Here is a 72,089-nt window from a genome sequence, read left to right as displayed (position 1 = left end):
CTTCCTATCCCCAGAAAGGAGGAAGATGGATTGCAGGAGGGCGACTTCAGCCTGCAGTCCACAGCATTCACGTTTTCGATTTACCAACAACACCAACAAGAACAAGAACAACAACAACAACAACTACTACTACTACTGGCATCTGTCATAGTGGTGGGGTAACAAGCAGTCACAATTTAAGACTTTTAGTAATATCTCATTTTTATCTTATTTATGCTTAAAACCAGACAATATCATTCAGCTTTTGGAATTTCTCATAGTGGAAGGATTGCACAAGAAGGGAGAAAATTGCCACTTGAGAGAGAAAGAGAGAGAGAAAGGAGTGGAATGAGGGTTAGGGTAGGGAGTGTAAACAGGAGTGAGTAAGAAGATAGGGATGAGGGTGAGGGAGAGGTGAAGGCGAGTCTGGAGTGAGAGGGTGAGGAGTGATTAAGCTTGTCAGTGTAGTGGTGACAGCGGTGGTGGTGGTAGTAGTTGTGGTGGTGGTGGTGGTGATGGTAGTGACACTGGTACGGTTATGGTGGTGAAGATGTTGACAATAATGGTGACAGTAAAAGGGGTGGTGGTGATAGTGGTGACAGTACGAGGGTAATGGCAGTGGTGATGGTGGTGGAATATTAGAGTAGCGGAGACAGCGGCTGTAGTAGTGGTGGTGGTAGTAGGGCTGAGGCAGAGTTAGTGGTCCTGATAGTAATTGTGGTGGTGGTCGTGTAGTAAACAGTGATAGTAAAAGTAGTGGTGATGGCAGTAGGGTATTGACAACTTTATGGTGACACACAGGAGTAGGCCTCCCAAGAAAATACAGATAACAAGAGGCCTACTGGTTCACAAGGAGGTTATCTGATGGGGAAACAACTGATTCCTCTGAAGATCTATCCAACGAGTGTGAGAAAAGGAGAGGGAAGTGGTGGTGATGGTGAAAGGTGGTGTTGATGGTGACAGTGGAGGATACTGTTGTCAGCTTCTTCTAACAAAACTAAAATTATAATTCGTCCTGTTTAATTTGGAGATTTTCGTTCTTTTTGCAGTTAATATCCCATACCTCACTGACAGAAAGGCAATACCACGGCTCTATATCCTTTCCATTGCACTTATTCGTGACTAGCGCCTTTTTCTAGAGTTCACTTCTTGTAACAACTCAGTATTCAAGATGGAAAGACGGCAATTTTAAGTCAGGCTAAAGTGGTGTGGTAACGGATCAAGGTAAAGATCATGGGTCAAGGTAAAGGTCATGGGCCGAGGTAAAGGCCAAGGGTCGAGGTAAAGGCCGAGGGTCAAGGTCAAGGTAAAGGCCAAAGGTCAAGGTAAAGGTAAAAGGCCAAGGTAAAGGTCACGGGTCAAGGTAAAGGTTACAAGTCAAGATAAGGGCCAGAGGTCAAGGTATTGGTCATGGGTCACGGTAAGGGCCACAGGTCAAGGTAAAGGTCACGGGTCAAGGTAATGGTTACAGGTCAATGTATAGGTCGTAGCTCAAGGTTCGAGTGCGGGGTCGTAGTTTCTGGGCACTTTTGATGTAAGTTATGTTGTTCTCGCTGTTGCGAGACGATTTTATTCAGATCTGGAGAGGCTATTCAAATAGGTGTTATATATGCCCTTCAATAGCCCCTTTACTACAAGATCTCTCCCTTTTTTAAATAAAATCGTCAGGAGAGAGAGAGAGAGAGAGAGAGAGAGAGAGAGAGAGAGAGAGAGAGAGAGTGAGACAGAGACAGAGAGAGAGAGACGAGAGACTGAAGTATTTAAACACTGCCCACGCAACAGAACCTTATCAGTTTAAGTAATATCGAAGGCCAGAGTTGAGATAGGCTTTATCGTTACTGATAGTTATGTAGACCCGATGTTTATCGGAAAATGAGCCTTCGCCTAAGTTGCCTTCCGCGCTGTAATTGTGATAATGTACCGTGTGTGTGTGTGTGTGTGTGTGTGTGTACCAAAGGCCGTATTCTAAGTGGCACAGAAAGCTTCGTAACACCTCTTCCTCCGAGATTCATTTTGCTTATCCTCGTGTAGAATAGAGGACAAAAATATGCTTAATAATTCACTTCTTATTCTTCTCACTTCCCTGTGCTGGCTAATTTTTCCAGATTAATATAGGCTTGATATATTTCTCTGTCCCTTCGATGCTCTTTGGTATGATGCTTTGGCGAGGAGATAACTGTGAAGCAGACGCAGAAGAATAGCCGAACCCGAAGTACGGTACTGTATAAAGATAACCTAAAGGAGGATGCAATGGTGTAATATAATAAATCGTTTAAGTGAAAATATTACAGTCTCCCATGTCCATGCTCAACACACACACATACACACACACACACACACACACACACACACACACACACACACACACACACACACACACACACACAAGCGTATCCCTGAATTCGTTTAGCGTTTTTTTTTTTTTTTCTCATTCTTACTCTCTCGATTTATAGTTGCACTGTCATTCGGTCTGGGTGCTATTTATTCGAACTCAAAGTCAGATTTAACCTTCAATGACCTCTCCGCTACCAAATGTCTCCCTTCAGCTGAATAAAATCGTCTGGAGGCAGCAAGAATACAGTGGAAAGTCGGCCATAGTGGTGAGAGTAAGTAAGGGAGTCAGGGAGCAAGAGAGTAAGTAAAAGATTATGAAATTAAGTAGAGGAATAAGTAAAAGAGTGAGTTCGTAAGGAAGAAAGGGGGTAAGAAAGGGAGTAAGTGAGCAAGAGGCAGGAGAGCAAGTTAGGGAATGTGTAAATGAGTAAGGGATTATGATTAGGTACAACAGTAAGTGATTAAGTAAAAGAGCAAGTAAGTAAGGGAGTGAGTAGAAGAGCAAGGATGTAAGTAAAAGCATAATAAAGTAAGTAGAAAAGTAAGTAAGGGAGTAAGGTAGTGTCTGGGGGGGTACACAAACGGTCCTGACAGTGCAGGAAACGAGTCATTCAGAGGCACTACAACCTTAACGAGGTGCACTTGGCCACCTATGCTCTATTTTATTCTTTATGCTGCCAGACGATACTATTCAGCTCTGGAGAGACTTTTCGAACCGGAGAGGTTGGATATAGCCTTCATTTACCCCTTCACTACTAGAGGTCTGTCCAAAGTTGAATACAGTCTGGTAGTAAGTTGGTTTGGTGGTGGTGGTGATGGTGATGGTGGTGGCAGGTTGGTTTGGTGGTGGCGGTGATGGTAGTGGCAGGTTGGATTGGTGGTGGGGGTGATGGTGGTGACAGGTTGGTTTGGTGATGGTGGTGGCAGGTTGGTTTGGTGATGGTGGTGGCAGGTTGGTTTGGTGGTGATGAGAGTTGCAACTCCAAACTCATTTGGATAATGTTTGTCCTTTTGCAACTTATTTTCCTGAGGTTAATGACAGAGCAAGATAGTACTATGGCTCTACATTTTTTATATATATATATATAACACCATATTCTAATGTAGATCTCTCATTTCAGATCAGCATTCAAGAGGGAATCATAATTTTAGGCCAAGTGGACAGAGTATAAGTGCCCCAGACAGCAACATTCGTTTTTCCGACTTCATATGTGTCATAATTTATACTAGCCAGTGAGCAGCAGTGTGCGATACAAAAAGTGCAATGAACTTCGGGTGAAGAAAATGTCATAAAGTGCGAAGAAGTGCGAGATGCAGGCTGATCAAAGCTAATAAACACAGAAGTTCCAAAAATATCCATACAAAAATAAAGGGCGTCCACTTTGCGATTAATATTATAAGCATACGACCAGAGTGTAAAAGTAAAATGTCGTCAAGGGCTTGGGCGTGTGTGCTGGTGTGTGTATGGTGGGCGGGCAGAAGCTGTGAAGGTGTGTGGCTCGAAACGTACAGAAGTGGGCAGTGGAAGGTACCGGAGGACAGCCTGCACGCCCTTCCAATCTCCCTCAGGTTCAATGTGAGCGACCTGAGTGACCTGATGCATGACCTGCCAAGTGACCTGACGCGTGGCCTGACGGGCGATTTGTTGCGTGACCTGACGAGTGAGATGATGCGTGACCTGACGCGGTATGAGGAAAGCAACGTCCTGTCATCCGTTTTGCGAGTGACGGTGGTTCCCGACGCAGAGTGGAAGCTGGACTGGAAGAACAAGAGCGTGGAGTTCAGCGGGAAGGAGGTGCTGACAGAGGTAAACAAGAGCCTGGTGTTCTCTGGATACTACTGGGGTCGCACCAGCCTTGCCTTCTACCTCACTCGAGACGACCTCCACCCCGACAACAACGGCACACTACTCAGGGACGATCTGGAGGTACGGCGGATGATCACCTATTTCTCACAATCACCTACTTTCTATACTAATGTCTCATGTCTGTCTAATGCCTAATCTACTCATTGTCATTATTATGCTCACCCTTTTTCTTGTCTAAATACTGACAAGGACTGTTCTTCATTCTCAGAGGCCCCTACATCCTCTTCTTCTCGACACACCTTCAAAGATCAAGGCTAGGCCGCTGATGCTTGACTACATATGCAATAGCCCTTTACTCTAAGTATGCCTAGCTTCCGCATGCGCGATTTATATGTAGCATCCCAGGGGAGGTATATTTATATAATGGGCTTCAACCAGCAGTAAGTTAACTTGGATAAAATTTATGAAAACTATGACTATGTTCCAGAGGTACAGAACATACAAAAGAATTTTGTGGTGTACAATGCAAAATCGCTCGACGGGAGTGAACAGAGAGTCTGCGCGACAGGTGGCAGTGCATACAATGCAACTGCAGTCTCAACTTAAATGTCACCACTTTGTGCCACCTAAGCTGAACAAACCCAGCTGGAAGTAGTAAAGCTAAAGTGCATTCATACTGAGGCCGGAAAAGAGCATACTCTGACGGTAACTGTCTGATTGTATGGGTCGGGATGAAAACTGTAAAATACGTTTCACCAGCTCGCTTTCTAGGCAAGCCAGATCTCACTACTGGAGATAATGCTGGTGACAGTGAGAAATGGACTGCCCAGAAAGATGAGCAGTAAAGTGGGGTGTTCTTTGTCCAATTTCTGTACTAATCGCCATGATCGGACAACTGGCGTGAGTAAGACCAGTTTCAGCCTTCATTATTTCGCCTTGAAATAATGAAGACATCATCATACAGAAGGGGTTAAAATAATGAAGACATCATCATACAGAAGGGGTTAAAATAATGAAGACATCATCATACAGAAGGGGTTAAATGTTACTGAATATAGCAGCCTAGCCCCTTAAATCTCAAGGGAAGTAATATAGGAGTAACTTACCAACCACGGCCTAAGCATCCCTTTCCCAACAGATCACAATAGACCGGAAATCGTACACTGTGGATACCGTGTTCATCGTGGTGGGGTCGATGCTGGTGCTGCTCAACAACATCAACATGGGAGCGCAGCTGGACCTCGCCATCATCAAGGGCGTGCTCAAACGTCCGGTGGGGCCCATCTGCGGCTTCGTTTCACAATTCGCTGTCATGCCGCTGGTACTGTATATTGAAGGATCATAGATGTTGCCTGTCTTCTAATTCCAACCCCAGCTGGAGGAAGTTCATGGCTAAAACCTCTCACGAAACGAACGCTTTCTTTCCATTTTTCAAGTAGTTCACAATCACACCGATATTCGTTCAAGTTATATATACGAAAAAAAAAAAAAAAAAAAAAAAAAAAAAAAACAACCAACAACACGTCTGTACTGGGTGCCAGACACCATCTAACAACTTCTTCTCGGCTAGGGGTAGGGGTAGAGCGAATATAAATGAAAAGTACGTCATCGTAGTGAGGGGACGGAGAAAACTAAACAGCAGGAAACTCTTAACAGCAACCGCAAATAAACACAAATTCAATGCTTTGATATGGTCTCATTACTTTTTATGGGTACCTACTGAACGGTACTAAAGGTAAATACTTAGCTCTAAAACACTTTCTGTAACTTGAACATAGTTATACTAAAAAAGGATTCCAGTAACATTATCATAATTAGCCCTAAACGTTTTCTATAATGTTTTTAATCAGAACCACCACCACATCCTCCTCCTAGATGGAGAAAATCAGCACATTACAAACTCCCAGACGGTTTATCAGCGGAGTATAAGGCTAACAAAATGGAATGACTAAACTATGGGTGGTGGAATGCAGTGTTCTACCCACTAACTTTCATAAACCTAAGCTATATATCAGACTGCATATTCCCAAGGCTTATTCTTCCTCCATCTCTCTCTTCTTCTCTTCCTTCGTCTTCTTCTTCTTCAAGGCGACGTACGTGATGGGCTGGGCGCTGTTCACGGACCCTTTGGAGCGCCTGGGTCTGTTCACCTTGGGCTGCTGTCCAGGGGGTACTTCGTCAAACTTCTGGACCCTCATGTTCAACGGCAACATCAACCTATCTATCACCATGACGGCTATATCTACTGTCGCAGCCATGGGTCAGTGAGAGAGAGAGAGAGAGAGAGAGAGAGAGAGAGAGAGAGAGAGAGAGAGAGAGACTTATGCCTATCGAATGCACGAGCGTCAATAAGGCAGATCACTACTATGGGTTTAAAATTTGACCTCCACCTCCTCAGAGATAAACATTATTTATATATATATATATATATATATATATATATATATATATATATATATATATATATATATATATATATATATATATATGGACGAACAAACAGATAGGCAAACAGACAGAAAGACCAACAGACAAGCAGATAAAAAGATAAAAGATAACCCCCACGACATCCGTACCTGACCTTCCAATTCTTAACTCTCTAAATAGGTCGGGAATATTATCGAGTCTGAGCATTCTACTGATAACCCTAATGTACTTTTGAGATAAACTGGAACACCAGTATCTATCCTGTCAGTTGTCTATCATCCACTCCTTTACCGTCCAATCAGGAGCTTAGAGGCCCGGGGATAGGCTATACAGTCCTGATAATTAATGATTGTGACCAGTCGCCAACCCTGAAGCGGCATCATGTAAGCAATATACCCCATCCACTCCTCAGACGCAAACCCAAATGGGCATATCCTGTTGAAGCGCCATAACAAACTAGACAATCAAGTCTCCATTTAGTTATATGGTTACCACCCAGCGTATTAATGGTTTTCTGGGTTATAACGGACCCTTTGGCTTCTTATTCAATGTGGAATCACCTCGAGGTAGTATTGCATTAGGTCAGTGCATGGAAGGTGCCCGCAATTACCACTGTTATCGCTTTAGTTAAATAATGTGTTTAAAAGAGCAATGATAAAGTGAAGAGACACTAGCCTACTGATAAGAATAAGTGCCCTCGAGCAATATCTACAGTCATATAAACATGGTATACACACACACACAAACACACACACACACACACATAAAACCACCCCACTAATAACCTAACAGAAGTCGTGCTTGAACCAGCCTAAGCATGTATTCAGTAAGGACGGTGGGTATTATTAACAAAGTGGTGGCAGGTGAAGGTGTGTGGCATACAGGAAGATTGCTGGGCCGCAGAGAACGATCTGTTAGGTTTATGCCCAAAACAAACACATGAAACAAAGAAACCACAAACTTCAGACCCTAAACCACAAACCTCAAGCCACAAGCCACACACACACACACACACACACACACACACACACACACACACACACACACACACACACACACACACAATTGCAGAGGATGTTCCAGGACTTGGCGTATTATTTTTAAGGACATGGAAAGGAGTAGGGGAAGCCGATGCCGTTCCCAAACAGACAGACTGAGAGAGAGAGAGAGAGAGAGAGAGAGAGAGAGAGAGAGAGAGAGAGAGAGAGAGAGAGAGAGAGAGAGAGAGAGAGAGAGAGAGAGAGAGAGAGAGAGAGAGAGAGAGAAATAACCACCCTTGTGCCTCTCTCCTACAGGAATGATGCCCCTATGGTTATTCACTCTAGGCCAAAAGTTACTGGAGAACAACACCATCAGGATACCCTTCATCAACCTGGCCGGCTCACTCGTCGCCTTCACCATCCCAGTCGGCGTTGGCATCATCATCAGGTATTGTATAGGCAGCAGTAAAAGTTCGAGACAATCCACTACTGGCACTGTATTCTGTATTCTCTGTTTCTCAATCCTCTCCCAACGTCAGAGGGTATCCTGCCTTCTCGTAATCTTTCTGTTGTGTGCATTACATTATTATTATTTTTATTATTATTATTATTATTATTATTATTATTATTATCATCATCATCATCATCACCGTTATTATTACCACTATTAACACCTTCTATCCTGGAAGTCAAAGCGTTTAAATATTACCTTATCAACAGTAATGGTAACACCTCTTGATCCAACATTACTAATAACAAAACGTACTCGACTCTCGGAACACGAAACATAGATCTAGCTCACAAATACAGCCAACACATTTATGAATCACGTGACCAAAGTGAGAAAGGTGATATATATCTGACCACCTCCTCCACTCCCTTCCCCATACCACGAAAATCAGAGTGAGAAAGTAAGCACACATCTTTTACTCTAACCAAGTCTCAAATTGCCATCGGACCATCTTTAATACCGAGTTGTAAAAACAAATTAACGCCAAAACATGATGCTAGTCACGAAGAAGTGCTGTGGAAAGGACGTCGTATATTTCCTCCACCGAGCTATACGTGAAATAAGCTGCTAAAGGACAAATTTCTGGGCCAGATTAAGGTAAAAGGGGTACAGTTAATGTATGAGAAAACTATTAGCATTGGAGGCAGTGAAGCGATTGGACACCTCTATAGTAATCTAGTCAATAATCTGGGGGATAGGGGGAAATACGACCACCAAAGAAATCCGCTAGGTAAGATATTCGAAATTTACCTTTGACTAGACAAACAGCAATTTTAAGAAGAATTCCCTAAATAAGCTTTGTCTAAAATAATTCCTTAAGGTATATCATTTAGCAATCTAATACTTATACTGTTAAAATCTCCAAGTTAACGATGTTACTGCATAATATTTAATTCCAATATTACATTGTTATATACACTATTCTTTAAGAAAATTTCATAAGGTGTTTACTGGAGATCGGAGCCAGCGAATCGAGAGGAGAATTCTACCAAACATGATCAAATCCCCAAAGACGTAGGGGGGGAAGTGGATGCATTTTCACTGTTGTTCTCAGACGGAGTTGAGTTTCACTGCATGATTCTTACTATACAGGAGAATATGTATATTTTATTAAACATATATTTTTTGATACACATTTCTCTGCTGTGTAACTATTCAATGCATAACACTCTAATCCGTTCCAAATGTGGAAGTAAAATAACAAGACTCCAGAGTGCGGCTAAATGTATCACTGCCATATAATAATTCATTCACTTGGAGTCAATGAAATGTTGACTGTAACACTTATTTCCTACTAAATAATTATAACATTAAGTTTTTATTATAACTTTTCGAAATGCTGGCACAGAGAACAGCCAAAATATCTACACTGGTAAACAAGCAACACAGCACATACATAACGACAGACTCAGACGTTCACACACACACACACACACACACACACACACACACACACACACACACACACACACACATGACATTCCTTCCACCTTATATGCTGGAGGGGGACGAACCGGGAACCTGCATTAAAACTGGGTTAGGTTAGGTTCGACTGGTTTAGCTTAGCGATGCGATAAGAGACGGAACTAAAAGCTGGAGAAATCTTCCCCCCCTCCCTCTTTGTTTACTAAGTACTATTTATGACAGAGATGCAATACTGACCCCTACTCTCAATTCGGTCACAATGTAGTAAGTAAATAAATAAATAAAACAAAATAACTGAGCCTTATTGTGGACTAACACTAGTATTTACACCACTTCCTGTAACTGACCTCTAACCTGACTGTACCTGACCTGTCCTTCCGGTCACCAGGCACAAGCGGCCACAATGGGCAAACAGGGGAGCAAGGGTGATCAAACCGTTCTCGTTCTTCATCCTCATGTTCTTCATGGTGGTGAGTACTGTTCTGTTCACTTGACAGACCCGTTCTTCATCCTTCTGTTTTTCACAGTGGTAGGTACTGTTCTAAGCACATATCCTGTTCATCTTCGCGTTGTTCAGTGGTGTAAACTGTTCCGTTCACTCCCTAACCCATTTGTACTCCTGTGACTTAGCCGTCATAGGTCGTTTCACATCCCCAGTCTATGTATGTATGTATGTCGTCTATGTTTACCTATCAAAATAATCTACTATCTGTCTGCCTGTCTGTGTCACCCTATCCACATTATCTATCTGTGACGGCAGTCGCGAGACAAGTTCTAATCTTGAGAAAACACTTAGTTTCTTTCTTTCTTTCTTTTTTTTTATATGAACCGAATTTGGTACAGTGGTCGATGTTCACTTCATGACAAAATCTATGAGGTTTCAGACCAAGAGCTTAAAGATAAAACCAACAGGGCAGTTTCAAAGTTGACACCGCCTTGTGACCTTCAGTTTCGTCCTATAGTTTCAAAGAGTAGTAGGTTTCGTCCTGGGCTATCCTTCAATATCTCCACCAAAGTTCATCGAAATCCGATAAAAACTGATCCTTTTGCCAGGACCGGAACTATTCTCACGACAATGCCTACCTACCTACATATCTATCTATTAATAATAAGTTGTGGTTACTATACCCTATTTATTCTAACTGGGCCTAAAATTGCCATCTCTCCATCTTAGTGCTCACTTGCAACAACAGAATAACACTACGATATGATGGTAGCCACACAGAAGTGCGGTGGAAAGGATGTGGAAGTGCGATATTGTTTTTCCGTCAATGAACTAAGTAAAAGTAAGCTGCAAAAGGATGAAAATCTGGACCAAGAAAGAGTGAAAACAGTAAACTTTTCACCCACCCACCTACCTTTGCATCTAATTACAGGTGGGCACGTACAACTCCTACAAGGTGATGCAGATGATGACCTGGCAGATGGTGGTGGCTGGAGTGGTAGTTATAATATGCGGATACACCCTGGGGGCCGTCCTTGCTAGGCTGGTGTGTCTGCCCAAAGACATGATCATCGCCGTCAGCATAGAGACAGCCCTACAGAATCCCGGGGTGGCCTTTGTCCTTCTCAAGTTGTCCGTGGAGAGTCCTTATAGGTGAGCTGATAATGGATATAGACGACGTGTTACAAAGGAGTTTAATAACAAAGAGTTCTTAATCTTTTCACTTCAGTTACGTTTTATATTATCATTACTACACCAGACGACTTCATTCAGCTTTGCAGAGATTTCTCGAATTGGAAGAGTTAGACATGGCCTTCACTAACCCTCCTGCCTCGCTACAAGAGGTCTATTGTATGTTGAATACAATCGTCTGATGGCAGGGACAGTAAAATACATAGTGCGCCATTGGACTGAAGAAGTTAAAATACTTAGTTCCTATGGGGTAAGTCTATCTTTTTCCCTACATGGACTTGAAAATCAACCTATTGAATCTGACGCAAACGACGACGATGACACATAATAAACAAAATTATCAGTGTCAGCTGCTGCATATTCCGGAGTCTGATTTTGAGAGTCCACGGAAAGAGAAGCATGAGAAAGGATTGACTTTTGTTGCTGATACAATATCCATTGCTCTACCTCTTAGTGACCCGTTTACAAGGGCTCAACACTACTCTACCCCTGACTGTCCCACCTGTATGAAGTCTCTAATGTTTCGCGTCAAGCATTACTTTTCATCTTTTATAGTATTTTTTTTTTTTTCACGGTTTTGCCCTTTGGTCCCCCCATCCGCAAGAACTCTCCGATACTTCCTCTTGTAATACTTTCCATCTCTACCCCTTCACCTTCTTATTAATATCACATCCTTGATGTTTTATCATAGTTATCTAGAGGCAATTTTATTCAGATTATAGGAGAATTTCAACTACATTACATTTAGATAACAGAAGTGTGATGAAAACCAACTGACCTTAATGTACCTGTCCTCAGTGACCTGGCCTCCCTGCCCATCATTGCCACCCTCCTCGTCTCGGGTCCGCCTCTGATCCTGATCTTCCTCACCTACTCCTGCCTAAGGCGCTGGTTCGGCTGCTGCCCTGACCCACCCCCGAGTAAGGACTTGGAGGCGGACCGAGAGGCCAAGGAAGTGATGCTGACTGCCACACACACCAAGTAACAGACGCTGACCCTGCTGGATACACATTACCTTGACATACTCGTACTCAGCAACCCCATACCAGGGGTGGATCTAGCATTTAGTAAACCGTAAGAAGAAAGTGTCCCAACAGGACAAACAGGAACAAATACAGACAAGAAGGAACTGGAGTAAGCCTGAAGGTCAACCAAAATGATCGTGGTTTTGTACAATGTAATTTGTTTCAGTAAGAAGATACAAAAATTACATATAAACTAATGACCACGCTTAGAACCTTAAATGAACAGTTTGTCTACTTATTTCTCATATTCACAATTTCTAGTTTCATTTTGTGTTGCGCCCCTGTGATGAGGATGTCATCATTTCTTCATTGTGATGCAACAGACACTAGCATTAAATTTAACTCTGTACATTATATAATAACCAAATAAAGATCTCATATACTGCAAAAGCAATCTCTTGTTTGCAATGGCCATCCTTAATGCTGACAGGAACTGCTATCTACGTATTACCATATAGTCAGACTTTTATTACATCATGACAGGAAAAATAAGTTAATATTATTTGTTTTCACCACATGTAAATATATGTTTATTGCCAGACACCTTAATCCCGTAAGAGGCAGCCACAAACAAATCGCCTCCATGTCGTCCTCTCCCCCGCCATTTCATTGCCCTCCCTCTAGCTCACGCACCCCTCTGTCATATACAGTACCTCAACGCTCCATCCCTCCATCTCATCCTTGGCCTCCCCTCCCTCTCCCCCCCCTCCACCTCACTCACATACATTCTCCTCGTTAGTCTCTCTTTCTCCACCCTCTCCATATGGCCAGAACACCTCACTGTATTTCTCCTAACGCTTTCCAAATATGATGGGACAAATAAATTTGGTTTTCCCGTTTTTAACTTCATACAACCTAAAGAAAATGAAAGCCAGGAGGGGGACTGACTCCATCAGCGAGAGGAGCTGCACTTTGCAAATTCTCACGGTAAGGCAACTGCCCAGGGTAATGACAATTAAGGGTGAGGATGAGAGTGGCGGTAGAGTGAGGGTGTTGTTAGTGAGGGTGAAGGCGAGGGTTAAGTGTGGGTGATGCCAGAGTGAGGGTGAGAGCGGCGGTTGAATGAGGGTGATGCTAGTGAGGGTGAAGCTGGGGGATGGAGTGAAGTTGAAGATGAGGGTGAGGGCAGGGGGTGGAGTGGTGATGATGAGGGTAAGGATGAAGGTGGGGGTTAGGGCTGGAAGTGGGTGATTGTAAGAGTTGGGGTAGGTAAAAGGGTGATGGTGAGGGTAAGGATAAGAATGAGGATGATGGTAGGGAGTGGAGTTAGGATGAGGGGTCAAGGTGAGGACGTGTGGTGTGGGTGAAAGCGAGAAGGTATGAGGGTGCAGGTGAAGATGAGAGTTAGGGTGAGGGTGAAAGTGAGAATGAGGGTGGGTGGAGATGAGGCTGAGTATAAGGAAAGGGTACGGAATGTTTGGGCTTTACTGCGTTAGTGTGGTTGTGGTGGTGGAGATGGTAGTAAGAGTGGTGGTGGTGGAGACAGTGAAGGAAACAGCGATTGTCGTAACAGTGGTAGTGGCACTGGTAATAGTGGTGGTAGTGGTAATATAGGGGTTATAGTGTTCGTGATGCTGGGGCTATGACTACTTCAGTGGTGAAAGTGGCACAAATCAATCAACATCAGTAACACTCGACACACACACCAACTTAACCCACAGTTATCACCACCAGCAAAAAAAAAAAAAAAAAAAAAAAAAAAAAAAAGGGGGGGGGGGGGGGGATCATTTCCATATGGAGGAGTTAAACATATCCACAGTCCTTCAGTTCAAAAGCTGAATAAATCTGTTGAAAAAAATCGTTTGGTGTTAGTAGCAACTCTCTCTCTCTCTCTCTCTGTACTTTGTGTGTGTGTGTGTGTGTGTGTGTGTGTGTGTGTGTGTGTAACTGAGCACCGTACACGAGATGGCAAAGCTGTACAGTACAGAATCTAGCAATTTCCAACGTGCTATATATTTACGTAACAACTGTGAGTATTCGAGTTAGTCAGTCAGCACGCCACACTTCACAGCACATTCAGCAGCGAGGCAGACAAGACAAGTGCGCTTTAAGGTCGTATTCAAGTGGCATTAAATACCGTAGCGCCTCATCCTTAGCGATTTATTTTGCATATTTCGAGTGGCACTGAAGACTTCGTTGCAACTTTCCCTCAGCGATTTATTCTGGGGTCTATGTGCCCTGGTATTGCTGGAGGGACGCCTTCATGTGGTAGCACAAATATAACCAGACGGCCTCACTGCCTGGTTGTGTACCTCAACTACTGCCCTGTCTAGAGAATGGAGGATGGTGGATTGCTAGAGACGGGGAACTTAAGCCTGCAGACCACCGGGTTCACGTTTTGGATGAGCCAAGGACCACAGCATCTACATTCTAAATGGCATGGAAGACCGTAGCCACTTTTCCTCAGTGATTTATGTGGCACATTATTCGCTTTAATTCCTTCATACGTTACTGAAGCAAACTATGTATAAACTAGATATGCATAACATAAAAGAAAATATCATGGTACAGAATGGAAGATAAATCGGTCATAAAAGAGATGTTACGAAACCTGCTACGCCATCCAGAAACAGCATAGTCTCATGTTACGCCGTGCTAAAAAGGACAGATCATAACTACCTCAAGACAGCATATTTTTTTTTTTCCCTGACAAATGAAACTAACTTAATTCAACTTAGAAAAAAAAATAGTGGTGAAGGCGTTAACAAAGGCTATATCAAACATTTCCAGTTCGCAATGGCTCCTCTAAACTTAATTAAATGGTTTAAGGATAGAGAGAAAAATTTAGCCACTCCGCCAAAGGGGTTGATGCCGACACTGGTGCTATGTGCTTGGTTAACGTAGGGCTGTGCGATTGACAAGACCACCCAAACATTCCTCCAGACTATGCCACTCGAGTCAAATTTTTCAGTCCAGGTCCCTCGTTTTATTGACTTTATTTGTAATTATTTATACTCGCCAGAGAGAAGCACAGTGCGGAGCGAAGAGGACGATGAGCTTACTAAACGTGCAAGTAAATGTGGGAGGCAGACTGATCAGACCTAACAGAGCTTCCAACAATATCCATAAAAAAATAGGTACTCGTCCCCCAAATCGTAGGTTAAGTTAGAAACACACGGTCACTAGTCCAACAAGTAATGAGGCAGACGGTAAACATGTGGCTGTGAATGAGTGTGTAACTATAACCACAAGAGTTTCATTTATATCTGCTATTATTATGTGCTTTTAAACACAGAGATACAGTCCCAAAGGTAAACAACAAACTGTACGTGTAAATATGTGGTTCAGGGCTTGGGCATGTGTGTGGGTGGGCATATGGTGGGCGGGCAGCAGCTGTGAGGGGGTGTGGCTGGAGACGTACAGGACTGGACTGTGGAAGGTACCGGAGGACACCCTGCACACCATTTCGATCTCCCTCAGGTTCAACGCAAGTGACCTGACGCGTGGCTTGACAAGAAACCTGACGCATGACCTGACAAGTAACCTAACGCATGACTTAACGAATTACCTGACGAGCAATCTGACGCATGACCTGACGAGTGATTTGATGCATGACCTGACAAGTGACCTGGAGTATGGCCTGACGAGTGACCTAAAACGTGACCTGTCGAGTAATCTGACACGAGATGAGCGCAGCAAAGTTCTGACGTCCATTCTTCGAGTGACGGTGGTTCCCGACGCGGAGTGGAAGTTGGACTGGGTGAACAAGAGCGTGGAGTTCAGCGGGAAGGAGGTGCTGGCAGAGGTGAACAAGAGTCTGGTGTTCTCCGGCTACTACTGGGGTCGCACCAGCCTCGCCTTCTACCTCACGCGGGACGACCTCCACCCCGGCAACAACGGCACACTACTCAGGGACGATTTGGAGGTAAAGTCCTGGGGGCAGACTTATCATAATCGGTTTGTTCTCACTCGACGGAACTGGTCCACTCTCACAACTTGAATATTACGTCGTGGTTGCATGACATTAGATGAGCCTTAGTCCTTTTATGCTAAGCTGACCCAGATTTTTATACTTTTACATCTTATTTCACGTGTCAGTGGCATAAGACAGTACCATGGCTCTTCATCCTTTCTATAGCACTTCCTCGTAACCGGCATCATATCCCAGTGTTAATATTTCGTTATAGCTCAGTATTCAAGATGGAGGGGTTTTAGGCCAGGTGAGAGTACAAAGGGAATGATCATGAGGCAGGAATGGTCTGCCTGGATTTTGGTCAAAGCAGCCCTCTAGTCTGACTACATCTGGCCATCAACCAAGCTGAATGGGGTTACGAATCTTTGTCAGGTTAGGAATAATGCACTATAGCAAACTATCTAATATATTATAATTCTACTCATGTGTCTGTCTGTCTTAGAAGCACAGCCGAAACTGGAAAAAGGATTGCGATGAAACTTGGGAGGGTGGTTGCAATTGGGTTAGAGATGGACCCATTTCAATTTCAGGTCTATTGAAACTTTCTAAAGCGGTCTCTTGGTCCCTAATGTTTTCATTGGTTTTACATTACGAGGAAAGCATCGGGGGTTGTCTGGCGTCGATGCAGCTATTCAGCTGTTTTGTGCAGCTGGATTTCGAGCAGCGGGAGGCGCGGTTAAAAATGGTCCAAATTTAAGTCAAATATGACACAAAATCATGTTTTCCTATAAATAATTGTATATCACTGGCATCAATATACAATTCTGCGTGCAATGGTGCAAAAACTTTTGCATACAGACCCATAATATTTGTAGCAGGCGTGTGTAATTGAAACATCTGGTGGCCGGTGAGAAACATGAACTGCTGAATATTAGTTATCTTCAGTACACAATTACGACACTTGAAATTTAAAAATAAAAACATAATAAGGCACGATTAGCACCAGTGCTATGTTGTTCATTCAGCAGATCCCCATACATTAAGTTGTTGTTGCAACTGCAAGATAACTGAAATCGAACTCATGTAGCGGAAAAGTCAACCCACATCTGCCTTTTCTGTTCAGCCGATGCCACACTGCAAATGACTGAGATTCGAGGCCAAAGCCCGAGAGCCCTCCATAGCAGCAAGTGCGCAGCCTGATAGGGCCGAAAAGCACTTTTAACAAAATTGCTATCATACCCCATTGTAGATAAGACTTATTTCAGTAGGATGGACAAGGAGAGAAGAATGCAGAAACTTTCCGCATCTCTTGTTCTTCCCACAAAAAACAAATTAAGAGTTACGAGAAAAATGAATGTATGTTTCTTGATGAATCCAATCCGGCCCAATGTAACCTATCCCTAACCCTGATCCTACCCAGTCATAACCCAGCTCAACCCAACACAACACAACTCAACCCTAACCCCACAGAGCCCAGTCCTAACTCAACACAACACAACTCTACCTAATTCACACCAAACCCAACCTAACCCTGAATCAACCCAACCCTAGTCTTCATCCAGCACAACTCATCCCTAATTCAACCAAACGTACCCAGCACAAATCAATCCTAACTCAACCCAACCCAAACTAACCTAACCAAACCCTCATCACTCCCTACAGATCACCGTGGACCGCAAGTCATACACAGTTGACACTATCTTCGTCGTGGTGGGGACACTGATGGTGCTGGTCAACACTGTCAACATTGGTGCACAGCTGGACGTGGGCGTTATCAAGACAATGCTTATGCGTCCGGTGGGGCCTATATGCGGCTTCGTCTCCCAGTTCGTCGTCATGCCCGTGGTAAATTAATAAAAGATTGTGTTCTGGATGAGGGTTCGTTGCAATTTTTCCTAGGCGATTTATTTTGCGTATTTTCGTCTGGCAGTTTGCCTTCAAGCATAAAATACTTCTTAGCACTTCTTACTGTGTGTGTGTGTGTGTGTGTGTGTGTGTGTGTGTGTGTGTGTGTGTGTGTGTGTGTGTGTGTGTGTGTGTGTGTGTGTGTGTGTGTGTGTGTGTGTGTGTGTGTGTGTGTGTGTGTGTGTGTGTGTGTGTGTGTGTGTGTGTGTGTGTGTGTGTGTGTGTGTGTGTGTGTGTGTGTGTGTGTGTGTGTGTGTGTGTGTGTGTGTGTGTGTGTGTGTGTGTGTGTGTGTGTGTGTGTGTGTGTGTGTGTGTGTGTGTGTGTGTGTGTGTGTGTGTGTGTGTGTGTGTGTGTGTGTGTGTGTGTGTGTGTGTGTGTGTGTGTGTGTGTGTGTGTGTGTGTGTGTGTGTGTGTGTGTGTGTGTGTGTGTGTGTGTGTGTGTGTGTGTGTGTGTGTGTGTGTGTGTGTGTGTGTGTGTGTGTGTGTGTGTGTGTGTGTGTGTGTGTGTGTGTGTGTGTGTGTGTGTGTGTGTGTGTGTGTGTGTGTGTGTGTGTGTGTGTGTGTGTGTGTGTGTGTGTGAACTTACTGAATCATTCGGCTGATGTTGAGACACACTGCGCTGGATCGGTGGGCGGGAGTAAAGAGGACCACTGAGGAACAGGTCCACAAGCAAAATGAGTCCATGAAGAGAATAAGACAGCCATTCTATTGTGGGAAATTAGGTTCAGACAAGTCAGCCCATGGGGAAAAGAGGACCATGGCGAAAGAGGTAGATCACTCATATGGAAGAAACAGACCGTGGGAGAAGGGGTATATGTTCTTCAAAGAGGGAAACTGTGCCCATGGGGGAACTGGTAACTCCCTGTATGTAAAAAAAACAGGACTCTGAGGGAATAGGTATGTATACATCATGAAGGGAAACTACGTCCATGGGCCAATAGGTAAGAACCATATGGGAGGCAAACGGGACCATGGTGGGAAGAAGTACACTGGCCGCTGGGTCCATGGGGAAAAATGCCCCACATGGGACACTGGGTCTAATGGGTAAAAATAGGTTCGTGGGGGGAAAAAGGTCTATGGAAGATAATAAGTCCATGTGGAGATTACGTGTGTCCCCGCAGGGCGAAAACTGGTTCATGAGGGAAGAGGTCAAGGGGATAACAGGTCCATGGAGAGAATATGATCAGTGCACAGAAAAAATATTGCTCGTGTCAGTTATGTTATATTCTTTTCTTCCGTCTGTATTCAGTGAGACAGACATGATGGGCTGGATGCTGTTTCACGACCCTCATGTGTGGGCTGATATATGATATGATATACATGCAGCGCAGGTGTTAATGAATACCGTGTAGTTGACAGGCATAAACATAAGCCTTCGTCATCATCATCATCATCATCATCTTCATCACCATCTTCTTGCTCTTCTTCAAGGCGACGTACGTGATGGGCTGGGCGCTGTTAACCGACCCTCTGGAGCGGTTGGGTCTGTTCACCGTGGGCTGCTGTCCAGGGGGTACTGCCTCCAATTTCTGGACAATCGTGCTCAACGGCAATATAAATCTTTCCATCACCATGACGACCATCTCTACTGTCGCCGCCATGGGTCAGTGTTAAACAGATAGACAAACAGATAGAGAGATAGATGATATATAGATAAATAGATAGACACGCAGATTGGCATAAACAGAGAGATAAAATAGATTGATGGATGGATAGACTGTGGCATACTGCAACAACAACAATGACACCCTCTCTATTTATGCACATACCGGTACCGCTTCAATCACAATAAGAATCGCCCCCAACATTACACACAAACAACAACTGAGACAAAACCACCGCATATGGTAGTTATTAATGCCCAGTGGAAATTATGCAGGGTGGTCCGTATACTGAGTCCCAGAATCTTGTGCGTTGTGGGGACGGCTCATTTTGCTGGTGTGATGGGTGCAGACGTTTTGGCGGTCTTTTGGCGTTATTATATCAACCATGCAATCAGTGTTCGTAAAAAAGTAGACTTAGTAATACGTGAAAAGGGTAGGAAGTGTAGAAAATGTTGCAGGATATACATTTGTAATGCTGATTGCTATCTAAGACATGAGAGAAGCGTAATGTGCCCCACTCTGTATATCCACCTGCTGCTTAACTTAACCTGGTATGTGACTATACAAAGATATACAAACCTCAAATAGAAGTGGTAATGATAAGAAAAAGAAATGATGAAGTTACTCAGCAACAGATGAAGCAGTAATAAAAACAATGAAATTAATCTATCTATCTATCTATCTATAGCCCGACGCCCTAATCCCGCAAAGGGTGGCCGCAGACAAAACGCCTCCAAGTCACTCTGTCACCCACCATTTGACTCCCCTCCCCCCAACTCACTCCCCCCTCCCTCATATACCTCTCAACTCCATCCCTCCACCTCATCCTCGGTCTACCCCTCCCTCTCCCTCCCTCCACCTCACCTACATACACCCTCTTAGTCAGTCATTCATTCTCCATCCTCTCCACATGTCCAAACCACCTCAGTGTATTTCTCCTAATCTTTTCAACCACATCCACATCTACCCCACAACGTTCCTTCACTTCTTCATTCGTCAACCTGTCCCTCCATGTCACTCCACATGCTCCTCTCAAGTAACTCATTTCCACTGCTCTCACTCTTGACTTGTTCCCCTCTTGCAAGGTCCACGCCTCGCTTCCATACGTCAGGGTAGGGATCACAATACCATCATGCAGTGACTTCTTAACTTCCATACTCACCTCCCTATTTCTCAGCACTGCTTTCAGTGTGCCAACAACCTTCCTTCCCTGCTGTACCCTTTCACGTACTTCATCCCCCAAAGTTCCATCCTTACTCATCACACTACCCAAGTACTTGAATGCACTCACATTCTCCATATCCTCACCATCCAACCTCACTGCACACTCTGTGACTTCATTCCTCTCAAACACCATAACTTTACTTTTGTTTACATTAACTTTCAGCTTCCTCCTCCTACACACTGTCCCAAATTCATTCACCAAACCTTGCAACTCCCATTCATCTTCACTCAACAATACTGTATCATCAGCAAACAGCAACACTGGAAGCTTCCAAATCTCACCCTCATTCATTAGGGCCACCCCCACATCCACTGCCCTACCGTGTACCTCCTTTACGACCCCATCCATATATATATTAAACAGCCATGGAGACATTACACACCCTTGTTTCAGTCCCCCATTGAGATCAAAGAACTCACTCAGCTCACCATCCACTCGCACCGTAGCCCTAGCTCCCTCGTACATACTCTTCACAGCACTCAACAATTTCCCCTCCACTCCATATATTCTTAATACCTTCCACATACCTTTCCTATCTATTCTGTCATAAGCTTTCTCCAAGTCCATGAAGGCAGCGTACACTTTCCTTCCCTTCTCTAGATACTTCTCCACTAAACATCTTAGAACAAATATCTGATCTACACACCCTTTTCCCTTCCTAAATCCCCCTTGTTCTTCTCCAACTAGCTCCTCTGTCATATGCCTAACCCTATCAATGAGTATTCTACCATATATTTTACCAGTCACACTAAGAAGGCAAATACCCCTATGGTTACCACATACTTCTCTCTCCCCTTTTCCTTTGTACAGAGGAACAATTATACCTGATTTCCAGTCCTCTGGAACCCTTCCCTCTTCCCAAGCCAATCTACACAACTTCCATATCCACTCCACAACAATCTCACCCCCATACCTAAGCATTTCACCACACACTCCATCAATTCCTGGGGCCTTTCCCAGCTTAATCTTCTTCATCGCTTCCACTACTTCCGACCTACTGATCTCTTCCTCCCTCCTCTCATCTCTTCTTCTCCCAGCCATTCCCCAACCACTTACACTCACACTGCTCTCACTCTCTACATTCAACAAATCCTCAAAGTGCTCCTTCCATCTCCTCAATTTCTCTCTCTTCTCCACCAACAATCTATTATTCCTATCTTTCACTCCCCTACTATTTACCCTTTCACACTGCCTTACTTTCTTTACCTCCTTCCAAAACAATTTCTTACTCTCCCTCCATTTCACACTCAGATTCCTCCCAAACTCTTCATCCACTTTCTTCTTACTCTCCTTCACCAGTCTCTTAACCTCCCTTCTCCTGCTCACATATACCTCTCTCTTCTCTCTCATCTTCTCCCCTACCTCTACTCGCCAACCATTCACCATATGCCTTCTTCTTTTGTTCCACAGCTCGTTTCACCTCATCATTCCACCATGCTGTCCCTTGCACACCCTTGCATCTCCTCCTCACTACACAAACCGCCTCACACGCTGCGCTTATCTCTTCCGTGAATATCTTACATACATCTTCCACCCCTTCCATCTGCTCTAGCTCATACCTTCCCAATCTTTCTTCCACTATGCTCTTATACTCTGTCCTCTTCTCATTTTTTGGCAGTCTTAATGAAATTAAGACTGCCAATATTCCCAAGGGAATGAAGGATGGTCTCCAGTGAGCTATAGAACTCTGACATACTTTTGTAACTTGCTATGACGATTAAAGAACATACAAGAACACAGAACCCCCAAATTTGTGCATATATGGTTTGATTTTTGACTCGTAAAAAAAAAAAAAATGTCTGGGGTATTGGCCCAAGGAACAAATGTGCCAACTGGTGAGGAAATAAGGGAATGACGCCAAGGTGAAAATGATTCTGGAAGAAAAAAAAAAAATGAGGAAATACCTGTACAATAGCTCTCCACACTATAATGTCGAGGCACTTTAAGAAGGTAACACCTTAACTCCGTTTTTTTTATTCTCACCATCTTCAAACTACTTAAATCAACTTTCAAGGGACTTTTCAAACCAGACGGGTTAGATATACAGTAGCCTTCATTAACCCACTCACTTGGCCAAAGCCACTTAGAATACGACTCATTATGTCATACACAAAACGACGACTGAAATTTAATATCTCATTTGATAACCTCCAGCACCTACATTCCTGACTCTGCAGTGCTTACGTTTGGGAGTAAGCGTATTATCAAGTAAGGGTAGTAGTTGTAGTGGCTGCAACCCCAGGGTCATTTGAATGTGAACCCAGTGGACAGCAGGCTTAAATTACCCTTCTTCTGCAGTCAAACATACTTCTTTTGGGGGATTGGGAAAGAGTTGAGGGACGTTTGTATAGCCGAGCAATGGAACCGCCCAGTAACATCAGTGCCACCACATGAAGGCGTCCCACTCCAGCACCGTGCTATCAAGTGCAGCCATGTTACCGAAAGCCTTGATACAATTTTGAGATAATTTATTTGGCTGTTACCTGAGGCCTAATTTCGGAAGGGATGGCCATGAACAAATTACTTTCACGTGTCACTGCCCTTCGCCATCAGGCTGCCCTTTTTCAACCTCTCATCATCTTCATTTATATACATTTCCACCAAGTCCCTGTACCTCATCCTCAGTCCCCCTCCACCTCATTTATTCACACACACACACACACACACACACACACACACACGGCCAAACAATCTCGGACACTTCAAACACTTCCCAGAATAACCACACCAACACTACAACACCCCCGCACCTCCTAATTTGTCTGTCTGTATTTCCAGGTAACTCCACGTACCCTTCCCGCACTATTATAATTAAAGTTAAGTATTAGGTGTGTATGTTCAAGAGAATAGTTATGATCAGTAGGGAAGCTAGCGTGATGGTATGAAAAAGCTGGTCATCGTACAGCTTGATTCATGTTCATTACAGTGCACACACACACACACACACACACACACACTGAATCTCCAAAGAGTATGAACAGGAATGATGCCGCTGTGGCTAGATAGATAAATAGATAGGTGCAGATGATGGAGAAACTGACAATATATATATATATATATATATATATATATATATATATATATATATATATATATATATATATATATATATATATATATACACAGATAAACAGATATATATTTATAGAGTAGATACATAGATAGATATAGATATAACCTACAGACGGACCGATAGACAGACAGATAAACATATCTTCTGCCACGCAACAGCGCGGTCTAAGCAAACCTTTAATTTATGACCGTCGTTTATGGAACGCTTGTATATAATTAGTAGACGTGATCAGCCTCCATCCCATATTACAGGGCGTATTCAGCAACGGTACAGAAAGGACAGAGACGTTATAGCAATCACAGTAAAAAATTCAGTCTCGTCCAGATTTCCGCGCTCATAGTTTTACTAATAAGGCGCTTTCCTCTCCCCTCCCTCATCCCCTCCTGCAGGAATGATGCCCCTGTGGATGTTCACGCTGGGCCAAAAATTGATAGAGGGCACCACCATCAGGATACCCTACGCAAACATTGGCGGTTCTCTCGTCGCCTTCACAATCCCCGTCGGTATTGGCATCTTAATCAGGTAGTGTATAAAGGCAAAAATAAGCAAACAAATAAAGTAGGGTGCGGATTATAAACGAAACAATACGACAACGAGGACGTAGACTGTGTTTGGGTCGTGCATTATAGCCGGGGTTGCTTGAAACATTCCGCAAAACATCGAACCGACCCTGCGCACTGATTGACTGATTGATTTACTGTGTGTACATTCATGAGCAAAAGTTCACTGACAGTTTTGTGTCCTGCCTCCTATATTCCCATCCCTTCCCAGACATCAACGAGTAACCTTCCTTCTCACATTTTTTTTTTTTTAGCGCGCCTCATACTACGATCATCTTTTTTTTCTTCTCATAATCTAACACCTACTATCGCCACACCCACCAGAGAAATGTCGGCAAACTTTTGATCTTGCCAGTACAGTCAGATGCAGAAGTTCTAATGATATACTCTACCTACTTCATACATGATATATCCGTTATATCGACATGGGAACATTTAGGAAAGTCTGACCCTGACCCGTGACCTCTGTTTTTCTGGGTCAAGTTTTCTCTACATCACACTTTTTTTTTTTTTTTTTCTAATATCTGAAAACTTTTCTTAACATTATTTTCAGGGTGGCAAAGAGGGGGGAAGACGAGGGGAGGGGGGGGAAGGAGGCAGTCCCATTGTTAGCTATAATAATGTGCTGAGAGAGAGAGAGAGAGAGAGAGAGAGAGAGAGAGAGTTATATATGTCGTCAGATTGGAGGGTCGATTTGGCCAGTAACCAGAGATTCATCCCTGTCTTAAAACTGATGCTCACTGAATTTCCTGTAATCACAACTCTGTATTAAAGCTTTAGAAACAGCCCAGTTCTGTCCAGTGAAAATATACCGTCCATAACATTAAGGTTCTGTTATTCTGTGTGCATACTTTGATTACGCTGCCCAGCCATGGAAAACGAGTCTGATTATAGACAAACGAAAAGAGACAAACATTTTTTAAGTCCCAGCACAGTAATGGCGAGGGGTTGGGGGAGCAATGGCAAACATTCTTCAACCCTGCTCACAACTTTCGCAGTTTTATAATACACAGAAATAAATAAATATACAGTACATAAAAAATCATGTTGGATATCCCATACTCATATCTTGTTGGTTCAGACAAACATAACGGATATTGAAAAAAGAAAATAATAATTCTAATATCAATTTGGATCATATAAATACACATTTCTCTCCCTTATGCATCAGTTGTTGCATTCAAAGCAGGTAATTTATTATGGAGACAACTCTCGTACTCTGTTCCAGTTAATGCAAAACGATTGTATTCAGAATGAGTGAGATACAGGAGCCTGAGTGTGTTAAGGTGTGTTAATGTTGCCAAAGGACTATTCAAGTGAGTCATAGTAGCTTCAGTGCTAAAGTAAGCTCGTGTAACCAGACGATTTATGTCCTCTGAGTGAGTCATGGGAACCTGATGAAGTTTAATGCTGTACTCCAAGCGCTGACGAGTGGCTACACGTGGTGGCGTTGGGTACCCTAGGTGAAGCAACTCCTGCGTTCACTCGGGAGCCAAACCTCCTCATATTTCCCTGCACCTCACCGTGGGGAAGAACCTAGTCTGACACTCGCGAGCCGATGCCTATCACAAGGGGGCGCCGGTTGCCTACACGGCGGATGCTGTGTGCTGTACTTGTAGACGGCCCCACAGAAGCATTTGCTTAACTGTGGTGGACGATCTACTCGTTCAGAGAATGGCAACAACAGCAACTGCACTCCAAAAGTTGAGAGTGGATACAAGGTCACATGTTTTCGCTAATGCCTGGGTCGAATGCTGTAACTATGATTGAGTCATGTGATAAGAGGGAAGGCGTTGTCATTAGGTTCTCATAACTCTGAGGATCCAATGACTCACTCTCAAATTAATCAAATAACTGATATTAGTTGGAATAGAGTACTGGAGTTGTTTCAACCATGAGAGGGTTCATTTTCAGATATAATTGCTGGATATGGTGCACTGGTCGGGAGTCTGGAAATCATGTGTGCCAGTTAACAGATAATGCCAACATTTCTGTGGTTCTTAGTAATAACTGTAATTTTCACACTCATATATTATAGAAAGTTCTCTCTATTAAATCATCATCAGCATCATTTATCATCATAAGCGTCATCCAGACCTCTTTTCCTATCTAACGCCAAAGTGTGTGTGTGTGTGTGTGTGTGTGTGTGTGTGTGTGTGTGTGTGTGTGTGACCTAGCCCAGTCTAACTATAAATACTGTATATAACCTCACATAATCTCACCTAACCTTCCCATAACTATCCTAAATTATTCCAACCCAACCTGACCACCAAACCTAATCAAACGCAGCCTAACCCTATCTAAAGCGACCTAATCTCACCCAGTCTCACTTAAGTCCCCGGAATGCTTCATTTCAGTATCAACATAAACTGCCATGCATAAAATAACCGACACAAAGAAAAGATAAATGCATAATTAGTCGATGAAAATACTGAATCTGTAAACACATTTTAGAATCTCACACTTTGCCAGAGCAGGCAATAAAGATAATCTATAGCTATTTTTGTTATCTTTTTATTTTCTATCTTTTCATGTCTGAATTTGAATGCACGAGCAGGGAAAAGCCAACAGGTTATTATTTACGATTTCTTTAAGCAACGTTGGGTCTGGTTAGTACTTGGATGGGTGACCGCCTGGGAACACCAGATGCTGTTGGCATCCCTACGTGTCAAGTGGGGTTGGTGGAGGATCAGTGCCCCTCCCTGTAAAACAATTAACTCTGAGCCCTAAGCCACCCCGTCTGGGATACATGGCGTCTGGCAATGAATGAATGAATGAAAAATTTTACCCACTAACCCAAAGAAGGAAGTGAAAAGTGTGGACTAATTTTGGTTTTGGTAGTTCTTAACACTTCTTCGTCTGCCATTTATTCTGTACAGAAACCTTAATCTCCGTTTACGACACAGATGCAGACCAAGCCGATATGAGAACGGTGTAAACATTTGACAGGAGGTTATGGAGCTATATGCAAAATACATCGCCAAGGAAGAGGTGCTACGCAGTCTAACACACAAAATACGGTCTGTCGTCTGTCAGTCAGTTTATGATTTTTTTTTTTTTAACCTCTGCATCAATGAACAGACATTAATGGCAGCGAAAGCTGGCATTCTTAAAACTTTGGAAAACACAAATCGGTAAAAATAAAAATAAAAATAAATGGATCTGCCTTTCCTTCTCCGTGACCCGGCATAACCTAGAATGAAATTGTCAGATGGTAACAAGTCACCGGATTTAAAGGGTTAACAGCAAATAAAGAAGATAAATGAAGGTAAAATAGTCCCCCAATGGAAAAAAAAAAAAATAAAGAAATAGTCAGAAAAGGCAACACGTCACTAGGATTTTATATAAATGACCTATAATACTTGACCTGACACGTTTTTGACTACTTATTTGACCTAACGTCTGTAAATGACATAATTTGACCTGACCTGCAATTTGCTTGTAATTTGACCCGACCTCTGTAATTAGCCTGTAATTTGACCGACTTGTTTCTGACCTCTAATCTGACCTGACTTCTGAACTTGACTTCTAATTTGACCTGACTTGTTTCTGATCTCTAATTTGACCTGATTTCTGATTTGCCGATTTCTGTACTTGACCTTTAACTTTACCTGATTTATTGACCTAATTTGACCAGATTTCTAAGTGACCTATTTTGACTTGAGTTCTATTACTAACCTCTAATTTGACCAGACTCCTATAACGAAATCAAATACGACCTGACTTCTATAACTGACCTCTAATTTACATGAGCTCTGTAAATGACCCCTAACGTGACTCAATCCCTGTAACTCACCTCTAATTTCAGCTGATTTCTGTACCTGACCTAATTTGATCTGACTTCTGTACTTAATTTGACTTAACTTGTACTACTGACCTAACTTGTTTCTGACCTGTAAGGTATCCTGGCCTCTGTAACTGTCCTCTAATTTGACCTGGCTTAACTGACCTCTAATTTGACCTGACAAATAAATGACCTTTAATTTCACGTATTGATCCTTAGATTTCAGCACCCTCTAATATTACCCGACTTCTACAACTGACCTCTAATTTGAACTGACCTCTTACACGACTTGGTTTCCGTTCTCCAGGCTCAAACTACCGCAGTGGGCAGACAGAAGTGCCAAGATGATGAAACCCTTTGCCCTCACCATCATTCTGTTCACGATAGGGGTTAGTATCATTCATCCTATCTGCATATGTGGCAGCTTGTCTATCTATCTACTCCTCATCATGTCTATCTTTTAATAAACAACGGTCAGAAAGTTTATCTATTTACCATCTATAACCGCCTTTTGTCAATAACCCTATCTATCAATCTATTGTATCTGCAATCTCTCCATGTACTAATTCATCCGTTTGTATGTGTACATATCTGACAGCTTGCCTGGCTCTGTCAATGTATGTATGCATCTATCTGTCTACCTATCCATCTGTCTCACAGGTGGGCGCGTTCAACTTCTACAAGGTGATTCTGTTGATGACCTGGCAGATGGCGGTGGCTGGGGCAGTAGTGACATCTTGCGCACTCATCCTGGGGGCTGCCCTCGCTAGGATGGTGTGCCTGCCTTATGACATGATTATCGCCGTCAGCTTAGAGACGGCCATACAGAATCCCGGGGTGGCCTTTGTCCTCCTTAAGCTGACCCTAGACAGCCCCAATAGGTGGGTACCCGTTGTTCATTCACTTTAACTAGGTTTAGACTTTTCGCTCTTTTGCACCTTAATTCTTGCAGCTCAGTCGCAGACTAAGACAATAAAACGGCTCTACATCCCTTCCATTGCACTTATTCATGACTAGCATATTTCAGTGTCAATCTACTGTTTTTTAAGTTAATATTCACGGGTGGAGAGACGATGATTTTAGGCCAACTTATGGTAAAATTAGTATAGCAAATGGGTGGAGCTAAGGGGCGGAATCTCGGGGTGGCTTTTTGTACTCCCTAAGTTGATTCTGGACAGTTCTTATAAGTGGGTAAGTGGCTAAGGGGTGGAACTGAAGTGTGGAACTATGGAGTGGAAATAAGGGGTGAGTCTGTGCTTATGTATGCAAAAGCAGGGAGATAAAGACTAAGGGGCTGACTAGAAGAGTGTGAGAGAAGTGGAAGACGGGGGAGACCTAGGATGATATGGAGGCATGGTTGGAGAGATGTATGTGAGAGCGGATGTGAGCTCAAGGAAGAGCAGTTTAATGGCAGAAGAGGGGGTGGCACAGAGGTTACTTGTTTGTGGCCAGCCCTTACAGAATAGGGCATCTGATTATAGACAGGTAGACAGAGAGATAGATAGATAGCTAAAGACAGAGATAGATAAATAGACAAGATAGGTTGATAGCAGATAGATAGACAGATAGAAGAGTTCATTACTTTTAGATGAGAGAAATATGATGAGAACCAACTAACCTTGATATACTTGTACCCAGTGACTTTGCCTCCCTGCCCATCATCGCTATCATGTGCGTGACGGCTCCCTTTCTCTTCCTGGGCTTCCTCATCTATACTTGTCGAAGGAGCTGGCATGGCTGCTGCTCTGACCCAACCCCAGCTAAGGGCCCTGAAGCGAAGCAAGAGAACGCTAGGGAAGAGATGCTCGCTGACATAGATACCAATGGTTGCATTTCCGTAGGTTAAAAAGGTTCGCTAATGCCTCTCCCTTACAAACTTATTCCATCATATGATGTTTTAACCCCTTTCACTGGTGCTGGAGATCGACGCCTTCACGTGGTGGCACCAATATCATCACGTGGCTCCGCTGCCTGGTCATACAACTGTCCCCCATTCCTCTCCCTATCCTCCAAGAAAAGGATAGTGGACTGCAGGATAAGGGTAGCTTTGGCAAGCAGTCCACTGGGTTTACATTCACATAAGCTCTTCATTTCGATGACGTGTGTTAGCATTTTATTCTTGCTTTTTCCAGACAATTTCATTCATCTTATGTGAGACCTCTAGTACTAAAGGAGTTAATGAAGGCTGTAATAATAATAATAACAAAAATAATGATGCTACTACTACTTCTAATTACAATAATAATAAAAATAATAAAACTCTCAGCCTAAAACGTCTCTCCAGTGCTGAATAAACTCTAGACGTAGCATGAGCAAACTTAAAATATGACATCAAATTAAAGGGGTGAATAATCTCTTGCACGTTATTTATGCAGTTCCTATGCTCCTCATGGGGCAACATTGGATTGGATGGTGGATGGATATGACGATATTTCAAAGGATACAAAAATATATAGGAAAATACTAAGGTGCAATATGAAGAAAAAATCACTAAGAAGGATGTGTTAGTAAGCCTGCAAATCATTCAAAAAGATGGGGCCAAGTGACACACATGCTGCAGCAACTGGAATTACAGACAGATCCAGAGACATCTTAGTACAGTTTGCTCATACAGTATATACATCTTTCTTGACAATTAAGTGTACCCATCCTTTATTCACATATACAAGTTACATGTCCATGTTTAGAGCCTCTCATTCTCACTTAAACATTTCAAATAATAAAACATCCAGTGTTTCTTAGTTGGTCATGATGAAGACAGTGCCAAACCCTCATTATTTTGGACAGAGAAATGGGTAACACCTGAAATTTGTTCCTTGACTCTCGTCAGTCCTGAACACATTAACTTGCACACTCACCTTCAAACCACAAATGGATCTACTGTAGCTTTGACAACGTGAGCCAGATTTTTAATCACTCCATGTCTCAGGACTCATACTGAAGACTCAGGTGAATGAAAAGGTCTCATACCAAGAGAAAACCCTCTGTAGTTAGTTGCCCACTCAAAATCCCTTTAAAAAAAAAAAGTATAGATTTGTTCCATGTGTAGTGCTGTACCTCTCAATCTGAAACTTTGTCTTTGAATGAATGCAACAGTGATCCAAGAGTTGGGTGCATCAGGGCTCAGTGCTGAATCAACTGCTGCTCATCTTGACATGAGGCATTGTTAAGAAAGTTTAAAAGTGGACTACCTAGGTAATTATTTTATGCTCACAACAAGATTTTCGTTGTTGAAAGTTTGCAGGAGGGATGAGGGATGTTCCAGAGGTGGGGGAATAGGATGGAAGCAAAAAGACTAAAAGCTACCAGTGGTAAAACAAATGTTATGGTCAGTAGATGTGAGAATGGAAATGATGTGAAACAAAATGTGTGGCCCCGTGCTTTGTGTAAAAAGGGTATGCAAAGGTATTCCATCCTGTGTAGAATTTGTAACAGATGGGTCTATGAAAGGTAAAGTGGCATTAGAGGTACTGTAGATTGCATGACATGGGAAATTTTCAATGTGCATTATGTATCTGGGTTGCGGACAACAGAATGGAAAGTGTTGTTTGGGTCACATTTACTTGGACTGAGAAGAGTCTTGTTACCTGGTGGACAAGCTGAAAGCAGAAGAAGCAGAGGCTATCTCCAGTGCTAGAGTTAGTGAACACATGAAGTTCAGGGAACTGCAGCCTCTCCTGACTACTGTACAAGCATGAAGTGGCTCTTCTTTCATGCTGAGGGTGTTCTCCATAAAACATATGTGAGAAGTGTTATGTTGTATAGAAGTCAGACTTGGCCTGTGGAAGAAGATACAAGTAGACTGGAATGGAGGAAATGAGAATGCTGATATATGATTAGGGTATCACTGATTAACAGAACTGAAAACAGGGTCATAGGTGGCTAGCATGTCATCCTACTTAACACCTACAAAATCAGGCTCCAAAAGATAAAAGCTTACAAACCTGACAGTGAGGGTTATTATTATCAGTCATTGCCTGTAGTAATAAAAATACAGCAAAAAACACATGAGCCCACAAGGCAGACACTGGACTGATAAATGTTATTTAAACAGTTATGGTAGACTGTGGTGGAGTCACTATAACCCAACAGCACTACTGGGTGATGACTGCCATGGTTTAGACTGAGGGGATGAGCATTCAATCTCACCCAAGGGCCATTAACTGATGCCTGGAAGGATATTCTATTGGTGGACCCTGGGGTATTGCGCAGGTTGCTCAAGTAACACTCTTGATTTTTCACACGAAGATTAGTATGGGCTGCACCTCTTCATGGTTATTTAGATTTCTCTTCCACATAAACATGATACAAACCATCCTTGTTGACAACTGCAGGTTTTAGTCCATATTCATCGTTTCTTATTCTCATTCCAATAATCTATACACATTAAAATATCATGTTACTCAGCTGGCTCAGGAAAAGGGGTACTGAATGGTAATTATGTTGGACAAAGATACGGGAAACACTAAAAATACAGTATTCCTGAAACTGCCCCTGCATGCAGTCGCCAAGTGCTACACACTTCAGGTAAGTTCCCTATACAGTATAGATGCAATGCCTTAGCTTCTTCAGAGGGGATGGCACAGCAAAAACTACATCCCTCCAACCCCTTCTAAGTAATCTTTTTCAGCATGCTGGGAATATGGAAGCTGTTCCCTTTCTCCTAACCACAAGGATAACAAGACACTCACTGCAAGCTGAAAATAAATGACTGAGCATGGTATAATACCAAAAACCTGAGAAGGCAAATTTTATTGGCAATATAAATTTCATTTGAATGGATACACAGATTTGTAACTTAAATGAGTATACTGTTGTCTTATGTGCTATCTTATAGCTTTACTAAAAATTTCACCATCAGCTTACCATATTTCTTATTCCAAGTACTGTACATTAATATGATGCATATATATTTAAAGAAATTATCTTAACTCAATACTAGCAATACACTACAAATTAATAATTCAAAGATCACTATGCATCATCATAATCCTAACCTTTTTTCTTCACCTAAGGAGAGGATATGGTAGGATCCAGAAACAAGGGAAGTACATTCATATTCAATCGCCATGAATACAGCCAGTACATAAAATCCATAATGTATGCATGCAAAACGCTACTTTAAGTGAAACAACAAATGTTTCTGCTTCATGTTGGGGGGGGGGGGGAATTACTAAAACAACTAAATTATGAATCATTTTTAAGTGAAGAAAAGGTAATAATTCTGATGCAACTTAATAACAACAAAATTTAAAGTTACACAACTAGAAACATGCACTAAACTGTACATGCTAAAAGGGGGGAATGGACGTACTAATTATATTCTACTACTGCTGTTACTTTTCAGTGGTAGGTGGGGTGTTCACCATCCACTCACTCATGGGGTGCTCACCATCCACTCACTCAATGTAATGCTCCTCGGGTGCCTGCCCTTTCCCCTCTTCCTTCCTTATTTCTTTCCTTCCCTTCTGTTTTTCTTTCCTTCATTCCTTCCTCTTCCTTCTGCCTACGGGTGACTCTACACTGAGTGACAAGCTAAACGGTTTCCTGTTCACCAGGAAACCATTTATTACACTGGGTGGTAACCATATAACTAAATTATGGCGCCTGGTGGTTCAGTGGGTAATTAAGGCGCTTCAATCATACTGAGCCAGTGCAGGTTTATACCCAAGGGATGGTCGGGGTTGACTGTTCACATGATGCCACCCAGGGATGTGTGAGACTGGTCAGTCTCATCCTCAATGTCAGGACCAATTTGCCTAGCCCCAGGCTCCTACACTCCTCATGGGGCAACACTGGATTAGATGATGATGACTTAAGGTATAACAAGAAACCTGAAAGCTTAAATACTGTAATACATAGGCTTTAAGCATTACTATATATTTCACACTAAATATTGTAAAAAGAAGTAAGAAAACACTAGACTATAACAAAAAAAAAATTCTCCAAAGGCTATACAGGTACAGTACTGTTAAACTCAAGGCCCAGTATTCCAGGCTTCAACATTTACTGGTACGTTGTTGTTCTTATTTTTAAAAGCTCAACTGCCTAAGTACAACATTTTATTACTGTACAACCATGCGCACAACACTGTGCACCTGGGCTCCATCAAATGCTTTTCACTAACAGCCTCAGTGGTATTCTCATGGTCATTAAAAAAAAAAAAAAAAGGCATATCACCAGAAAGCTGCCAAAGCTCTCCAAAAACTGACATGGCAGATGTGGGTGAGGACGTTCCAAAAGCTGATAATGAATCCCTATCAGATGACATTGACTTTGAAGGATGAGATCTGGATGAAGCTCTAGAGGACCTTTCATCCAACTAACCAACCTCAAGCCTTGAGTCAACCCACCATTCACCCAAGCATATAATTTCTGTGTCTCACATAAGTGCTATTGTATTTACCCTGCAGTATTTTAGATAACTGTTATATCATTTTACCATTTTCTCCGTCCTTGATACATGGAAAAATGTCTAAAAAGGGGAGAAACACGGCAAAAAATCAGGCAGACATGGAAGTCTGTCAAATCCGAAGTTTATTTTCTGCCTAAAAAGTCCAATTTAAGTTTGGACAGAGTAAATCTGGTGAGGTTTTTGGGTGGGGTGGAGGCAATGAAACTTAAGAAACTATTGTAAAATGAATCTCAACTTACCAAATTAAGGTTTTAATTAACTCTCTGAGCCAGCTCAACAATCTCTTCATATTGTACATACCACTAACTACAGTAACTACAGAACAGTGGATATAATGACCCAGTGTTCATCTTAAACTCTTGAGTTTTACTGTATTAAATTCAACAGCAGTGAAATAAATAGGTGCAAAGTGTGTTGACAACTTGCCACATTAATTTAGATCATAAAGAAGGTGAGAAGTGTTAATATTGGGGGTGGGGTTGTGAGGGGTAGACCGAGAAAGACATGGGACGAGGTCATTAAGTGTGACCTTAGGGTTAAGGGACTGAACAGGGAGGCTGCAATGGATCGTGCAGCGTGGAGAGCCGCCATTAGATGACCAAGGCCGACACATGCAAGCATGTTGGAGCCTTTAAAAACGAAACGAAACGATAAGCATAATCATCATCATCACTATTGCCATCCTCCCGATCATTTTTCCAGTCAAATGATGGGGTGAGGTAGGATCTAGCAAAAAAGTAGGAGAAAGCATGAAAGCTGGAGAACTATCAACAGCATACCCAATGAAATGGGTGGCACAATCATTCATTCATCATTCATGCCCACTGCATCCTGGCTCCACCTCATTAACCAAACCTATACCACAATTAGTTTCTTCAATATGGTGACATCTATTTTATCTTGCTATTTCAACACATTTTCTCTTAGCTGGGGAGAGAATATTCATAATCATAGGGTTAAATATATTCTTCATACGACCCCTAAATAGTTGGTGGTTCTCTTAAGGTGAGCAAAACTGTCTGGTAGATGTAAGAAAAAACTACAGAAAGATATTACTACACTAAAGAAGTTAAGGTAAATATATCAATAGCCATTATCATTCTTCAGCACTCACCGGTACCACAAAATATAAAAACTCAGCTTATCAACTTAAGAGATTCAAGTTCCTGATAAGTGAATTGCTGTTTATAAACTAAGAAAACAGCTTGATCATTACCATATGCATCTTAATCACTTCACAATGATGAGCACTTACTGTTGTTTATTAAATTTATTCAGCATTGTGGAGACATCTTCTAGTGAAGAGGTAAATGTAAATCAAATCTAACCATTCAAGTATGAAAAGTCTTCCACACTCAATATATTTAAAAAAAAAAAAAAAAAAAAAAAAAAAAAGAGGGGGGGGGGTTACTTCATGTGTCACTCCATCACCTTACATGAAAACGTGAACCTTGCCAGAAGAGTTTGCACCAGCAAGAATGGGTTTGGTGGGGTGAAGTGCAACTACACTGGCAACAGACCCAAGGTGTTCCCCCATAAATTCATGGTGAAGTGTACCATCACTCCCATAAAGCTCCACCTGAAAATCCAAAGTAGTTGCAGTTAAGTATCTTAATCATGCTTCTAATGAACTGATAATTATATTATTATTATGGTGGGTGACACAGTGACTTGAAGGCGTTTTGTCTGCGGCCACACTTTGCAGGACTGAGGCATCGGGCTATAGATTGATAGATAGATATTCAAGATATTAAGCATGGTTGAATCCTTTAAAACAAATGACTCTTTTTGGAAAGAAGACAAGAACCACGATTATTATTATTATTATCATTAGTATTATTTAGTGAGGGGAAATCCTAGCTGTTAAAGGCTTCAAAAAGTCATGCTGTTTGTCTGTTTCACTCTGCTGTGAAAAGCTTCACACATACTTGTATATGCCAGTCTTGTTCACTTGATGGCAGTTATCCATTCTACATGATCTCTGGAAGAATCTCTGTTCAGTCCTTTAACCCTGTGGTCATTTTGCAAAATATCATCCCAGTAGGTCTACCTTGTGACACTGTGATCTCCATATTCAAACTCATAAATCTTTTCAAACAATTTTCATCCTTCATTTTCATCTTACAAGAATGAACCACCTTAATTTCCCCTTACACATCACAAATGCCTTCAATTCCCAGCTGGTCTCTCAACTGCTCATTCAATGGAGAGGGGAGCCTTCAAGCAATGACACTGATACAACTGTCCCTCAACTCACTCACTATCCCTCAAAAAACTGATACTGGATTGCAGTCAGGGCAATTTCAGTTTGAGGTGCACTAGATTCACATGCACATAAATCTAGGGTCACAACAACAACAGCAGCAGCAGTTCTATCATTCTCGACAGCACTGCCCATTCCATCTGGCCATAATCACTTCTGTGCACTGGATCTAAACATGTATTTCCCATTTCCTGTCCAAGTCTAACAAACATTGAGCACTGCACTTCCTTTTTCTACTACTGATCCATCTATTCATCCACCATCTAATCCTGTGTCGCCCCATGAGGAGCATAGGAGCCCAGGGCTAGGCAAGTTGGTCCTGACATTTAAGATGAGAGTGACCAGCCTCACTCATCCCTGAGTGGCATTATGTAAGTAATAACCTCATCCACCACTTGGATATGAACCTGTCAAGGCTCAATCCAAACAGGGCACCTTAATTACCAACTAAACTGCCAGGTGCCATAAATTGGTTACATGATTACCACCCAATGTAGTAAATGGTTTCCTTTTGGACAGGAAACCATTTGATTTATCATTAAGTGTAGTGTCACCCACAGACAGATGGATGAAAGAAAGAAAGACAGAGGGGGAAGGATGAAAAGAAGGAAGGAAGAGAGGAAAGGGCAGAAATCCTTATCTTTGATCAATACTTTTTTTCCCTGCCTCATCCATTTTGCCATCCTTCCTAAATACACTTCTAAAATATTTACAAATTTCTAAGGCATGCCATCACCGCAAGCATTCAGCTCAGAAAGCATTTAGTACTGACAGTGCTACAATACTAAGAATATGCCCATTTTCATACCCATTCTCAACTTAATCCCTCACATTTATACCCAAACTACCTAATTAAACTCTGTAACTCTCCCTTCCCACTCTCAAGCAGGGCAGTATCATCTGACAACTAAAAAGCAGCTAATTCTCCCTACCCATGATCTTCAACCTGATCTACCTGATCATGGGTAAACTTCAATATACACAACTGATCAGTAATGTTAATCCATCCATCATCTAATCCTAAGTCGCCCCACGTGGGGAGACATAGGATCCCAGGGCTAGGCAAGTTGGTCCTGATGTTTAAGATGAAAGTGACTAACCTCACTCATCCCTGAGTGACAGCATGTGAGCAATAACCCCCAACCATTCCTTGGATATAAACCTACACAGGCTCAATCTGATTGGAGTGCCTTAATTATCCACTTAACCACTAGGCACCATAATTTGGTTATACTTCAGTTTATAAAGACTACACTCTTTTCATTGAATACCTCCCCCCCCCAAAAAAAAAAAGGGTATGTTAGAAGACATACATATGCAGTACGGTCCTGCATTACACAGCCAGATTTGCTTTTTAATGAATCCAGCTCTGGATGGAGTAGGGCATCAAAGGTAATGATGAAGACTATGAGTTTAAGTTATACCAGCCAAAACAAGAGATTCAAAAGTAAAGAGCTGATGTTGAAATGTTAGGTATACACATGACACTAGTTTTATCTGATGTGATAAAGAGAATAAACTGAACAAGAGATGTGACTAACCCGGCGTGGATGCATCATTGAGCCCACAACGATAAGGTCCTCTCGTCCAGGTACAAAGCGCGCATGGAAGTTGGTCAGCCACCGCCCAGTATAGTTGTTGTGCCGGATCTTACAACTCACTGCACCAGAAATCGTGAGAGCAAGAAGAGGCAAAGGTGAGGAGACTAAAATATTTCCACTACCAAAATTTCTTTAATTATTCTTAGCTATTAAGTATTTAACACTTTCAGTCTCATGAATGCATCTCTGTGTGGATTTTTCATGTGCACTGAGGGCAAAACTCAGTCACTGAATTCTCAAAAGTTTCAGTTTGTCTGGATAACACAATGCAGGCTAGATAGGTTTGAAACCTGAAGTGTATGCTATGGGTGATGTACCTGAATCTTCACTTTCCTGGCATAGTCTGTTTTGGAATTTGCATCCTCATAGGAATACAAAGGATATGGCTGACCATGGTTGAAAGTGTTAACTTAGTACCAACGTGGCTCCTCAACAATGTGCACACAGACAGACATCATCATCCGGACCTCCTTTCCCACCCTAGTGTGGGATAAGAAGTAGCAGCATCCATATAGCCAAAGTCTGCCCACTTCACTGGGGCATGCCTCCATTCACTCATCATTCAAGCCCATGGAATCTTGGCTCCATCTGATAAGCCAAAAAATTTCACCATGTTCTGTAGCTTCACATGTACTTATCCGACTGAGCCAATCCAAATGCTAACACGTTAATAAGGGGTGCCAAATCCCTGGTCATGCGCTTCTTCGCAGAAAATTCATGCAGCCAGATCGATCTCTTGTCAGTCCCTTAACCACATCAACTTCCATATCTCTCTTCCTCACTCTCATCCAACATATCTTTCCACCTACTTTTTGGGTAACCTTGCCTCCTTCCTCCTTCAAATTTGCTCAGAAAGACAAAAGTTGAAAACACTGAAATGAAACTTCCATAATCCTATAATACTGTACTAACAATTGCAAAATTAAATACTCAACATATCACCTAAATAATGTGTACATATACAAATATTACACTGCAAAATTAAGTACTCAACATATCACCTAAATAATGTGTACATATACAAATATTACATTGCAAAATTAAATACTCAACATATCTCCTAAATAATGTGTACATATACAAATATTACATTATGTTATATATTTAAAGACCATGAACCACACTAGTATATGCAGGTCTTTTCATCTGATGGCACCTCTCCATGTGTCGCGACTTTCAGCAATTTCCATAACAGACAAATGTGGAAAACATCCATGATATATATTCCTTTCTAAAATTATCACAACCCTTTTAGCTAGCATGTAATAAATTTCATCAATGAACTATAAACCTGCATCACACCATATGGCAGCAGAGCTTGCTTTGTACTTTCAAATACATTTCACATAGAGCTATGACAGAGTATAAACCCAAAATTAATGGGTGGGACTAATGGCACTACATATGTTTTTAAATTAAATGGGTAATTATATCTACTGTTCATTTACACTTGCTCATGAAACTGTTTTAAAATGAGAAATAAATTTCTGAGTCTTTTTCACCACTCTGGCATGAACTACGGGTAAGTCCCACTAACAGCAGTTTGGCTGAAAGTAGTATTTTGCCAACAAACATACAAGACTTCAACCTATTGAGGCCAAGGATGTCATTTTCATATTATTCTTGCTACAGCTTGATGCTTCATTTCAACTTAAGAAACATTTTTCAAAATGTTGGGGTCAGATAAAGACTTTGTAAACACCTTCATAAAGACAGAGCCTTCCTAAGGTGAGTAAACTGTCTGGATGAAGAAAAAAAAAAAATTAAATAAATAAATAAATAATAAAATAAAATCACATCAACTGCATTCAAGTGATCAAGTGAGGACTGACAGTACTTAACAAACTTCCAACTACCACTGTAGTGTGAACTGTGGAGAAAATGGCAAATCTTCATTGGTAACAATGAAATTTTGTACTGTAAGGCAATTTTTCTTTAATTTACAGAGACTTTAGCAGCAAAAGAAGAATACCAGTATCAAAAAGGTAACTTTGAACTGACAATTACTTGACAAAGCTGGGACAAGAGTAGATTACCAAAATCCGTTCTATGATAATTCGTCTACTGGACTTGTAACTGACTGGAACTGGACTGGGTGGATAATTTTGGATTTTCCACTGTATAAAGCTTCAGTATCTGACTTCCCATAACCTCTGCAATATAGTGATTTTTTTTTTTTATCACTATATTATATCATTCAACTTGAAAAGCCTCTTAAGCTGATGCAGTCAATGAATGAGCTACTATGTGTAACCCTAATGAAGCTGGAAACAAAAAATAACTGGGAAAAAATAATATATGAGAAGACATGACTGACCTTTCAGCTCAGAGAGATCACAGGAGATGAACTTCAGGTAATCATCCATTGATGTGGAGATGAGTGATTTGCCTGGGGAGTACCAAGAACATTGTTATGAAATACATATAACAAGATGTGTACTGGTCCATGATGAAGCTGTCTGGCAGTGGTGACATGGGGGGGGGAGGGGAGAGGAAGCTAATTCTAACAAGATACACATGCGAGAGAAGAACTGAAGAGGAAGGCTCCCCCACAACAAATACATCATCTGAGGAAAAAAATATATATATATCACTAATGCATTAAAGCTGTCTAGAGAAAATTTTAAATCTCTCTCAACCCTAAGATCTTACAAGGTTTTACGATGTGAATTAAAATAATCTGATATCGGCCAGAGTAAAAAAATAAAATTAAGTCTTCGCCTGAGGTTTAGGGGTTAAAATAAAACAGTTCCTTAACTCAGGGATCTCAGGAGGTTTCCCAATGGTGAATAAAATCATTGGCATTAGCCAGAGTCATTTACATAAATCATCCCCTGAGGTTCACAGGTTAACTGAATGAACTGGACATCTTTTTAATAAAAACAGTCTTCCTGGCTAAGCAGGTCTATGGTGTTTTACATGTATGCTATTTTTAATGAGTAAATGAAACCCCTTTAGCATATAATCAGAGGTTGGACATTGCAGCACTCAAGTTCTGTTGATGGTATCACTATACAATAGGTTGTATTAAACACTCAAGCCAAATTGCTGTTTCGTTTTGTTTCATTTTTTAAAGGCTCCAACATGCTTGCATGTGTCGGCCTTGGTCACCTAATGGCGGCTCTCCACGCTGCACGATCCATTGCAGCCTCCCTGTTCAGTCCCTTAACCCTAAGGTCACACTTAATGACCTTGTCCCATGTCTTTCTCAGTCAACCCCTCATAACCCCATTCCCAATATTAACACTTCTCACCTTCCTCACCCAATTATCATCCCTCATCCTCTCCACATGTCCAATAACATATTAGAGCATACTGGTATATAATCTACTAAATATTCTTGCCAATTAAAGTCATGCCTTTCTTATTTAATATAAAAACATGCACTGTATCATATAACAATATATATATAATAACTCATTTAATGTAGTTTCCTGAGTGTTTATCTGCTACCACATATTTTTTCCTTGAAGTCTTATGCAACTTCAATCCCATGGTAAAAAATATATGATGGCTTCACATTCTGTTCTTCACAAATAAAAGACAACCAGAGAGAGATGAGCAATAACAACATCCACAAGAATGATACTACCACAATTATTCTTTTTAAATAATGCATAATTATCAGCAAATTCAGATCAAAGAAATTTCCAGTAACAAGGACGGAAAAGTCACAGCTGAATAACATAAGCTCTGATTTGTCTTCCATTATTACCCCATCAGAGGTATGTACAGGCAACCCTAGTTATAAATAATGGATGAGTTCTAAAATATCATTGTTTTTTTACATACTGTGCAAAGCCTATTGTAAATGGGGGAAGCTGATAAGTCAACTTCATACACAGCACTGGAACCTTAATAGGCAACTTAATTTATTGAGGATTTACCCCAAAACTCTTCCATCTGGTGATGTTTGTTACTGGTTTCTCCTTGTTACTTGCAGATGATTTTTATTCAGCTTGGGTGAGACTTGTTGCAATGAAGAAGTGAATGAAAGCTATTTCTAACCATTCCAATGCGATAAGCTCATCCACAGCTCAATAAAATCCTCATAAGATGGCAAAAATTAAATCAAAATGATGTTCACGGGTTGAAATGATTAATGGGGAGGAGGGGGGAGGAAGCTGTATGGTAACAGAACTAACCTGTAATGGGTGAAAACTCAAGACCACACACCATTCGGCTGTGGGAACAAGTTGCCACTGGGGAGTTAGCACCCATCTTTCTTACATCCCACAAACAAACATTGCTGTTGGAGAAGGAGAGATACAATAAAACCTCGATATAACGGACTTCAATAGACTGGAATTTGCTTTTATCGGACTCGAGGAGCTACCAGACTTAATTCCTATATATCAGAAAAAGTCCGATAAAGCCAGAAGCAGTCTGGACTCCCTGACCACTTCAGGTATGTTCACCACAATAAGGCAAATAAAAGATGTGTTTATCAATGTACAGTACAGTATTATTATATATATTATACCATTTGATTAATGTAGTGAAGTTATAACACAGTACAGTACTGCAATGGTAGTCAAAACTTTAAAAACCATTCATGCAATCTGGACTAAAGTCTGATATCTCGGAAAATGGTTGGGTTAGCAGGGGCAAGCCTGGATGTCGCTTTCATCGGAATTTTTGGCTTTTTTTGGACTGGCTTGGGCCCCAGTTAGTCCGTTATAGTAGGGTCTTACTGTAATTGCATACAGTTATGTGGTTTTCTGCCACTGTAGGTTATAGTTTAATAAGTTTGACACCATCATCCTGACTTTACAATCGAAGGATGGAGAGGCAATATCCAAACCAAAAAAATCCTGGCATATATTTCATACACACATTCTCATTACGGTACAACATGTGCTTGCATAACATGGGAATATTGTACCCTGAAGCTCTCGCTTTATGGAAATTCCACGGTATAAGGTCATATGTTTACATGTTAAAGGGTTTCATGGTACCTAAGCCAACCCCAAGTTCAAACTTTGGGGCAATTTTCAGTTTTTTTTTTCAGGACACATACCTACCTAATAACGAGTCGATTCAGGTTGCAGTACACCCGCAGAAACTTCTCCATCATTACAAGAGCAGGATCAGACACTCGTATCCTCTTGTCCACAGGTGATTCTTCATATTGCCTGAGCTGTCTTCAGTATGGTTTCCTTCTTGTCGAGATCGTACGAATGGTGGACTCGTTAACTTCGTAAAATTTCACAATGTCACAGCTCCGTTGTCCTCTCTCCTTCCTCTTGATGACATCCCCCATCTGCTCCTGCATCAGAGACTTCTGATTTTTGGCAGGGTCATGGTACAGCAACATGGTCAGGTTGGGTCAGGTGGGGAGGGGCAAAGATGACACACAGCATGTGTGCAGCCAGAGCGCGGGGAGAAGGTAGGCTCAACTGAGACAGGAATGCTCAGTGGACGGTGACGACACCCCACACGGACACATGATGGCAATATGTCATAGGCTGATGCAATCCACACTCTGTCTATCACTTGCCACATTGTGTCAATTCCATCCACCCATCATCCATTCCAACGTTGCCCCATGAGGAGTGTAGGAGCCCGGGGCTAGGCCAATTGTAATTTTTATGTCTAGTGCTGCGTTCTGTCTATAACTGGCTGTGTAGCATGACTTTGAAACATAAACTGGGACCTCCCGCCACGCTATGTCCATCATCACAGTGTAGTCAAGTGCTGTAAAAGGTAAGCAGCTTCCTCAGACAGCATTATATCTATTTTTTCCCTCCATGTTGTGACATTTTTGGGACACAAAGTGGCACCTCCTGTGTTGAGAGAATGACGCTCTGTGATCAGGAGTTATGCAAGCGCTTGCTGTATTAGGAAATCCAATCACCTCCTATGCATCAGAATTGACATGCCAAGCACCCAAGCTTTAAAGTAACTGGTGTCTAGACTACAAGATCATTTGGAATCCAAGTGAAACATAAAAAGTAAAATCTTGAGATAATTTGGCTACATTTACTTTAGTGAATGAAGTGGAGTTTGGCAAGGGTGTATGAGCATGGAGGAGTAAGAGGCTAAGAATGATGAGAGATGATGAAAGACAGGGGTGTGTGATGCATGGCTGGTGTGTTGTAGGAGAGGGACTGACTACATATGGACAAATATGCCAAATACCCTTTGATCAAGCAAATTTTTTATAGGATACACTGCTGAGCTACAGCTAGAAGGGCAGATCTCATCTGACCCCTTAAATTCAATTAGCTACATTTTCTTCATGGCATTCTTGCTACTTCAAGTCGTTTCGTTCAGCTCGGTGATGATGTTTCACAGTAGCTACAGTACACAATTAATGAGAGCAATATATAATCTGCACCATCTTGAAAGTCCCTCTTGAGGTTGAAGAAAATAATTTGATCATAGGAGCCTCAGAGGGCCCAAAACCTGCACCAGGGCCCCAACCAAATGGGCAGACTCGCGTGGCCATGTGGAATGTGAGAGGTGTGAATGACGAAAGCAAGAGGGTGGAAGTGGTGAATGTGTTCAAGAGTGCAAGATATGCTGTGATGGCATTGTGTGAAATGAGGATGAAAGGGTGCGAAGTGGAGGAGTGGGAGGGTGTGAAATGTGAAAGATCGGGAATGAATGGGAGAGGAAGATGTAAAGAGTTGCTTTGTTGATGAATGAGGTGTGGCAGAGTGGAATGAGAGACAACAAATGTGTCAGCTCGAGGTGTATGTATGTCAAGCTTTAGGAGTGGCAGAGGATGTGTGGACAAGTATTTGCAGCGAGACAGGTAGCAGAGAAGGCTTGTGAGAAGGACCATAAGGTGTTTATGGCATTCATGGATCTGGAAAAAGCATACGACAAAGTAGACAGAGAGGGATTGTGGAAAGTTTTGCGCATGTATGGTGTAGATGGTAAGCTGTTAGGTGCTGTCAAGAATTTTTATGATGGTAGCGAAGCATGTGTAAGGGTTAATGGGCATCTATGTGAGTGGTTCACGATCGGTGTGGGTGTGCGACAAGGTTGTGTGATGTCCCCTTGGTTGTTCAATATATATATATGGATGGGGTGATGAAAGAAATAAAAACACGAGTAATGGAGAGAGGGATGGCACTGGTAATGAATGGATACACGGAATATCTCAAATTTGTTGTATGCTGATGATGCAGTACTGCTTGCAAGCACCGGACAAGAACTCAGTAGGCTAGTGCCGAGTTTTGCTGATGTTTGTGAGTGTCGTGCCTTGAGGGTAAATGTAGAAAAGAGTAAAGAGATGGTTATTGAGAGAGAAGGTGACTCCCAGTGTGATGTCACAGTGAATAGAGAGAGACTGGAATTGGTGAGAGTTCAAATACTTGGGTACAGTGATAAAAAAGAGAGGAAAATGTGCAAAAGAAGTTGAAAGCAGAGTGACACAAGGAAGAAAAGTGGCTGGTGCAGTGAAGGCCTTGATAAGAAACAGAGGCTTGAGTGTGAGACTATGGTGTGGCATGAAAATGAAAAGTCAAGAGTAAGAGCAGTGATGGGACTGCTGATGAATGTATGTGGAGTACAGAGGGTGGATAGGATATGAAACACCCTGTAATGTGATGCATGAAACGTGTGGAGTGAGGAAGTCGGTGGACACCAGAATCAAAGAGATTGTCCTGAGATGGTATGGTAATTTGGAAAGAATGGATAACAACAGAGTGGTAAAAAAGGTATACCTCAGCAAATTTGAAGGAGGGAGGAGAGGTAGGCCAAGGAGAAGGTTGAAAGATATGGTGGATGAGTGTGTGCGGAAGAGAGGTTTGGAAGTCGGTGAGGTTAGGGAACTGACAAGAGATCAAGCTGGCTGGATGAATTTTGTGAGGAGAAGTGCGTGATAGGGGATTCTGGCACCCCTTGTGAGCATGGCAGCGTCCGGATTGACTCAATCGAATATGTTGTGTGAATCTGCAGAATATGGTGAATGTTTTTGGAGTATCCGGTGGAGCCAGGATTCCGGGGGTTTGAATGATGAGTGAATGGAAGTGTGGCCTATTTGGATTGGGCAAGTTTGTGCTGTCTGGACACTGCTACTCCTCACCCTGCCCTTGGGTGGGAAAGGAGGTCCAGATGATGATGATGATGATAGGAAGAACAATAAAAAAATTAGGTCCTCTAGCTGAAGGGCATAATGACAGGTTAACATCATGAGTCATATTCTGGTCAGCTTAGGAGGTTTCCTAGCACCTCTTCCTTGTTAATTTATTTCTGCATCCAGTAAATTAGGCTAATATATTATTGTATACTTATGCATTCTCTGTTAAGAACAAGGCATACATAACACAAAAATGAGAATCAACTTGTAACATGCATAACAAATTGCTAAAGAAGAGATAATACAAAGTCTCCTAAAGTAATGAGTGCATGGGCTCATATCTGAAACTTACCCATCTCTGGAACCTGAAGCAAAGTAATTTGAGTTTCCTGGGTGCTGTGTAACCACCTTTACGTTCTTCCCATTGTGCACACGGAAAGATCGGGGTTTCCTTTTGTCCTCTCGCACATCAACCTGAAAGAAAATGAACAACAGACTGAGTGAAAGAATGACTCCAAAGCACAGAACAGTAACATAAGCTGAGTCAAAACTCATATTGCTTGTGGACACTACTATTATTATGGCCGAAAAAATAGTTGAGGTAATGAATAAAAGGAACATTCTTGGTACCATCCAAACCTTTAACACATTATATCATCATCATGACCTTTTCCCCATCTAAAGATAGGGTGAAGCAGCCAATAAAATAAACACATATGATAAACCAACTGTGCAGGGAGACAGAGACCAATCAGAGAGACAAAACACAAACAACATATCTGAAACCAATGTGTTCAGAAAATAACATACCAGTAGTCTACCTGAAAACAAATAAATATTAACAAAAACTGAAACAAATCACATAACAAGCACAGCTAACATACCAGTACTTGAAACACCAATCCAATAAACATAAGGAGATAACATATTGTACCTGAAAACAATCCACTAAAAAAGAAAGCATAATTGAAACAAATAAGATAAAAATGAGCATTGTTAACACATTGCGTAGTGACAAAAATGCTACTTTTATATGAAATTACTGAAAAAAAAAAGTCAGTGTCACTGCTGACTTCAAAACAATCTGATAATGAAACACATACACCTTTAAGATGAATTACCATGTTACTTCATTAGCAACCCAGTAATGAAATAATTTTAACTGGAATAACTTTAAATATGGACTAATTGTACCTGAAAACAATAAGATAAAAAATGAACACCAAAGACATACTTGAACAATTTTTCCATGTGAAGCTGCCACAAGGATGGTGTTCTGGTCAGCATGTGCATGCCAAGACAGCCACTGGTTGGTGACATGCTCTGGTACATGGCTATATACCTGCAAAAAACGTCAATGTGACAATTTCTGTACACCCAGGCATCACTGTTCATCTATCGTACTTCAATTTACACACACACACACACACACACACAAAATATACCTGCAAAATAATGATAACATCAGAAATTTTATACATCCCAGAGATACTGCCTTTCCATCTTAACCCGTCACGTCCCGAGGCTTTCCGCACCTATGACATCCCCCAGTCCCGAGCCTTTTTGGAAAATTTTTTTTTCTGCTAAAACTTCCGCTTAGGTCGAGAAACGAAGGAAAATCATAAAGAAAGTGGTCCCTGCGGTCTATAAGTGGTCTGTACAGGTGCGGTTTCCCCCCGCAGGTATCGTATTCTGTAATGGGCTGGATATGCGTTTACGTTTTCTATGGTAAGGAATAATGGGAGAAACAACACACAACACCTCTACATTTATTGAATTTGAACTAATAAACAATAACAGTAACAATATAATGGATTTCAGACACATATATATATATGAAAAATAAGCATTGTACCATCGCGCGAGCATAGCGAGTTTGGTCCGAGTCGTAACATGCTATATGCTAAGTTTCTGGTATGAGTCAACCTATCATTTTTTCTACTTGTATACTTCTGTTTCAATGACAATTTACCAATTACAACTGTTTGTAAGTGTTTTCAGATGTTTTCATTCATTATGATGACATGCAGCATAAGTTTAGCGCACATCAGCTTAGTAAGCGCACTCGCTATGACTCGTATTTCAACATACCAAATTGTTTTATCACTTTCCAATTATTTTCCCCTTTACATAGAACCTTTCCTCCACCACTGTAAAGGTTTTCAATTATTTTCATTCATTACGAGGGCATTTAGCGATATGCTAGCGCATATTCACGTAGCAACCACGATCTCAAACACTCGTGTTTCATCATCTACTTTATTTATTCACTCCAATTATATTTTCCCACTTACATTACACACGTTTACACCCCTAGAATGCACTGTACATACTTACTGCCATTATTTATTCAAGTGAGCGTGAGAATATCGCCTGAAAATACCCTCGCAAGGAATGTTTCGTCATACATAATACTCACACACTTATATACTAATTATTCACTTTATCACTTGCTGACTTTTATTTTGACTAATACGTGCCTTATTCATTCGACTGAACGTCAGGAAATCTTATCTTTATACACACGCTATGATTATTTGACTTAGAATATACATCATCATATACAATAATATGAACTTATATTATACCCGTAAGAATGTCACATAATAATAATTATATAATTACGGGCCGTATTTATTGCACTGAGTGACAGAATATCGCATCATACAACCCTCTCTATGTAAGTTTCAACTTAGGGCACATTTATATACTTACACCCAATGTTTTCACTTATGTTCTACCCGTAGGCACTTTATACTAATATTTGGAGATCTACATGACTGATAATTTCACTGAGCGTCTGTCTGTCGCATTTACCTCATAATTTCAGCGTCCTTTCGCATTCACACCATGCTAAAATTGCATCAACTTGTGATATTCACTAAAACATGGGTGAATACACAGACCCACGTCACACTGCACGCACTCATAGCGGGTGTCCTTCCTCTGTGTCGTGAGTCTCACCTGGGAATTATTGCACACATGACACCTGCGCTGGGGCCTAGGTCTGTTGGGCTGGGGAGGGATAGGAGTGGGGAAATGGCGGCCGGATATTCTCTGGGGAGTCTGGGTAATAGGGGCAGTGCGGGGGCGCTGTTGGGGCCTTTCAACAGCATACTTAGCAAAGATTTCTCTTGTGAGCTCCCCCACAAACCCTTCAAATGTTTCCTGAACTCCTGTGGTCATGGCGTGAAGGTGGTGGCAATTCAGAGCAGTGATATCTAGTAAGTGAAAGAACAGTTTTTTAAACCACTTCATCGTTGTCCTGGCACACTCTACCGTCGATATCATGGAGTCTGACTGGTCCACGAGGCGCATGTTTATATTGTAATCCATTACACACTCAGGTTTCCAAACACGACGCCTGCTGTCGCTATGGTAATCTACAGAATCAGTACGGTGCATCAAGGGGCGGTGAACCGTGGACAAGAGGCTTACTTCTCTGTTGTGGTTCCACATTGTTGCAAGGATGTTGTTTGCTTTGAAGAAGACAACCTCACTCCTTGCAAGTTTCCGCCCTACCTTGACCATGTGACGCCGGTTCACCTTTACGGTTCCACAGACTCCCGTTTCATGTGTGTGAAGATAACGAGCGAGAAGAGGGCTAGCATACCAGTTGTCGAGGTAGAGAACGTGACCGCGATGAAGGTAGTCTTGTATCATCGTCTTTACCACTGCTCCCGACAGTCCAATACTTCGATCTTCTATTATGTCTGTCTGTGCACCGGTGTACAAGACTATGTCTTGCACGTATCCAGTCCTACAGTCACACATAACAAAGATCTTGAACCCAAAACAGTGCCTTTTGCTGGGTATATACTGTCTGAATGAAATATTGCCTCTCCACAACACGAGACTCTCGTCTATGACGAGATCTCTATAGGGATAGAATGAAGATCGAAAGGTTTGCCTGAGGTGATCAAAGACCAACCGAATTCGCCTCATTTTGTCAGTGTTGTTTGCATTTGCAGGGTCATGAGCATCATAAAAATGGAGGCGACTTAGAATTTGTTGAAACCGATTACGGCTCATCACTTGACCAAATATGGGGGTAAACATAACAGGGTCCCTAGTCCAGTAAGCAGGAATTCTATTCTTTCTTATAATACCCATCAAAAGGACAAGGGCAAAAAATAAAAACATTTCTGGAAGGGAGACAGGGTAATCATAGATCATAGAATGCCTACTGCTTGTTCCCAATCTTTCACTTTCTAGGCGCTGGGCGCTTGCAAACAGGTTTGTTTGATAAACGATCTGATCTACGAATGCCTCACTGAAAAAGAGGTGGAAAAAATCCAACCTGGTGGAATTACTGTGAATACCTGGTGCAATGCTGCCAGATCGCCCTTGCTCAGTGAAGGGGTGAATGAGGGGAGAAAAATCACTCCCATCCTCCCAATCCCACGACACAAATCCCTTGTCCCCATCACCGCCTTCGTCTGGGTGGGGAGGAGATCCTGGTTGGGGAGGTGGGGGAGAAGGAGTACGGAGGGCTTCCCCACTATCACTCCTCTTCCCTCTGCCTTTACCCTTTCCCTTTCCCTTACCCTTACGGCCTTGAGGAACATTAGGGGGCTGTGGGGATGAAATAGTTGAATATTGGGGAGCAGAAGACGTGCTGGGGAGTGGTTCCTCCCCGCCTTCCCCCTCCATTACCACACCACGTGCTCTCTCACGCAACCTAGCTCAACCACGGGTTAGGGGATATTGGGGAGCATAAGACGTGCTTTGGAGTGGTTCCTCCCCACCTTCCCCCTCCCTCACAACCCCACGTAATAAGGAACGCACCCGCACTGGCCCACGTGATCCACCCTGCCGCCTCACACTACGTAGGGAGAGCAATGACTCACTCACGTCGCTCTCACTTTCCCTAATCCCAGGACTTTCCATTTCACTCCCCACTCCCTCCACTTGACTTCCTAGCTCCCCAAACAGAATGCTAGGCCCATACCTGCTCATACGACGTGGTGTGCGCTCTGGGCCACGATGTGTTATGACCTCCTGTCCATACCACGTGGCAGCACGTCCCATGGCTCCGTCCTCGTCCTCGTATTCTCCTTCCAAAGCACGCCGGGGATAGGGATAGGATATACCACGTGCCTTCTTTGCCTCCTGCCCCTCTCTAGCAGCACGGTAAGTCACGTACTGCCACTTCCTGGGTGACGGAACTTCCTCGTCACTGCTGGTGGTTTCTTCCTCCTCTGGCTGCACATAATCTTTGTCCATCTCCTCGTCATCCAGTGGGGAATCACTGTCGCCGGTAAAGGTGTCCAGGGCGACTTGAATCTCGCTGTCTGAGAGACCTCTCTTAGCCATGTCTGAGCAGGACCGTGGCTACCAGGTGAGTGGACGAGTGGCGGGCTAGCGCGGGTCGCGCGGGGTCGCCGAGTGTCCCCGCCTGGTGGCAGGTAGGGGAAGGTCAAGCGAGGGTACGTACCGCAAATCAAGCGTGAAATTTGAAAATTGTCGAAATTATGCACATTGCAATTGCACGACGTACTGGTACGTCGCCGGGACTGGCAAATGCAAATCGTTGTAACGTACCCATACATCGTCGGGATGGGGCGGGTTAAGGTACAATATATATATATTCATTCATCATCTAATCCAGTGTTGCCCCATGAGGAGCATAGGAGCCTGGGGCTAGGCAAGTTGGTCCTGACATTTAAGATGGGTGTGACCAGCTTCACTCATTCCTGAGTGGCATTATGCAAGCAATAAACCCCAACAACCACTTGGATATAAATCTACACCAGCTCAATCCAATTGGAGTGCCTTAACTGCCAAATAAACCACCAGGCGCCATAATTTGGTTAATGGCTACCACCCAGCATCATTAAAGGTTTCGTGGTGTACAAGAAACCATTTGGGTTATCACTCAGCGCAGCATCACCCATAGATAGAAGGATGAGGAATGAAAGAAAGACAGAAGAGAAAGGATGGAATGATGGAGAACAGGAAAGGGCAGGCATCCTAGGGCAACACTACGAGTACATCAAGTGAGTGGAAGGTGAGCACCCCCAACAACCACTCAATATATAAAACAACATGAAACAAAAACACACGAGTCATCGTTATAAATCACGTATGTAATCTCAATACCACACCTTTTTCCAAACAAATGGTAATGTAAGTTGTGGGAAAATGATCAAACAGATTACGGGTAGCAATGTGACTTCAGCAAGCCATTCCCCTCAAGCCAGTTGTAGAAAAATATAATAAAAAACAAACAAATAAATAAATACTTCCTGTATATACCTTTCCAATGCTTCTCTGGCACCATGTGCAGGAAAAAAATGGTAGTACACTACTATCATAAATATTTTCGAGAGAAGGTCTAGGCCTCACACACACACTTGCTCCCATACTCTCTGCATACCTGTCTGGGATATGTAGAACTTTTCACTACACTACTTTCTTATGAAAGCTTAGAAGGATGAAGTGACAGAAACAATAATTTTAGAATAAATGGCAAAAAGATAATGCTCTACTGAATAAGTAAGGCAGAAAGGGTGAAACGAAACAATCTTACCTCCTGAACCATGCCGGCCTGCATGTTGGTGGTCCTCAAAGTTGCATCATAACTGGTGGTGTAGACAAGGGATGGCTGTGAGGGGTCCACTGTTAAACAATTGATTGGGCGGCTGTGAGGGTTAAAATAGTGTGCTCCATTGCTGTCATCTTCCCGGTTCACATCCCACACACCTGTACAAAGATGATGAATGAGATCAAATGAGAAACAAAGGGTGTGTCTTATACACTCACTTTCTGAAACATTTTTTTCCAATTCTTAACAAGCACAGCCTTAAACCAAACACTGTGGGAGGAGTTGCTATTGTAATTTCCACTCTCCCTTTCGGTTTCATGTTAGCTTCCAGGTTCAATACCCAAGCTGTGACTTCTCATATAATAATATAATAATATAATTTGGTTTTATGCCAGGTATCCCCGAAGCGCTAAGGAGTTGCCCCTGGGTAGAGGACTTTGGACTCAAGTGTGTAGCATTTTATGACCGGATGCCCTTCCTGATGTCTACCAATGACCCTTGGGTGGATTAGATCCTCTGACCCTTCGGTCAGAGCGGAGCGCTCTAACCCACTGAGCAACAGCTCATACAAATCTATTTTTATATACAGTGATCTTTTGTAACCCCTTCAGCCAAAGGACACAATATCTATTTTTTTCCCTTCTAACTCCAGAAGAGTTGTCAGTTTAACCCCCTCTCTGCTGGTGACTTTAGCACCTCTTACCCCCTCAGTGCCGGCCAATTTTCGATTTCTTGTTTATGGCCTAGATAGGTTAGGTTTGATGCAAAACTCATCAAAGCATCCAAACTGGTAATAACAGAGGCCAGGAAGGTTGATTTTGGGCCTCACTCGTGAACACCTATCGGCCACATCATCAGAAAAGGAGTTGGAGCCCCTATCATAGGGAAAACCAAAGAGAATGCTGTTGATTTCGTCTTGGAAACAGCTTCACCCTGCCACAGTGCTCTCTCAACCACGGTCAAAGGTGAACTGGGGCGACCCAAGGTCGACAGTGTAGGACGAGCACTAGGTGACTCATATGTCCCACCATATTCAAATTCTGACCCCTGGTACATATCTCCAGTCTCTATCAATATCTCCTGTTGGGTGACTCACAGTGGTCTCCTATGATCTGCTACATTCAAAGCTGAACACCAGGTAAATATTTCCAGCCTCTCTCAATATTTAAATTTTTCCTATTATTTTTTTTTGTACGCAGTCAAAGCTGACGATGCGGGGGCAGTGCGCATGTACGGGATGTGCTCTGGGTGACTCATAGTGGTCTCCCGGGATGCCCCACATTCAAAACTGAGTGTAGAGTAATTATTTCCCTCCTCTGTCAATATCTCAATTTTTGCCAATTTTTAAAATCTTAGGCCGTTTAGGAACAGCTCTGGCACTGCCTGCAGCTAGGGGTATGGATGTTATGAATGGCTCTTGCAGAGGGGGGGGTTAAGATACTCATCTAGAACTGAAGGGGCTAGATAAAGCTTTCATAAATTCCTTCAGTAGCAGAGAGCTCTCTCTCTCAAAAAAAAAAAAAAAAAAAGGTCAAATCACCTAGTAGTAGCATATACTGTATATCTATATCTATCTATCTATATCTATCTAGTGCAGAGTTTTGCTGATGTCTGTGAGTGTCGTGCCTTGGGAGTAAATGTTGAAATGAGTAAAGTGATGGTTATTGAGAGAGAAGGTGACTCCCAGTGTGATGTTATAGTGAATGGAGAGAGACTGGAATTGGTGAGAGTTCAAATACTTGGGTACAGTGATAGAAAAGAGAGGAAAATATGCAAAAGAAGTTGAAAGCAGAGTGACACAAGGAAGAAAAGTAGCTGGTACAATGAAGGCCTTGATAAGAAACAGGGGCCTGAGTGTTGCAGCTGCACGAAGCTTACATGAGGGAGTGTTAGTGCCACCTTTAACATATGGATGTGAGACTATGATGTGGCATGAAAATGAAAAGTCAAGAGTAAAAGCAATGTAGATGGGACTGCTGATGAATGTATGTGGAGTACAGAGGGTGGCCAGGATATGAAACACTGTGATATGTGAAAGGTGCGGAGTGAGGAAGTCGGTGGACACCAGAATCGAAAATAGTGTACTGAGATGGTATGGTCATGTGGAGAGAATGGATAACAACTGAGTGGTGAAAAAGTTATATCTGAACGAATTTGAAGGAGGGAGGAGGCGAGGTAGGCCAAGGAGAAGGTGGAGAGATTATGGTGGATGAGTGTGTGTGGAAGAGAGGTTTGGAAGTTGGTGAAGCTTGGGAACTGACAAGAGATCGAGCTGGCTGGATGAATGTTGTGAGGAGAAGTGAGTGATCAGGGATTCTGGCACCCCTTGTGTGCTTGAGAGTGTCCAGATTGACTCAATTGGATAGTGTGTGTGAAGCTACAGAACGTGGCGAATGTTTGGGGGATATCTGATAGAGCCAGGATTCCGGGGGCTTGAATGATGAGTGAATGGAAGTGTGGCCCATTGGACTGGGCAAGTTTGGGCTGTCTGGACATTGCTACTCCTCACCCTGTCCTTGGGTGGGAAAGGAGGTCCGGATGATGATGATATATATATATATATATATATATATATATATATACAGTATATATATGCACACACACATATGAGAGAGAGAGAGAGAGAGAGAGATGCATGCATGAACTCCAACACAATACTACTGTTCCATCAGTGACACTAATAAAACCGACACTGACCAAGTTCAAAGGCCATCTTGGAAAAAACAGTGACAGTAAGCTTACAGGTCAGTGACTGTATAAGAAAAAATAACGATCATGCAGGCCTGTGGGGGGGGGAGGGTCATGAGGGTAGGACAATCCCCCCCCCACCTGCCTAAAGGCTCCCTTTCTCACAGTCTGTTTTTTAAAATCAGTGCAAAAAGAGTCACTCTCCATCATTCAGAAGTTTTGTGCTGCTTCTCAATATTGCTTATGTATACACCTGAACCCCTACAGCAAGCATGCACCTGAACTTAGACGAGCCAGCTGCTATGCAAGTCCAGATTCAGCAGAATATGACCCCCACTTCCTCTTGAAAAGTCTGGCTACAGGCCTCTCATACACTGACAAGGGAGGTTTCGTCCAAGATCGTAATAACTGTGTAAGCAAAAATGTTATATAGCAACTGGAAAAAGACCCCACCTCCTCTGCAATATATAATCAATTCACTGAATACTGGTTTATTGTATAACGAAGGTCTTCTGTATGAGGATTGTTCTTGTTGCAACTCCAAGTTCATGTGAACACCATCATCCACTCACCTGATGTAGTGTTGCCTACTTCTTCCTTCACCTTTACCCTTCTTTATCTCTGTCTGCCCTCCTCTCTTCCAATTTTTCCCATCTTTCCTGTCATTTTTTATTACTCTTCTTCCCTTTTCAGGTGGCTTTACACTGAGTGACAAGTCTAATGGTTTCCTGTAAGTCAAGACCAATTACAACAATGGGTGGTAACCATATACCAATTCATATGTGTTCCCTACATGTCAACACGTGGGTTGGCAGAGGGTTAGTGCCCCTCCACGTAACACAACTCAAAGACGAACGGCTACCCTTTACAAGATTATGGCACTGGCTATAGACAGATGGATAGACAAACTACAGAGAAATAGAAGTTAGGGAAAAAACTAGAGACCTGCTGGTCTCTTCAGGGCAATAAACTTATTAGGAATAGAGTTTTGTTCCAATCTCAAGTTTCTTTAAATCACCCTCATGCGGCTCACAGCTACTCACCCAGTTCACCCCACTTAGCCCCTACAAGAACAAGCGTTTTAGCCACGGTGGGGTGAATCTGAATGGCAAACGTGCGACACGGGACAGCCTTTACCACCCACTCTTCACGTATCTGCATCTTCTTCATCCTTTCAACCACACTGCCAGAAGAGAAGAAGGCTGGGTGAAAACCTGGGCAAGCTCCAACTCCCAATAATACAGTACAGCAGTTTTCATTACAAGTGGGAGATGTACTCTAAAATATCACAATGTTTTCTATATTACTGGTGGTATAAACAAAGGGGAAACATATAAACCTGATCAACAGACAAGAATGTTAACAGACTATCTTTATGCAGATTAAAATACTGTACTTTTCTTTTTTTTTTGCCCCATTAGGAGCATAGGGACATGGGTCTTGTTGTAAAGAGCTATACGGTATACAGTACATGAATTCTATAACCTCTCCAGTTAAAAATTTCTCTTCACAGCTAAACAAAGTTATCTGGTAATACCAGGAGCAAAATTAACAACCTGCAACTGGATGACATGCAGGTGGATAATTATACAAGGAACAAACACTCACCTGATAATGCTGCCAGCCCAGGAATGATCCGTGCTAACATTCCCTGTCAGTGCTTCCTTAACCTCTGGCAGGAAATTTTCCCAGGCTTCTTGGTCAGATTTACGGCAGTACTCCACTATTGGGGCTGGCCCTGTCATCGAATCATTCTGAGTCAGTCCCAGTTAAAAATAGCTTCAACATTCAGCTGCCAATAATTTAACACCTAATCTTCATTTAGTGACTCATGATTCATTATCAAGTTACCTTGATGAAAGAAATCAATTTCTTTATGTGCTATTCGCCCTTCACTCAGGAACCAGTAGCATATCTTACTTTAAATTAATCTACATAAAGTACCATTCAGTCTTCACCCATCCTAAATTTTAGGCTAGGACTTACTAGAATAATTCTCCCTCTTTTAAGTTTTCTCTTTCCTTTTGACCCAACCTCATCCCATCCTTACTAGGAAAAATTTATGATGATGATGATAAGGTTTGTCCACCCATCCATCATCCAGTCCTACATTGCCCCATGAGGAGCGTAGGAGCCCGGGGCTAGGCGGTTGGTCCTGACAATTAAGATGAGAGTGACCAGCCTCACTCATCCCTGAGCGACTATACATGAGCAATAAACCCCAACCACCCCTTGGATATAAACCTTCACTGGCTCAATCCGAATGGAGCACAATAATTACCCACTAAACCACCAGGCACCATAATTTGGTTATATGGTTACCACCCAGCATATGTAAATGGTTTCCTGGTGTACAGGAAATCATGTGGCTTGTCACTCAGTGTGGAGTCACCCACAGGCAGAAGGAAAAGGAAAGAATGAAGGAAAGAAAGACAGAAGAGGGAGTGTAATGTCACCTGTAGGCAGACGTACAAGGAATGAATGAAGGAAAGAAAGACAGAAGAGGACAGAAGGAAAGAAAGACAGAAGAGGACAGAAGGAAAGAAGGATGGAAGAGAGGAAAGGGCAGACACCCATGAGCAGACCTACATCGAGTGAGTGGTCCACATGCATAATGTTAAGTGGTGTGGAAGGCAAGACAGGGCCACAAGACTGGAGGTAGGCAGTCACTGTTATCATCATCATCATATACTTGGACTACAGTAGTACAACCTCGATATAACGGACTTCAATAGACTGGAATTCGCTTTTATCAGAATTGAGGAGCTAATTAATGAAATTCTTATGTATCAGAAAAAGTCCGACAAAGCCAGAAGCAGTCCAGACTGCCTGACCACTTCAGGTATGTTCACCACAATAAGGTAAATAAAAGACATGTTTATCAGTGCACAGTACAGGATCATTATATATATTATACCATTTAATTACTGTACTGAATGTACAGTATAGCATAGAACAGTACTGTAATGGTAGTGAAAACAGTTTAAAAACCGTTGGTGCAATCTGGAATTACGTCAGATATGTTGGAATAAATCCAGATTAGCAGGAGGAAGTCCAGATGTCGTTTTTATCAGAACTCCACTTTTTTTGGAATGGCTTGGGCCCCAATTAGTCCGTTATAGTGAGGTTTAACTCTTTATAGCAAAAAATAAAAAATAAAATAAATAAACAACTATATATAAATAAAAAAGGGGAAAAAATGCAACTATTAGGGGTGTGCACTAAATTATCAAAAATTTCTTCATATAACTGGCACTGTTGCTGTACATACAGCAACCGAATTATACTAGATAATTTTTTTATATACAGTATTTCACTTGAATTTACAGTGGAAGTACAAGTTAACCTTTAAAAAAAATTCTTTACAAGAATGTGTAAAAACTGGTATTGAAAATATGGGGACTTAGTAAATCTTAGTAATGTGCAGTTAGCAAAGAAACTTTAAAACACAAAATTTTCCAGTTTACTTGTACTCAGGCTCCTATGACATGGAATCAGTATTAATACTCAGGCATCTACAACTCACTTTCAGCTAAAGAAAATACAGTTACCTCTCAAATAACACGAGTTTAAAAAATGCGTTTTCGTTTTAACACGAGCAAATATTTAAGGAGATATGTTTAACTAACAAGGGTTTCTCGATTTAACGCGACTTTATATGTACGTGAAGATTTCAAATTAGCCGCGTGCGCCTTGGACAGTCCCAAGCTGATAGACCGTGTGTGGCAGTTTATGCATAAATACAATTTTTTATTTGTCTGTTGCTTAAACTGGTTTTATTCGAACTATAATATTTGAAAATGAAGTTTGGCCCCATTCTGAGCAATTTGGCTCATTTTCGGACAAAATTTGGCCAGGAAAGTGATGGTAGATCTAAATTGATACAACTTGATGCTGCAGAACAGAAAGAAGAAAACCACTCAGACCAAGATAGAGCAGTTCTTTATGAAGAAGACAGAAAACTTAAGGGAGTTATCTTCATCACCAGAAGCACGAGAGTCAGAGGAAGGACAGCAGAGCGAGGAGGGACAACAAATTTAGGGTGAGGAGCGGCGGGAGGTGGGGTAGAGGGGTAAGGAGGGACAGCAGCAGACGAGTGATGCATAGATGAAGTGAGGCCGTGTGTGTTGTTATTGTTTGTGACCTACTTACTATAATGAAAATGTTGCTTTTACTGTAGTGTTTTTACGACCTACTAATGTAATAATAATGCTGAGGAACTTTCACAGTGCTGTGAATGACGCCGAACTGAAAGAGAATCCATGTAAAAAATGAAAACAGTATGTATCTGGGGAGAAGTAAACAACACTTCGGCCCAACTAGGGCTCAAATGTTGTTTATTTCTCCCCAGATATACCGTTTTTGTTTTTTAAGTGCATTTTCCTTCAAATTAATATTGCTGCTTTTAAGTATAAAGTAGTATAACTCTCCAAATGAGTTGACTTTCCCAGGGTCCAGGAATGTAACCCCCAATATTACCATTGTTTCTTATGGGAAAATTTTGTTTAAAAAACGCGTTTTTAACTAAAGCGACCTCTCCAGGAACCTAACCCTTGCGTTATTTGAGAGGTTACTGTAATGTGGCATCTGCTAGTATAGAAAACTTGAGTGGTCCTAACCATGAGTAGGTTAACTTCCTCAATATGATGACATACAAGTACTTATGATTACACTTTGCTAACACTACAATTATACTCAACTAGGTGAAGACAATTTATGGTCAAGGTGTTCATGAATGCTATATCTGGCTCCTACAGTTCAGAAAGTCATTCTGAAGCTGCATCAGGTCATTAAATGATAGTCACCAAATTTAAGAGGTTATTAACAGAAAAGGCAACTTATGTGACCTGACAGTATGGAGCTCAAGGGACATCTGAACACAAACCTGGAGATGGCCTGGTGCGGTCATTTCGCTCATCAGCAAGGGCAACCTGAGTATCTGATGGGAGAGGTAGGTGAAGGCCATCAGGTGTCTGACGTTGTTGCCTCAGACTTCGTCGCAGTACAACTCTGCCAGAGCATAGGTCATTGATTGCCAAATAATTTTAAAATCATTGATTCAATAATCCCATCTTTTAATGACATTCAACTGCAAGATGTTGCTGCCTTATATTTTACCACAACACAACTCTGCCTAAGTATACAGTACTGCATTACCGAATAATGTTAAAACCATATATTCAGTCATAATCCAAGCCGTTATGCACATTCAGGTGAGCTTCAAACTACACTGCAGCATAGCTCTGCCATGCAAACATTATTGTATCAACAAATAATACTACATTCATCCACCTATCAACCAATTCTTTAATGGTCACTGGATCTACAGAGGGACACCTTCATGTGATGGTACTGATAAAACCTGGTTGCTCTAATGACTGATTATACAAAGATCTCTCAACTCTTTCCCTCTCTGAACAGAGATGGATGCTGGACTGAAGAAAGGTGACTTCAAACTATGGTCTACTGGGTTCACATGCAGATGAACCTGGAGTGACACCTACTACCAACTATTGCTCAATGCCCATTCATGTGTGAGGTGTTGCTGCCTCAGATTTCACTGCAGCATTGCTCTGTCGAGGAACAAATAACTGCATCAACAAAATTAATAACATTACATTCATCCATCATCATCCTTTATATCCCCACTAGAGGAGTAGAGGCCCAGCGATAGGATCCTCAGTCTAAATACTGGTCGTCCAACCAAATATCACAAATAACTGTGCCAATGCCAACAAATACAAAAAGACTATTATCATCATCTCAATCCAAATTACCAACTGCAAGATAGGGCAGAACATGGTAAACAGGAGAACTAACAGCAGCATTTTCAGTGGAATGAGCCAAAAAATCATTCAGAAATAAGATGATACAGTATTTAAAAAAAGGGGGGGGGGGGAACAGGAATGAGGAGGATATAGAAATCATGAAAGAAGAACCATCAACAGCATGTCAAATGATATGGGATCCTAGATACTTGGCTCTCCACTTCAAATGCCTAACTATCAGCCCCTCCACCTTCCCTTGCTGGTATTATTCTTTATACTGCACATGCATGCCACATACACTTGTCAGACAGTCATTACTGTTCACAACTACCAAAAGCCATCAACTTATTATGAATGCAACTGCTGTTTAATGAGAGGGAAATAATAATTTAAAAAAAAATCACAAGCTAGGTCACATTATAATGAGTGCTTTCAACATATAAGTAAGTCATACATACGGGCGCGAGGGTGAGGGGCTTCTGGCAATGCCTCGGTAAGGAGTCGTCTTTTTGGCAGGACGAGGCAGACTCTCCTTCAACTCTTCTTTCACTTTGAATATACCCAAAGAATCCAAGAATTTGCGCTTCTCAGCAATATTCTGCTGAATCATCAACTCGTATGGTGACAGACCCATAGCATTCACATCTTCAATCACCTAGGGAAGATGTTAAAATCATGAACTGTTCTTCATGAACTGTGCCGAGATGTATTTTTAAATTTATTCTAACCGTTTCCTGATGATTTGATTCAGTTTATGATAAAATCTGATCTGAGGGATACAATATTGCCTTAACAAACCCCTCCAATTTAAAAGGCCTTTCCTAAGTTGAATAAAATCTGGTAGTGGCAAGACTAAACCACATCATCATAAACAAGGAGCTAAAGCTATTTTATTTCATAGCTAAATATGGTACACACACATTTCTCCCCCTTTCAGTCAGCATTATACTCATTAAATTAAAACTGTGCAATGAAAACATGAATGAATGGTACGCTTTTCCAAAAACGTGTCCATTTTTTTTTTTTTTTTTTTTATAGTGCACATGATCATACAGCCGCAAAATGCAAAAGTGCAGTAACTCTTCACTTAACACTGTAGATGGATTCATAACTACCAAAGGCACACACAACTGATACTAACAATCATCAAGTAACTACTAGTACTGTAAACTAAAACACATAGGGGTCAAATTCTGACCTTACCTTTGACCTTGACCTATTCCATCAAACTGGTAGACATCAGACTAAAACTGTTTAAGCAGTGAACTGTAGCTAAGGGTGGTTGCAAAATCTCTCGTGGTGCAATTACAATATCTGGCAATTTTAGTGAGCCTCACAAAATGTACTGTATTGTGCAGTAATGTCTTGGAAATGGCACGGTACACCCATCCATGAAATATTTTTGTTCAATTTATCATAGTTATGGAATTACAGCAATTGAACGTTTCCACTTTGGCAGGAAACTGGCAACTATTCAAGCACAACACAGTAGTCAGAGCCTAAGAGAGTTGCCAATTAGCCCAATACCTGTACACCCTGTTCACCATCATTTGTGTGTGATGTGGAACTTTTGATATTCATCTCTCCTCCTCCTGACTTAACCAATGTTGGCCATGCACTTGTTTTCTGCATCAAGAATGAGTTTTTCTAAATTAGTCTGAGCCTTTGTCAGATGCTAAAGCCAATGTATGTGTGTAAGGACGTGCAGAAACTTCGTTCATAACAGTTACTCTTCCTCTGTTTCTGGGATCAACTTAAAGGATGGGAATGAGATGACAGTTAGCCAAACATATCATAAAATTGCATAACACTTCTGCCTGAAAATTCAAGGTACAAACTACAAAATCTTGCCCATGAGAGATATGCCAAAGCCCTCCAGTGGCCCATATTATTGTCCTTTTGCAGATTATTGCACATAACTCAATGGCAGAATCTATCAATCTATCTATCTATTGCCAGACGCCTCAATCCCGTTTGGGGTGGCCACAAACAAATCACCTCCACGTCGCCCTGTCCCCCGCCATTTCACTGCCCTGCTCCCAACTCACACCCCCCTCTCTCATATACCTTTCCACCCCATCCCTCCATCTCAACCTCGGCCTCCCCCTCCCTCTTCCCCCCTCCACCTCACTCACATACCCTCTCTTCGTCAGTCTCTCACCCTCAGAATATAACAATATATATAACAATAATATGGCTGTACATCAATACCATAGCATTCTGTGACTAGCATCATATTCTTGTCTTCATGTGCTGTTACAATTTGGTATTCAAGATGAGGAGCTGACAATACTAGGCCAAATTAAAGTGACAAGGGTACCAGTGTCCCTAACATGAGAAGGATAATAGCAGGAACTGTAGTACGTCATGACAATCACGGTTCCCCTAAACAGCAACTCACCTCCTCTTCATTCTCATGCGTCTCCACCTTGACCTGTTGCTTTATCTCCTGAGACTGTACTGAGGTAACAGAGTTGTCCTTTGATCTATTCACCATCTGGCCTCGGCGTGTCCTTCGTGATGAGACATTTTGGCCTATCTCATCTTTCAACTTGATCTTTTTCATCACTGGAGTAGCATCCAACTTGGCCTTTTTCATCACTGTATCATCATCCTCGTCATCAGAAAGCACTGGTCGCTGTAAATGTATTGAATATAACAAAAGGACAAAAATGCATTATGAATTAATCAGTCTGGGTCTTATCTATACGCAAAGTGGACAGACTACTACATCATTTGGCAAATAATATCATTTCAGCTGTAACTAGTCTTGGATTCTATAACAGCGGTGGAAAAAAAGGCAAAAACAGAATAACCACCTATGAGAAACAATAACAGAACAAACTTCAGAAAACAAAATCTGCTTCATATTGACATCAGAGAAAGAAGTTTATTCAATGAGAAGTTTATTCAATGCTCAGGTTTGAATCAAATCTGCTGATTCAGATGCAGTTTACACACACACACACACACACACACACAAGGCACCATCCAGATTTTTAGTATTTACTTCAGTAACTATGTTTTACAGTAAGCACCACACTCTTGATAGACACTGCAAACTGGTACTGCGATAAAGAACTGAATGTCATGTTCACTGTGGATGATAAACCTCAATTATCTGGAGGTACCCAGAGTTTACATGAAAAGGCATCTCATGCTGCAAGTGGTTAAGAACGACAATGGCTATCGTTAATTACCAATTTTACCATCTCACAGATCATCATGATAAAGCAATACTTCCAATATTGAATTAATGATACTATGAAATTGCAGTGAGGAACTCAAAACACTATCCAGTGGTCTATTACTACTTACCTTGGCATGTTTTGAGGATGACTCTTTGACCTCTTCTAGTACTGAACGTGACCTGCGCTTGGGTGTCAGTACATTACGCACTACATTCAAGTTTTCCTGTCAGTCAACAATACACAAAAGTAAGGCTTTCTTTACCATGAAAAATAATTGGTAATCACACATATAACCCCATAAAGTATTCACATCCAAATATACTATAATTTCCTACTACAGTAAGTCCTTACTGTACAGTATGCTGTCCTTTCTATGCTCTTTTATGTTGTCAATTCCTCAGTAAATAAGGAAATATAGCCACTTTTTTGCCTTACCTATAAAACTGATCTGCAGTAGCTACTTTGAAAACACACAACCACAGGTATAAAAAAAGGTTCAATATTTTACAAAACATCTCTGACCTATAACAAGGACAGCCTGCAAAGTGACACAACATCATTTTCCATCTTCCTACATAATTGATAGTGGTGGAAAAATTCTGAAATATCACTCACAACACAAACAACTGAGTAATGATGATCAACAGAATTTCCATCTTCTAAAAGGAGAGGAAAGATTCAGAACCATCACTCACACATATGCTAATCTTTTCTGTATCGTTCCAATTTTAGCAGGCATATGTACTGCTTAAGCAGGGTGGTGGTGACCAATATCCACTTACTGGATGTAGTGCTGCCTACTTCTTCCTTCACTGTTATCATTCTTTATCTGTGTCCATCCTCAATTTCTATTTCTCCCATCCTTCCTGTCACTTTTTATTACTCTTCATTCTAAACAAGGTAACTCTTCAAACAAGACTAGTGGTTTCATCCAACATAGGAAACAATTAACAACACTGGGTGGTAACCATATTGCCAAATAACAGGATGCCCCTCTTAACTGAGTGGAGATGCAAACGTGGTATCCATCCTGGAACCAAACCTTCACATTATCCCCTGTGCCTTGCTGTGGCAAGGTACCATACTGTCTGCCACAGTGCAGTATCAGTTCAACATACAGGCTGACCCTGCACTTGCCTGCAGTTGATAGGTTTGCTCAGCCAGAAAGACTGAGGTAACTCAACAACAACAACAACTCACACACAAGCAGTTACGTACTGTAATAATGTACAGTAATTATTGCATTCCAGTCGGATTGAGCCAGTGAAGGTTTATATCCAAGGGGTGGTTGGGGTTGATTGCTCATGTAATGCCACTCAGGGATGAGTGAGGCTGGTCACTCTCATCTTAAATGACGAGACCAGCTGCCTAGCCCCAGACTACTACGCTCCTCATGGGGCAATGTAGGATTGGATGATGGATGGATGGATAGACCCTCGATATACCGGTAACAGACTAACTGAGGGAATGCCTGATACCATAAAACTGATAGTCCATTATATCTGATTGTCTCACCCCCCCCCCCAAGGAGGGATTTCAAGCACATGTTTGAAAATACAGTAAATGAATACAACAGCATATTCAACAACCAAAAATATACTCTATACCCATTTTGCACCATGCCCATAATTTTACCCTTTTGCAACTTATTTCATATTCTTGTCATAGTACTTCTTCATGACTAGTACAGTATTACTCTACGGTACTGTAGTCTGTTATTGCAACTCTACAATCATGATGGGAAAAAGACAATTTCAGGCCAGGCTGGAGCCCATTTAACATACATCGTTTGTTATAGCTGACGGAAATTCTGTGGCCTTTGAAGTGTCAGTTAAATTTCACATCCACTATATTCGGGTCCATTACAGCAAGGGATTACTGCACTGTGGGAAAGAAGCCCTCACATCCAGTGAAACAGGATGCTCCACAACACCCTCCATGGGGCATCAAAAATGATATGTACTGGTAGTAAGCCCTCATTTTAAGTGCAACAGGATGCTCCACATGACCCTCCATGGGGTACCAAAAATGATATGTCCTGGTAGTAAGGCCTCATTTTAAGTTGCAGGTACATTTTATAATGTTCTTTATTTCTGTCAAGTTCAAAGTAAATTACAAAAAAGGTGCATACTGTAGGTATATCAAAGTTTCACTGCTATCTATTCAGCTGAAGTTGATTCCCAGTTCCCCACGCTTACAGAACCAAATAAAGCACAAATACTTTGGAACACATCCCTGACTTAAAATGAGGACTATCTTTACCATCAGATTTAATTTTCAAAGAGGATTTAAGAAGGATTTTACAAGCACAGTGGATTTTCTGCTCCAATGAGGATGTTTAATTTTCTATCAAAAAGTTTCTGAAAGCAGCTACACACAAAATTCTCAGGAAACTATGCTACAAATGCTTACATATAGCTAAAATTTGGTAAGGGACCATAAAATAATGTTGTCAGTGGAAATATCTGTATCTCACATCTTGATACAAATCTGTTAAATGGCAGTCCAATTCACCATCTTTCTTCACTGACGTGTATTGGAATGTAACTAAGTACAGTATTATATTCTTTATTCCTAAAGTTCCTCAATGACCTCTTTGAGCAAATATGGGTCTTTGGGTGCATCAAGATGTATTCTGCCATACTACAGTATAATGCAGACTTGGTTACAGGTATTTGTATTGAAAAAGCATATCCTTGAAAAAAAAAAAAAAAAAAAAAAAAAAAAAAAAAAAAAAAAAAAAAAAAATAATGCTATCATTCTAGTACACAAATCAAAGCTATATCTTGTACGTGCTACGATATTCTGCATGTTTTAATCTTTCACCAGCCAACCAGCCCAACTGGAAAAAATAAAAATAATTACCTGGAGAAAAAAAAAAAAAAAAAAAAAAAAAATGGGTCTAACATTTCCAAGCCATTAAAATCACTCATTCCATTCACTGATTTACTCAAGGTCTACAGTACTGTACAGTATACAAAAATGAATAATCCTGAAGTTTCTCCCTTCTTTCACCACAAACAATAATTTAACAAACCTGATGCTGAAAACAATACACCAGGAAACTAACCTTCACATCAGTTCCCCTTGTTCTTTTCCTTGTATTTGGCATCTCAACTTTCTTGCAATAACTAAGCTCAGATTCAGAAACAACAGATCTGGAGAAGAAAAAAATACAGTATGTAAATAAGAAATACGCAAATATTTGGTGCTGTATAGATTAGGTTATGCACAAATTTACACCTAGCTTTCAGCCTTTATTTGGATGTACAAATTACCAAGAGCTCAAAGTTATCAAAGTACATTCACAATGGCTGCAGTGTTCATCTTTGTACCTTAGGCCTTTGGGCCTGTGGGAGATAATTACATACATTACATTACATTGCCAGATGCCATGTATCCCAGTCAGGGTGGCCAAGGGCTTAGAGTTAATTGTTTTACAGGGAGGGGCACTAATCCTCCACCAACCCCACTTGACGTAGGGATGCCAACAGCATCTGGTATTCCCAGGCGGCGTACTGAAAAGGACACAAGTCAAGAGTGAGAGCAGTGGAAATGAGTTATTTAAGAGGAGTCTGTGGAGGCACATGGAGAGACAGGCTGACAAATGAGGATATAAAGGAGCATTGTGGTGTGGATGTGGATGTGATAGGAAGGGTTAGGAGGAAAACAATGAGGTGGTTTGGCCATGTGGAGAAGATGGAGGGTGAAAGGCTGACGAAGAGAGTGTATGTGAGTGAGGTGGAGGGGTGGAGAGGGAGGGGGAGGCTGAGGATGAGATGGAGGGATGGGGTGGAGAGGTATATGAGAGAGGGGGGTGTGAATTGGGAGCAGGGCAGTGAAACAGCGGGGGACAGGGCGATGTGGTGATTTGTTTGTGGCCACCCCGAATGGGATTAAGACGTCTGGCAATAGATAGATAGACAGATAGAAAAGTATGATGTTTAGCTTTAACGTTAAGGGTCTGGTACCAATTAAAGTAAGAGTCCTACAATCCAAAAACCAATAATTCGAATATCCTAACACTCCGAATTCTTCAAGGTGAAATTTTTTGAATTTTTCTGGGCTTTATCTAAGGTTCTATCTAGCTTGGACTTGCTCTTCGACTTGGATGTACCTGCCTGCAAATATTCATCCACAGTTCTATGCATTTTTGGTGAGTAAAACAATAACCCATATAATTTTAGGTTTATTTAATGATCACATACATATTTCTAATGTTTTCAGAGGTCCCTCCAATAGTCCGAAAAAACTAGTAGCTAGTCCACAAGTCTCTCGCTCCCCTGCCATTTGGATTACAGGACTTTACTGTAGTTCAATATCAAGGGTGTGCACATACTTAAGGAAGCTGCCAGTCTGCCTGTGGCTGACTCCAACCAACTTGATACATTGATTACTGACGATCTCACCCATGGGACACATCAGTGCATCAAATATTCAAATCTACTGAAACTTAATGATCTAGCCTAACCTAACTTATCCTGACTGGGGGGCTTTGTCCCCTAGACCCTCCTAATTTTAACCACCCAGGATTAACCTTGAGTCCTTGAATGCCTATCAGCCAAATCCCAGTCTATGTCTTAACTTGTTAAACCTAATCTATCCTAACTTAACTGAAATTATCTAAACCTAACATTAGTGGAAATTTTGAAATTATGCCAAAAGTATGGTAAGACATGCACTTGGAGCTTGGCAGCAAGTTTTGCTCTTGGTGGTAACTTCATTTGGGTGACAGTATGTGATATAAATGTCACTACCTTACATACTTTGCAGAGAGAATTTAAAAACTTCATTGTACCAGGTACCTAGAGCAATCTCCGCAGCTAGTAACCTGTGACAGATTAATTTCAATGGGAAATAAGGAAAAGTCGTGCCTGTGTGGCAAAGAATGAAACTTGTAGCTCATATTAGGTTTGCAGTTTGGACCATACAGACTTTCACTGTGCCTCTTGTGAAGTCTGCCGCTGAACTAGGGTTAATATAAAAAATAAAATAAAAACATCCCCAAGCCAGAGGAATTCTGGGTCCATTTCTATCATCCATAGCCCAGGGATCTCACCTATGAATAAAACTATCCAGCTTTTGCCAGAAAAACTAAAACGAGGATCCCTGGACTGAAGAGAACCGAGATCGGTTTCTGATGGTGCAATGATGCAACAGTAACAAAGATATACCATGGGATGTTGTTTTCTTGGTTAAGGTACTGTATGTCCCATTTGGCTTGGTTTGCATAATATCCACTATCTATCTATGGGTGTAAACTGATGCGGTCTGTAACTAATCAAGAACTTCAGCCACTAAACCCCAATTCACTGATCATCGGGGTAGCCAATGCTTTACACAGGAATTCTTAATACTGTAGTTTCCCTTGACTTCCGCAGCTTATTTTACCACTTAATTACATGTTCCTCTGGATTTTTTTTTTTTTTTAAGTCGAGGGAACTTGAGGCCTCTTTACCTAAGGCGATGCATGGCGGGAACTTTTGTTTTAAGCTTGCCTATAGAACTTCAAATAAAATTCGTGATGAAAATTGTACTCACATAACAAAATATTAATTCATACATGCGCACAGGCAATGTACATTACATGACAACCCACCTGCTTTGCAAAAATCACCAAAAACACGCAGTTTCTTTCCCCAGTTCGATTTCTTTTTCCTCTGTTTACGCAACTCGACTTGATACCACGTGTTTTAGGTTCTTTCGCTTACTTCGGCATGATACTTAATACAACCACAACCATCTACGCCTAAGGGATACCCTATTATATTACTATTTTTTCGTTAGCTAAGAGCATTTAACGAGTGCTAAACTACAATTTCGCCAAGAACCTGACCGTAGCCTCCAATCCTTGCACCATACTTACCTGGCGCGGGCAGTTCAAACGTGATTTCCGGCATACATCTGCTGTCAGTGGCTGTCACCAATGAAGATACAGTACATTTATTTGGTGAAAGCAGTTGTACAGTGTCTTATAACATTCCACAGCCATCCCTCTGAAAAGGTGAAATCATACGAGGTATTATGAATGTTTATATATGAATAGGATTCCTATCGTGTGTGGCTATGTTACTAAGATACTGGGGAAGTATAGACGATATTAGTTATTCTAGTCTTAATGTAAATAATTAGTCTCGTGGCACTGTCAATTCGATTTAGAAAACAAGAGTACAAATGTCATGGATATCCAGTGTAGCATACTATTTTTCTTCTCTGACACATTATATCAATTAGACCTAGCCCATATACTCATGTTATCAGTGCTTTTCAGCATGCTCTTTTGAGTTCAAATGTTAGTGACAAATTACAACACATCTAACATGAAATTCCTCAATAAATTCAATTTAGCACTCAGAATTTTTCTATCCACAGGTGAGAGCAGACTAGCAGAGTTTAATTAGTTTTGAGAGAAGCAAACTGTTGTCCTATCTTTCCTTCTTCCCACTTCTCAGCTTGTTATTTTTAACTTTTCTGAGCATTTTATATCTTCAGTATCTATATACCTGAATATCTCTCTCTCTCTCTCTATATATATATGGAGAAGTTATTGCCAGTCATTATAGTAGAATGTCTCTCATCTGTCTCCTGATGGCCAGACACCTTAACCTACTGTGGGTAGCTATGAACAAAGCACCTCTACAGTGTGTCATCTTATCCCTGCCATCAGGATGCCTTCCCTCCAATTCAAACCCCCTCATTAATATACTTCTTCCCCTCTCCCTTCTACCTCACTACCACTGACTTTCCTTGCCTATCTCTTTCTCCATTCATTCCACATGGCCAAACACTCCAGAGTACTTCCGACATTTTCCAATACATCCACATTAACATAACACTAATGAACTTTCTCATTTGTTTGTCTGTCTCTCCATGTAACTCCACATGCTCAGAAAACTAATATTCACTCCATGCATTTTTGACATGCATTTCTGTCAAAGACCAAGCTTCTCATCCATACATCAAAGTAGGGATTGCAGCACTGTTATACAATGATTTATTTACTTCCACACAATTCACTGTCATCACTGTCAATGTGCCTGCAACTTTCCTTCCCTGCTGCTGTACCCTTTCTTCCATTTCATCCTCTAAATTCCCATTTTTACTCATCACCCTATCTAAATACCTGGACACACTCATATTCTCCATTTTCTAACCATTCATTCTCACTATAAACTTTGAGACCTCACTTCTCTCAAAAAACAATACCTTTACTTTTTCCTACCATCACTTTCAAATTTGGTATCTTGAACACGTTTCAAAAGACATTCATCAAACCCTGAAAGGTCCATTCATCTTCATTTAATATAACAGTATCGACAGAAAACACTCTGTAGGCAGTTTACACACAATGCACTCACTCTCCTGACACCTCAATCTCTCTCTCTCTACCATCTAGTCATTATATGCTTTCATCACAGTTCATTTCACCTCTTTCCACCATGGGTACTCGACAGG

The 72,089-nt window shown here is 41.6% G+C and overlaps 3 protein-coding genes across 3 annotated transcripts; 2 read left to right on the top strand and 1 right to left on the bottom strand.

The window, feature by feature from the left end:
• The first annotated feature begins 3,739 nt into the window (after positions 1-3,739).
• LOC145411666 (ileal sodium/bile acid cotransporter-like) lies at positions 3,740-12,292 on the top strand. The gene is made up of 7 exons (XM_080281671.1): positions 3,740-4,240; positions 5,259-5,441; positions 6,209-6,380; positions 7,843-7,975; positions 9,852-9,933; positions 10,840-11,060; positions 11,898-12,292. Exons 1-7 carry the CDS (start codon positions 3,740-3,742, stop codon positions 12,082-12,084), a joined length of 1,479 nt encoding a protein of 492 aa, XP_080137797.1. The 3' UTR covers positions 12,085-12,292.
• A 3,109-nt stretch (positions 12,293-15,401) lies between these two features.
• Positions 15,402-29,975, top strand: LOC145411665 (ileal sodium/bile acid cotransporter-like). Its single transcript, XM_080281670.1, has 8 exons — positions 15,402-15,603; positions 15,787-15,989; positions 17,640-17,822; positions 19,315-19,486; positions 24,175-24,307; positions 28,437-28,518; positions 28,790-29,010; positions 29,768-29,975. The coding sequence occupies exons 1-8, from the start codon at positions 15,402-15,404 to the stop codon at positions 29,973-29,975; spliced, it is 1,404 nt and encodes a 467-aa protein (XP_080137796.1).
• Positions 29,976-35,965: 5,990 nt separating this feature from the next.
• LOC145411562 (WD repeat-containing protein 76-like) lies at positions 35,966-70,295 on the bottom strand. The gene is made up of 15 exons (XM_080281569.1): positions 70,234-70,295; positions 67,705-67,792; positions 64,762-64,857; positions 63,845-64,081; positions 61,902-62,098; positions 60,561-60,685; positions 57,284-57,413; positions 56,719-56,858; positions 52,973-53,145; positions 47,675-47,782; positions 46,793-46,914; positions 42,554-42,657; positions 40,726-40,797; positions 38,349-38,467; positions 35,966-36,123 (listed from the first exon to the last, which is right to left on the bottom strand). Exons 2-15 carry the CDS (start codon positions 67,744-67,746, stop codon positions 35,977-35,979), a joined length of 1,812 nt encoding a protein of 603 aa, XP_080137695.1. The 5' UTR covers positions 67,747-67,792; positions 70,234-70,295; the 3' UTR covers positions 35,966-35,976.
• Positions 70,296-72,089: the final 1,794 nt, after the last annotated feature.

The sequence above is a fragment of the Coenobita brevimanus genome, chromosome 90, assembly GCF_032717465.1.
Source record: "Coenobita brevimanus isolate Jiangsu-jjx chromosome 90, ASM3271746v2, whole genome shotgun sequence".
Taxonomy (NCBI): Eukaryota; Metazoa; Arthropoda; class Malacostraca; order Decapoda; family Coenobitidae; genus Coenobita; species Coenobita brevimanus.
Note: the sequence above shows the minus strand (reverse complement) of the source record. Positions and strands in the feature narration are given on the sequence as shown.

Coding starts and splice junctions, on each gene's coding strand:
- LOC145411562 (XM_080281569.1), bottom strand. CDS start 67,746: ATGCCAAATACAAGGAAAAGAACAAGGGGAACTGATGTGAAG. Junction 60,686..61,901: donor AGCCCCTCACCCTCGCGCCC/GTATGTATGACT, acceptor ATGCTCTGGCAG/AGTTGTACTGCGACGAAGTC. Junction 36,124..38,348: donor CAATGATGCATCCACGCCGG/GTTAGTCACATC, acceptor TTGGATTTTCAG/GTGGAGCTTTATGGGAGTGA.
- LOC145411665 (XM_080281670.1), top strand. CDS start 15,402: ATGTGGTTCAGGGCTTGGGCATGTGTGTGGGTGGGCATATGGTGGGCG. Junction 15,990..17,639: donor TACTCAGGGACGATTTGGAG/GTAAAGTCCTGG, acceptor CACTCCCTACAG/ATCACCGTGGACCGCAAGTC. Junction 29,011..29,767: donor ACCCTAGACAGCCCCAATAG/GTGGGTACCCGT, acceptor ACTTGTACCCAG/TGACTTTGCCTCCCTGCCCA.
- LOC145411666 (XM_080281671.1), top strand. CDS start 3,740: ATGTCGTCAAGGGCTTGGGCGTGTGTGCTGGTGTGTGTATGGTGGGCG. Junction 4,241..5,258: donor TACTCAGGGACGATCTGGAG/GTACGGCGGATG, acceptor CTTTCCCAACAG/ATCACAATAGACCGGAAATC. Junction 5,442..6,208: donor AATTCGCTGTCATGCCGCTG/GTACTGTATATT, acceptor TTCTTCTTCAAG/GCGACGTACGTGATGGGCTG.